The 60,948-nt window shown below is 41.9% G+C and overlaps 2 protein-coding genes across 2 annotated transcripts; both read right to left on the reverse strand.

Annotated features, from left to right (window-relative positions):
• Nucleotides 1-21,397: 21,397 nt before the first annotated feature.
• LOC136671672 (myeloblastin-like) lies at nucleotides 21,398-26,315 on the reverse strand. Its single transcript, XM_066647446.1, has 5 exons — nucleotides 26,219-26,315; nucleotides 24,667-24,817; nucleotides 23,270-23,411; nucleotides 21,936-22,166; nucleotides 21,398-21,576 (listed from the first exon to the last, which is right to left on the reverse strand). The coding sequence occupies exons 1-5, from the start codon at nucleotides 26,274-26,276 to the stop codon at nucleotides 21,424-21,426; spliced, it is 735 nt and encodes a 244-aa protein (XP_066503543.1). The 5' UTR covers nucleotides 26,277-26,315; the 3' UTR covers nucleotides 21,398-21,423.
• Nucleotides 26,316-54,776: 28,461 nt separating this feature from the next.
• On the reverse strand, nucleotides 54,777-59,566 carry LOC136671673 (cathepsin G-like). Its single transcript, XM_066647447.1, has 3 exons — nucleotides 59,488-59,566; nucleotides 58,416-58,566; nucleotides 54,777-55,347 (listed from the first exon to the last, which is right to left on the reverse strand). The coding sequence occupies exons 1-3, from the start codon at nucleotides 59,543-59,545 to the stop codon at nucleotides 55,131-55,133; spliced, it is 426 nt and encodes a 141-aa protein (XP_066503544.1). The 5' UTR covers nucleotides 59,546-59,566; the 3' UTR covers nucleotides 54,777-55,130.
• Nucleotides 59,567-60,948: the final 1,382 nt, after the last annotated feature.

Raw genomic sequence — 60,948 nt, forward strand, 5'->3', positions numbered from 1 at the left:
AAATACAAAATTTCATACAACATCATAATATTTTAAGATTATTATATAGTAATTATTTTGAGATTAAAATTGTAACATTTTGGACATTAAGTCACTGAACAACCAGCCTCCAGATTCTACAGTAAAAACACATGCCAATTATTCCCTTTGGATCAGAAACAATGTTCACTAGGGCTAAAGTAAGGTTTACTAATAACATCCCAATAACAGGAAAACTGCATTTCCTCTAATTTGTTGGCTTTTCATTCATTCATTCATTCATTCATTCATTATCTGTAACCGCTTATTCAATTCAGGGTCGCGGGAGTCCAGAGCCTACCTGGAATCATTGGGCGCAAGGCGGGAATACACCCTGGAGACACACACACATTCACACCTACGGACACATTTGAGTCGCCAATCCACCTACCAACGTGTGTTTTTGGACTGTGGGAGGAAACCGGAGCACCCGGAGGAAACCCACACAGCCATGGGGAGAACACACCAACTCCTCACAGACAGTTACCCGGAGCGGGCCTCGAACACACAACCTCCAGGTTTGGAGCTGTGTGACTGCAACACTACCTGCTGTGCCATCGTGCCGCCCCTTGTTGGCTTTTCTATCTTTTATAATTTTTATAACATTTATGTGGGTCCATGATTGTTTATGTTAGTAAATTACAGTAAATAATTTCCAATGTTATATACTTGACATTTATATCAGTGGAATTTCAAACAACACTGAAAAGCAGGAGGTGCTGCAGTACCCTCAGCACCCAAACTTCCCATATCTCTGGTTCCATTCATACCAGTGCAACAGACAACAACTGAGAAAAGTACATCTTCATTTTTATAACTTCAAATCAGTTCAACCTGTCCACATCTGGAGCAAAATTATCACCAGCAAGAAACCACCTAAAATTCATTACTAGAGTTCAGACTAAATCTACTTTTACCAGATAGATGGTGGGTAAACTAGGTCAGTGTCCATCAGTTGGTACAATGAGGGAGCAAGTGAGCAGCAGGAGACTGGCATTAATGCACTTTATTCCACAAAAGCAGCACTAAAGCAAACAGTTTACAAGTTTACGATTACAAGTGTGAACCACTCTATTATTGCTGCATGTTTCTTTTTTTTTCAAACTCCTGGAGTATTATCTGTGGTATCAGAGGTAATGTGCAGTGATGGTTTGCACGTCAAGTGGTCTGCAAACTTCAACACAGGGTATGGGAGGGGGGGGGGGGCAGAAGGGTTTTTGTGTGTGACTAAGTTCTAGAAAACGGTGGACTGTAGAAAGGCCAATGAGTCATCAATGCAGCAGATGTAACAGACTAAACAAACTACTCAGGAAAGCTGAACAAGACCAGTCTAGACTCCATGGAGTTGGTAGTTCAGGGTAGTTCAACCCTCCCAGCTCAAGACTACTCCAGAAGAGCAAAACCAGAACAAGTTGTTTTATCCAATGTTTATCCCAAAACCAAGTTTGTTATTTTAGAGTGTGGGTTGGTATGTTCCAGTGACCGGATGCATAATACAACTTCATTGAACATTTTCCCTTTAAAGGAACATGTATGACAGTGGGGAAATACAGTTCTCTCTAGTTGTTTACATTTAGTAGCTCTGCGTCTTTTAAGGTGTAACAGTGTGTTTGAGGGGAAAAAAAAAACAATGTGGTTGAAGTTTATCTTGTCTGCAAGTTTTATTCACTGTTTGAATTTCCACAGAATCTCATTTGTAACTCCCATTATTTAGTTTTTTTAGCACTTTCGTTCTGTGTTTACTTTCATGCTGTTTGCTGTCACCCAAATTTGGAGACAATTCCACCTTAAGTGATCTGAATCAGTATTACCCACCTATGAAGCAGGAATAAAGCAATATCCTCATTTCAGTTTGTGCTTTTCAATTTTTGGGATTGTTCTCTCTGTTGCCATGAGCAGAGAGAGAGAGAGAGAGAGAGAGAGAGAGAGAGAGAGAGAGAGAGAGAGAGAGAGAGAGAGAGACTAGCATACAGGACTGAGACAGGTTTTTTTTTTACTCATTTACAGACTGGGACTTTGTAAACAAATTAGATCAGTTTCAAGCACACATCGTATAGAAAGTTAACGATTAGTTGTTAAGTGTTGCAAAAAAGCTTCTTACATTTTACTTCCCTTAGAAAAATGTAAGGGATGTAAAAACTCCTCTCAACTTTCCAAACTGAGTTTTTGGAGGTTCTTGAAGGTTTTTCACCATCTCATTATGTGAAATTTGCTACAAAACAGCTAGTCAAGCCAACTCAGCTTTGTAAACACTCCAAAAACTCCTAGGCCACAATCAGCAAAGCTTTATTTACAGAATTAAAGGAATTGTGTGAAAACAAACAAACAAAGAGAGAAAAAAATATACATTGACAGCTGTGAAGCATGGGGTAAATGTATCATGTTTAGGGGTTGTGTTGCACCAGTGACAGTTTTGCACATGTGTTCCACAACATACCAGAAAATCTTGGAAGCAAATATCAAACTCTGAAACTCTGAACCATAAATGTATCATACCTCATACTTCACCATGAACTACCTAAAAAAGACAACTTAAGCATTTTGGAACATGGCTCAATCTGCCCTGACCTTAACATCATACACAATGTAGGCTAGTATAATAAGCGGTGCATGCAAGACAACCCAGCAAAATATCAGAAGTAGAGGCCTTCAGAAAAGGCATTTGGAGAAATATCAGTTACAATAATTAAGACACTTAATGTGCTACAAAAAAGTGTTGACAAGCTGTGTCAAAGGGTAGTGGGTTGTTACTAAGTACTGATTCTGTAGTGTCCACTTTTCATGTTTTGCCATCACCTGTTAAGACCTCTTTTTCTGTTACGTTCTTCAATTTTATGCATATCTAATCTCCTCAGAGTCATCTCCTGAAAATGAATAACCTGTCCTAGAGACTGGAAATGAATGAACTGATAGGTGGTTTCTGACCTTTGCAGAGTACTGGATATCCCTTACTTGTCATCTTTCTCAGTGATCTTTGAAATGAACCCATTGCAAGAAATTAGTTTCTTTTCTGCTATCGAAGCAGGGATGTGAATAAGCCGGTTTGTCATATATTAACAAGAAGAAGAGAATGCTGAGTCAACATAGTGAGGTGTGAATATTTGTGGTGGGCTTAACTTACCCACCTGAAAACAAGTTAAACACATCAAGCAATAGGTTTAATAATTATAAAAGGCTCCTAATGATAATTATTAAATTGTCTTGTATAGCTCTGTCTAGTGTTTTCCTGCTGTCTGTGTATTAGCACATGGTTCTTTGTTTTGTTTTATTCCTGTTTCTTCCTTGTGAATTCCCAGGTATTTCTTGTTTGAGTGGTTGTCTTATAGTCCATGTTTGTGGTTCCTGTTTGTGGGTCATTGTAGAAGTTTCTGTGTATTGAGATTGTGGTATGTGGTACTTCTGTCCTTGTTTTTGATTCCTGCTTTGTTTAGCCTCTCTGTTTACTTTTTAGCATTCAGCCTTCTTGTTTACCGTTAGTTCTGTTTAGTGTCCTAGCCCTAGTGTTTAGCCCATTTGTCTAGTTCCCTTGTTTTCATTAAAGTTTCCTGCAATTACCTCTGTTCCTGCTTCTTGCTCCTTGACCACCATTACACCCACCCTCATGACATAAATATACTGAGCAGACACTAGAGAATTTTCTTTGTTGAGAGTCCTTTTTTTTTTGTAGAACACTTAGGTAAACCTTTTGTAAAATGTTTTGTTGATTTTCTAAGGCAAGAAACAAATATAGATGATGTTTGTGATCTGAATAAAAACAAAACTGAGTTTCCTCACCATTTGCTAACTTTGTTTTCATGCTGCAAAAAGTTCTGACCTCTTCTTCTTATGCCTTTGGCCAGAGACACAGCCATATTCAGAGGACCATTCTGCAGGAGCCTGTGGTCTTCTCCATCACTGGATCTGCACCCTTTGTGAATCCCTATTTCTTCTCTCTAGATTCATTCTGCTCTTCTCTTCTGGAGTGACACTGCACTTGCACGTGGGTGCTACATTTTCTTCTCTATTCTAGTTTCTCAGAGTAACTGAACCAAATTGGTCTGCACTTCTTATTCAGTTCTTATTCTTATTCTTCCTGGTTCACTTCTTATTCTTATTCTAATTCAATTTCCATTGATTTTTAAAAACATTCTCATGTTTCACATGGTATACATCAAGTAGGGTCAAATTTTATTTATATAGCGCTTTTCACAACAAAAAGTCGTCACAAAGCAGCTTTACAAAGATCCGGGTCCAAGCCTCCTATGAGCAAGCCAGGGGCAACAGTGGCAAGGAAAAACTCCCTCATTCATTCATTCATTTTCTGTAACTGCTTATCCAGTTCAGGGTTGCGGTGGATCCAGAGCCTACTTGGAATCACTGCACTCAAGGCATGAACAAACCCGGGAGGGGGCACTCCTTCACGGAGTGACACATGCTCACACATTCATACCTTCGGTCAGTTTTGAGTGTCACCAATCCAACGTGTGTTTTTGAACAGTGGGAGGAAACCGGAGCACCAGGAGATGGGGAGAATATACTAAACTTGAACAGGACTTGAAACCACAACCTCCACCGTGCCGCCCACATGAAAAACTACTATTATATATACTATTATAATTGTGGTTTTTTTTTTATGTGTCTTTTAATCATGAATCACCAACACTTCCACAATGCAGCTATCTGTTAGTGTCACGCCTTCGTCCTGCCAGTCTGTTGTCCCCGCCATGTGCTTTATTTGCACATGGCTATGTTTTGTTTATGTCCTTGTCTCCGCCCTCGTCCCGCCTCTGTTCCGCCGCCTCGTCTGTCATTTGTTAACCCGTCCCCTCGTTATCTGTCCAGGTGTGTCTCGTTTGTGTTAGTATTTAAGCCCTCTTGTCTCGTGTCCTGTTTGTCGTTCATTTCACATTCATATTCCCCTTTGTCATGTCGGTCATGTTATTTGTCTGTCTCCGTAGTTTCCCTCGTCGTCGTTTCGTTTCCCAGTCTAGTCTGTCTCTGTGATAGTTTCGTTTCATTTCGTGTTTTGTTGTTTCCTTTGTATCTTGTCTTTGTTTTGCTTTATTAAACTGTCCGCGTTTTAGCAAATGCGTCCACCTCAGTCAGTCCGCTCCGTGATTCCTGACAGAATGACCAACCGCCAGGACACAGCTAGCACAGACAGTTACCTTCGGAGGCTAGGAGAAGTCCAAGCGTCCATAATTCGTGCAATGGTAGCCTCTAGGACTTCAGAGGAGCCGAATTATGGACAGAAGGACTGCTACAGCGGGAGTTGCCGGCTCCAGCTCCTGCCTGGCGCTATTCCGATTCCTAAACCGGAGGAGTCGACTCGTGAATCGAGTAGTTGCGCCAGCGGGAGTCGAAAGAGCCGGCGGAAGAAGCGTGCTGGAGTTCCCCCCTTGACGGTAGATTACCCCCTCAGTTCCGGGGAAATTTTTGGGGGGCGTTAAGTGTAGGGGCTGTTAGCCTCACCTCCGTAGCTCTGAGGTCTGAGGCTAACAGGGGCGCACCTCGAGGGGATCTAATGGGTGCGCCTGTGAAACCCCCTAAACCCTTTACAGCTCCAGCGCGAGCCCGGCGAGCAGCACGAACTCCTGTCCTTGTAAACGAGGCGCCTCCAGTCGCGCCTGTCCTCGAGAGCGCGGCGCGCGCCTCTCCTGTCTTCGTGGACGACGTCGCAGATATATCTGCCTCCGTGGACGTCGTCGCACGTTCTCCAGTCTCCGTGGACGACGTCGCAGATTCATCTGCCTCCGTGGACGTCGTCGCATGTTCTCCAGTCTCCGTGGACGACGGCGCAGATTCATCTGCCTCCGTGGACGTCGTCGCACGTTCTCCAGTCTCCGTAGACGACGTCGCAGATTCATCTGCCTCCGTGGACGTCGTCGCATGTTCTCCAGTCTCCGTGGACGACGTCGCAGATTCATCTGCCTCCGTGGACGTCGTCGCACGTTCTCCAGTCTCCGTGGACGACGTCGCAGATTCATCTGCCTCCGTGGAAGTCGTCGCACTGTCTCCTGCCTCCGTGGACGTCGTCGCAGGTCCCCCTGCCTCCTTGGACGTCATCGCAGGTCCCCCTGCCTCCTTGGACGTCGTCGCAGGTCCCCCTGCCTCCTTGGACAACGGCGCAGATTCCTCTGCCTCCGTGGACGTCGTCACATGTTCTCCAGTCTCCGTGGACGACGGCGCAGACTCCTCTGCCTCCGTGGACGTCGTCGCACGTTCTCCAGTCTCCGTGGACGACGGCGCAGATTCCTCTGCCTCCGTGGATGTCGTCGCACGTTCTCCAGTCTCCGTGGACGACGGCGCAGATTCCTCTGCCTCCGTGGACGTCGTTGCACGTTCTCCAGTCTCCGTGGACGACGGCGCAGACTCCTCTGTCTCCGTGGACGTCGTCGCACGTTTCCCAGTCTCCGTGGACGACGGCGCAGATTCCTCTGCCTCCATGGACGTTGTCGCACGTTTCCCAGTCTCCGTGGACGACGGCGCAGATTCCTCTGCCTCCGTGGACGTCGTCGCACGTTCTCCAGTATCCGTGGACGATGGCGCATATTCCTCTGCCTCCGTGGACGTCGTCGCACGTTCTCCAGCCTCCATGGACGACGGCGCAGATTCCTCTGCCTCCGTGGACGTCGTCGCACGTTCTCCAGTCTCCGTGGATGACGGCGCAGATTCCTCTGCCTCCGTGGACGTCGTCGCACGTTCTCCTGTGTCCGTGATGGCGGCACCCGCCGCTCCTGTGTCCGTGATGGCGGCACCCGCCGCTCCTGTGTCCGTGATGGCGGCACCCGCCGCTCCTGTCCCCGTGACTGTGGCTACGGCCGCTCCTGTCCATGTCCGTAGGTCGGCCCGTAGAACTTCAGGGCCGATCCCCAGAACTGTGCCCAGGCTGGTTCCTCAGACTGCCCCACAGACAGTAGCCAGTCCTGGGCACCCCCCTGTTATATTGGTTCCCCTGTCTGTCCCTGTCTTGGTTCCTGTCTCTGTCCTTGTCCCTGTGCCCGTGTCAGCCTTTGTCTCTGTCCCTGTCCCGGTCACTGTATTTGTGTCAGTCCCTGTGAATGTCTTGGGCCCTGTTCCCCTACCGAGTCCTGTCCAGTCCCCTGTCAGCCCTGTCCAGTCTATGTTTCAACCCTCTGTCCTGTCTCATGTCCAGTCCCCTGTTAGTCCTGTCCAGTCTCCCTTTCAACCCTCTGTACTGTCTCAAATCCCATCTTCTGTCCAGTCCCCATTCCAACCCTCTGTCCGGTTTCATGTTCAGTCCCCTGCATGTCCAGTCTCCGTATCCGTCTAGTGTCATGTCACCTGTCCTGTCTTCTGTCCAGTCACATACCCCTGTCCAGTCTAATGTTCCTATCCTGTCCAGTGTCTTGTCCCCTGTCTCGTCACCAGTCTCTGCTCCCGTCCATTCCCAGCACCCAGTTCTGTCATCAGTCCCGTCTCCATTCCAGTCCCCTGTTCTGTCACCTGTCCATGTCCAGTCTTCTGTCCCCAAACGTGTCCAGTCTCCGTATCCGTCCCACGTTCAGTCCCCTGTCTTGTCTCCAGTCCAGTTTCCCGTCAATTCCCATGTGTCCACTCCTGTCCTGTCCAGTCCGTTCTCGTCTCTTGTTGCCCCCCTTTGTCAGTCTCCTGTCATGTCCCATGTCCCGTCTCGTATATTCGGTCCTGTCGTGTCCCCAGCTCCTGTGTCTGTTCCCGTCCTGTCCTGAGTCCTGTCACCCGTTGGTTTGTTGTCCTGTCTTGTTTTCCGTGCCCTCTCCTGTGCCAGCTCCTGGGGGGTTTAGGAGTACGCGCCCGGGAGTTGCGCGTTCTTGGGGGGGGGCATCTGTCACGCCTTCGTCCTGTCAGTCTGTTGTCCCCGCCATGTGCTGTATTTGCACATGGCTATGTTTTGTTTATGTCCTTGTCTCCGCCCTCGTCCCGCCTCTGTTCCCGCCGCCTCGTCTGTCATTTGTTAACCCGTCCCCTCGTTATCTGTCCAGGTGTGTCTCGTTTGTGTTAGTATTTAAGCCCTCTTGTCTCGTGTCCTGTTTGTCGTTCATTTCACATTCATATTCCCCTTTGTCATGTCGGTCATGTTATCTGTCTGTCTCCGTAGTTTCCCAAGTCGTCGTTTCGTTTCCCAGTCTAGTCTGTCTCTGTGATAGTTTCGTTTCATTTCGTGTTTTGTTGTTTCCTTTGTATCTTGTCTTTGTTTTGCTTTATTAAACTGTCCGCGTTTTAGCAAATGCGTCCGCCTCAGTCAGTCCGCTCCGTGATTCCTGACAGTTAGATATTATGTGCGTGCCATAATAATTTAGTTAAGAATTGTGTAAAACATTGTTTAGTCCGAATGATATTACTTTGTGTGTACAAATGTTTAACAAACTTTTATATTGTATCCTAGTTAATCTCCCAAGTGTCATCAACTTGCTTTAGGTTATGCTGAAATAATTATGCTCTTGTGAGAAACTCGTGTAGGAAGATTGTGAAAGCAAAATTGTTTGGTCATAATTGCAAAGGCATGATTCAGAAATGTAACAATTTTGGTTTGGTTCATTTACTCCTAAAAGAACACTGATTCTTTGTCTTGTCAAATCTAGTAAATTAAATATAATGTCATTATTTCAGAGAGGTTCAACTAAGAGAGCCATTGCCTCAAGGCAGTCGTTAAACAGCTAAATATATATTTCTATGTTATGTAGCAAATTAAGAAGCTGTAGTTTAGTCTAGCGATGCTCGATGCTACACCCTGGACATGAAAGAAACCTCTGATCTCTGAACCCTGAAAGTGTTAGAACAAGAGCTTCAGGCCTCAGTCTGTGGCCTAGAAAAAGAGGTGCGTGTCCCTGAATTGCCAAAGAACACTGATGGAGAATGCCATCGGCTCCCTCAGAGTGGTCACCTACTAAGGCTGTGTCTCTGAGCAAAGCCATTGGAAGAAGAGGGACACCAGATGCATGCTGCTGTGTTTGCACCAAGGTGACATGGCTCTGGGAGTGTCCATACTCGGCACGTCTGATCTGAGAAGCCCTCTGCTCACACTGTCCCCCACCCCACACACACCCCAGGGAGAACATAAGGCTATGTGGTTCATTTCATAACTCAGAGGTGTCAGGTGTATGTCTGGGATAAATGATAGCTCCAATTTAGAGTCCAGGGAGGTTGTGGGTTCAAATCTGGGTGTGTGTGTGTTTTCCCTGTGTCTGCGTGGGTTTCCTCTGGGTGCTCTGGTTTCTTCCCATGGTCCAAAAAAACACGTTGGTATGTGGATTAGCTACTCAAAAGTGTCCATGGGTGTGAGTGAATGTGTGTGTGTGTGTGTTGCCCTGCACTCTCAGAAAATGTGTCACTGTGGTGTTACCTTTTGCCGTCTCTGTGGCGATACCTCCACGGGTACATATTTGTGCCTTTAATTAGGGAACATAACTGTAGATTTTAAAATTGTGTTGATTTCATACGTTTTATCTCCAGGACTTTTATAATGTGTTCTTACACGACACAGTTCTACTAAAAGATTACAAATATGTATCTCTCCTTCTGGAGAAAAGAATGTAATGTACCTTTAAGGAACAATACTGGACTTTTAAACACTGTTGTATCTTTAAAGGTACATTTACACAGTTTGTACCTTTAGTGAATAATATTGTACCTGTACCATGCCTTTTCTTTCTGAGAGTGTTTGAAGGACTGGCGCCCCCTCCAGGGTGTGTTCCTGCCTTGCACCCAGTGATTCCGGGTAGGCTCCAGGTCCATCACAACCCTGAACTGGATAAGCGGGTACAGACTATGAATGAATGAATGAATAATTAATATTCAATATTTGTGTAATGGTTGTTTGTGACCACCAGAGGGTCTGTCTGTCAGAGGGTCTGTCAGAGGGTTTGTGACCACCCTCTGTCTGTCTGGAGTCGTTTGCCTTTAGCACAGCTGATAACAGTAGAGGGCTGTGTCCCTGCAATACCCCTCAACATATTCTCTTCAAGCCTCTTCTCTAAGAACAAAAAGAAAAAAAAAACACATCTCTATTAAGTGTGAGGCTAAACAGGGGTTTCTCTCACACATTTCTCCCCTTTGCTTTACCTTTACCTTTTATAATTTTACTTAGGAAATCCTTTTGGTTTAAAATGTTGTACTTTTACCCACTGTTCTCTGAGTGGGTTTTGTTCCTAGCTTCAACCATTGTATTACAGCCTCCCTTTTCTGTAATAAACTGTTTTTACCTGTCATTTGTTTCTACTTTCTACCCTTTTATTTTTTATTCTATCTAACAAAATTACTCATCTAATCTCCTTCACACCACATTCATAATTTGTCTTTATTTTAGTTTTGAGTCTTTGAGTCACTTGCCTGTGATGGTTCAAACGGCGAGCATCCACACGACTAATAAACTGACTTGTGGGTTGAATCCCCTACTGGATGAACAATTGTAATCTTCCAATCTTCCAGTTCAATATTACATTTAATAAACCAGCTGTGTGGATAAAACCAATCCTTAGAGATTTATTTGTGTGTGTGCGATTCTTGTACAGAATTCTCACTTTCTGGTCAGATTCAATTTGAGGGCCAAGAACCATTCAGCGGATCAATCATAATAAAATAAATAATAATTATTATAACTTATTCTGGGAGTTGGTGTGTTCTCTCCGTGTCTGTGTGGGTTTCCTCCCACAGTCCAAAAAACGCATGTTGGTAGGTGGGTTGGCGACTCAAAAGTGTCCGTAGGAGTGTGTGTGTGTGTGTTGCCCTGTGAAGGACTTTCGCCCTCTCCAGGGTGTGTTCCTGCCTTGCGCCCAATGATTCCAGGTAGGCTCTGGACCCACCATGACCCTGAATTGGATAAGCAGTTACAGATAATGAATGAATGAATGAATAACTTATTCTGGGAGATGTGGATCAGACACAGCAGTACTGCTGAAGTATATGACATACAGGTGCATCTCTCTAAATTAGCATATCGTCAAAATATATTTATTTCAGTAATTCAATTCAAAAAGTGAAACTCATAGATTCATTACAAACAGTGTGATCTATTTCAGGTGTTTATTTATTTTAATGCGGATGATTATCAAAACACAAAAGTCATTATCACAGAAAATTAGAATATTATATAAGAGAAATGAAAAAAAATGATCCTTTTGCATGCATCAATGCAGTGTGGCATGGAGGTGATCAGTCTGTGGCACTGCTGAGGTGTTATAGAAGCCAAGGTTGCTTTGATAAGGATCTTCAGCTCGTCTGCATTGATGGGTCTGGTGTCTCTCATTTTCCACTTGACAATACCCTATATTCTCTATGGGCTTTAGGTCAGGCGAGTTTGCTGGCCAATAAAGCCCAGTGATACTGTGGTTATTAACCTAGGCATTGACTGCTGCACTGACTTTGGACTTGATATAACACAGTGGACCAACACCAGTAGACCACATGTCTCCCCAAACCATCACTGATTGTGGAAACTTCACACTAGACTCAAGCAGCTTGGATTGTGTGCCTCTCCACTCTGGGACATTTTGGGACCTCGATTTCCAAATGAAATGCAAAATTTACATTAATCTGAAAACAAGACGAATGAACAACAGTCCAGTCCTTTTTTCTCCTTGGCCCAGGGAAGAAGCTTCTGGCGTTCGCTCTGGGTCATGAGAGATATATGTCACTGATGTTGTGAGGCCACGTTAAAAGCCAAGATTTTTAGTTGATTTATTTTTCCTTATTGACTCCTTATTGACTTTCAGCCAGTTGGTAAATACAATACAAGACTTATGTATAACATCATAGTAATTTTGAGATTATTTTTACAGTAATTATTTTGAGATAAAAATTTTAATATTTTGTCCATTCAGTCACTGGGCAACCAGACTCTAAAATCCTACATTTTAACACATGCCCATTATTCCAGGGGGATCTGAATCATGTTCTATAGGGCTATATCATTCTAAACTTTTGCAAACTTCAACGCAGGGTCCAAAAGCATCTTTTGTTATTGTAGATTTTTGATTGTGTAACCTTTCAAGATAAAAACTGTACTCTTAACCTTCTGAGTAATGTGTAGTTACATAGTAAAACAGCTCTTCAGCGACGGCGATGAGTGAACGCTTCCTTGTTGTCATGGAAACAGTCAACCTTTACTGCCACAATTTCTCAGTTAGTAAAAACAGAGAAATTCCCTTACAGGAAAAAACAGGAAAATCCCTTACTGTTTTCCCCTAGTTAAGCGTTTGAGGGATTTTATGCAACACACTTAAGTAATCCCCTTCAAAAAACATTTCCTCACGTTTCCTGCTCTCCAAGGTGTTGGCATGCTCTAAACCGGTCTAATGTGTTTGCGAAGTCCCAGTGTCTGTAAATGTAAAAAAAGTGTCTCTGTCCGTATGCTTGGCTTTCTCTTTGCTCACTGGAGAATTTTAGAAAATGAAGAGACAGCCAAACGTAGAAAAGCATGAACTGAGATGAGGATATTGCTCTTGTCCTGCTCCACGAGTGGGTAATATTGACTTATTTTTGCTGTAGATTTCACTGACTCTAAATTCGGGAGACCACTACCTGGAAGAAAGTAATCACAGACCTAAAGTGTTTCAAAACTAAACAACTCATGTATCAAATGAGTTTCTGTGCTAATTCAAACAATGAAGAAAAACTTACAGACAAGTTACACTTCAGGTATGCACAATCAACAGTCCTTTTCCCCTTTAACATACCATTCTACCTTGGGGTCACTACCACATTTCTGCTTGCACCTGTGATTGTAATTTCTACTGCAACATCTACCTCAAATCTGCTGACTATTGTGCTGTCCATGTAAATCTGTATGTATAAATATATCTCCTGATTTCTGGAAGAATTTTTATTATACTCGTGTATAATGACAATAAATACTCTTATCTCTAGTATAGTCCTTTAATTATAATGGTGAAGAAAAACTAATCACCATTTTCTCTACAGTTCACTTGTTTCTAACAGGAGTATGGAGCTAACGGTTGTGTTGGGTGCTCACAACTTGCCGAACAGTGACAAAATTCCAGGCAGAATTGCATTGAAGTTTTACCACATTCATCCAATGTATGACTCCAAAACTCTGAGCAGTGACATCATGCTGCTACAGGTAAACAGCACACACAAAGTTCCAAAGACCCCACTGCAAAATAATGTATTGGCAAAAATGTACCCAGTGAAAATATCCTACATTTTGTAATTTACTGTGCGAAAATGAGAAAATCAGATTGAGAGAACGTTTGTAATCTGAGCAGTAAGACAAAAATAACAAACAATAATAACAACAAAAACAATATTAGTAGAATTACAGTAAGTAAATATATAACATTTGAGTGTCTCTCCTCATGTCAGACCAGTATTATTTTAAGTTATCATTTCATTTCCAGTTTTACAGGTTAATAAATAAATCATCATGTAAATCAAGTGTGCTTTTGATTGAACAAATCCATAAATCAAGCAGAATATCTGGAAGCAAACAGACTGAAAATCCCTGTCTTTTGAAACAATTTCAGTGAGCACTAAGTATTTGTGGGGACACGTTCAGACCAAATACATTTATATTAATAGCAACATGTGACTGTTAGTGTTTAAATATGTTACAGATGTAGGCAGTCAAGTGTTAAAAGTCCTTATGGCAATACTCTTATTGGAATAGCATTGTGAGCCTACCTGGGCAGGGAATCAAACCCTTCTGCGTTGAAGGCAGGGTTAGCAACTCCACTAACTAAACCATTCCACTAGTGGACATTCACATTTGCCAGAAGGACTTAGACTAATATATAAAGTGTCATAAATAAAAGTTAATAAATATAATGGTTAACCAACATGTGTTTCACTTCAGCTAAACAGAACTGCCCAAAAGAGCAAAGCGATCAGCTGGATTTCCTTACCAAGGAAGGACAAATCGAAATGCAGTGTTGCTGGCTGGGGGAAGCAAAAAACCAATGGAACACCCAGTAAAAGTCTGATGGAGGTAGACGTCAGTATTATAAATCAAAAAACATGCTTTAAGTCCTGGTACAGGCAGTACTCCAAGTGAAGGATGCTGTGTGCAGGAGGCCATGGAGAGTTTTGTCAGGTATGGACCAGTACACTTCATTAATGCTGTCTTAGCAATGGTTTTAATTATTTTATATACTATTTGTTATAATAAAGTAGTGTAAGGTTATTATAGGCTTATTTAGATTACATTTCTATGTCTGGATACAATACATACCAATATTTTAATAGAATAAAGATGATATTTCAAAGAATTAAGACACATTAGATGACGACACTGACTAGATCTGTGATGTCTTCACTCTGTGAATCAGTTATATGAAACAACTTCAGGTGTTTATCCACAGTAAACTAGTGAAGTTTGATACCAAAGATTTCCTTTCCAATCCAATACTGAGTAAAATTCAGGCTGGTATCAGCGATACCGATACATGGCATTTAAAGGTTTGCACACCACTGACTGTAGACCACTGCTGGTCCACCATCAGACAATTCAGGTTCCTGTCCTGTACAGGATCTAACTAAATTTTTATCCCCTCAAACAGATTTTAAATTCACAGAGAATTTTACCCTGGAAAACAAACTAATACAAATATTACCAACAATTATGAGAGTTATAATAATGAGTATGCCTGATATAAAATTACATTAAAAATGAAATTATAAAATTACAATGAAAATTCTGCTTTGTAAAGTTTAACACAAGAACCTGATGAATGAAACATTAGTAAATTGGACTGTGAATGGAAAAGTCCTAAAATGTGGCATTGTGTCTAAAATTCTGTTTAATCACCGGTAGTCTGCCCAGAAAACACTGTGCAAAATGCTGGTGGACCTCCATATTTGCCCTCAGTGGGCCAAACGTGGTCTGCCATCTCCTTGCTATTAGGGGTGTCTGGTAAATCTAAATAAAACCAGTGTATTTCAAATAGCTTTAGAATGAAATATGAGGCATCAGAGTAATTCATTTATTTATTTAAATCTCTGAAGTATATTGAGGTAGCCTCCTCATTTACAATATGGCCGAGCTATAATTTAATGACACCAGTCTGTGTAATTCACTTTAAATGATCAATTAAATGATCTTCAGGGGCTCCACCAGAGACTGAAGAGAGAGACAGGGCTTTTTTTTTAATTTATTTACGCACTGTCATTGTGTCTGTCTTCAGACTGAGTGACTGACTGCCAATGCACTTACACATTACGCACTTAGCCAGGCAGAAGAAAGTAGTAGATCCTGATTTGGATAAGCGGTTACAGATAATGAATGAATGAATGAATGCATGAATGAATATTTAAAGGAATATTATTTCCTACTCACACGCATGCCTGCAGTCCAAGTGATCCAGTGCATCAAGTATAAGTGCAGGGGGACAGGGAAAAAGATCACTGTTCAAATTTGTCTGCTGTGTAAATATCTGAGGGGAAATAACATAAGAAATAGCTTACTAGGGCCAACAGTTTACTACCATCATGATGAACTGATCAGACACAAGGATCCCACCACAGTGGTGTTTTCCATTTTTCTGGATAGACACCATAATGTCTGGAGTGGGGTGTACCCTCTTTGCCATTTATTTTTCCAACATTTAATTCAGCTGAGAAACAGTGGAAAAACATATAGGCAGTTCAACTATCTCTCACCTGACCATAAACACTATATGTCCAAATCTTTCTAGAAACTATTTATAATAAATCAGCTACTTTTAGGTGCACTGTCTGAATACACAAACGTTAATTTTCTGTTATTGTTGCAATTATTTCAATTTTGAAGTCAGTTGTGTTCATTAGTACTAATTTATAATAAGACTTTCCATAGAAAGTATTAGTCAGTGACTTAAAAGAAGTGAATTCATATTCAAAAGCACAATAACAATAATTCATTAATAATTTGATAAATATATATCTATCTAATATAATTAAAATAATGAATAAGTAGATATAACACTCCGATTAAAAAGGGTTTGGATGAATTTAGATGTTAATTTTGTATTAATGATTCTTTAACATATCCTTGGACTAATGTTATGTAATTTCTTGAAATTGTACATGAATTACCTAAATAATTATTCAACAATGATTCTGAAAGTATTCAGTCTTATTGTGAAGTGGTACACAAATACAATACATGGAAATGAAAGCCCTATGCTGGAAACCGGTCTAATGTGTTTACAAATTCCCCAGTGTCTTTAAATGTGTAAAAAGACTAAACTGAACCTCCAAAAATTGAAAAGCACGAATCAAGATGGGGATATTGCTCCATTCCTGCTGCATAGGTGGTAATATTGAATTACTTTTGCTGGTGTGGATTACTCCAGTGCATGAGGTCTGTCCCCAATACCATTTTTTGGGCTTCTGAACCTCGGTTTGGGATATTCGGCGAATATTCAAATACTCAGATAGTGAGGTGGTGTATATTGTTGCCATTAACAAAATCTGATTCTGACCCCTGATTTAATATCCCTCTCTCCAAGCTGCGCCTTGGCTTGCTAACCTGCTAACTATCTCGCTAACTAAGGACACTGAGCATACACTAAATATAATTTAGTTTGAGCGGAGGTGCTTGAATTTCAGGCACAAAACTGAAAAAAAATTAACGGTGGCATTGCCTCACTTCATTGTAAGTGTGTTGTTTTAGTCTTCACTTGCACAAAGACTTTTATGTCAATGAGTCTGATATGGGTGGAGTGGGGAGAGCACTCTTTTCACTGCTGGAGCCTGAATGTGGTGGAGCGTTGCCTTTATCACATTTATCCAAAAATATCAGAATCTCAAAATTAGAAACTGAATATATACCCAATGAACAAATATCTGAATACCCGAATATTTGGGGCCAGTCCTATTGTTCAGAAAATCAGCACTCAGTGCCCGTTGTAAAATAAGCTGTACTTTGGCTCCCAGCATGGCTCCACTCGCAGCATCATTCGTTAACTCGTGCGTGTATGTGTGTGTGTGATGGATTAATGTCCTGTCCAGTGTGTGTTACTGCCTTGTGCTCAATAATTTTATTATTGAGAAAATATTTTGAGAAATATTTTGTTTGAACTCTTGACAATTCCCTCATGAAGTGCAGCATAAATTATTGAGCAATTAACTATTTTTACAAGTTTTTATACCTTTTATATTCACCTGCTCATTTTCTTTTAAATATGGTTACACACATTTTCTGTAAGCTTTTCACTCTAATTTTGCCCCTGTTCCAACTTATGTGGAGTGGGTTAGAGACACCTGTCACGCCCTCATTCTGTCATGCCTGTTTTCCCCGCCATGTGCTCTCTCTGCACATGGCTCTGTCTGTTATTGTCCTTGTCTCCGCCCATGTCCAGCCTTTGTTCCACCTCCTTGTCCTTAACCCTCATTATCTGTTTCAGGTGTGTTTCGTTTGTTCATGTATTTAAGTTCCCTTGTGTCACTTCCTTTGATCGGTCATTTGTTTTGTGTGGTTCCCATTCCAAGTCGTGTTGTTTCGTGTTGTTCTACTTTCTGGTCAGTTGTTCCTTGTTTTCGCTGCCTCATTTCTTGTTGTTATTTCGAGTCCTTTCATTTATCCAGTCGTCGTGTTTGCTCTCAAGTTCGTTTGTGTTTGTTTTGTTATATTGCTTCATTAATAAAATCACTGTGTTTTAGCGTTTGCATCCGCCTCTGTCAGTCCGCCATCCACTAATCGTGACAATACCACATTCAAAATGTTATACGTACAAAACAACATCAAGTTGGTCAGAGAAATCTTTGGAAATTCTTCTTCATGTTTTTGTCAGTTAAATACAGGTTCTTGTTTTTATTCCTTTTTACAAAAAGTCCATCCAATTTCCTTTTCTGGAAATTAAGTTTTTACTAACGCACCTGTATGGTAAATGGGGGTGATAATATGAACAATAAGTCTAAATACACAGAGGTATGTACCAAAGTCAGAACAGACTGACAGTATGTGTAATGTATGAATATGTGTTGCAGTGTGTAGTGTAGTGACTATGACTGCTACTTCTATGCAGAAGGATTATTCCCTGTAACTTCATTTAACAAAACAAATGAAGACATTGAGCAAGACTCTTAACATTTCATTCACCTGAATCTGTAACATAGTTAATGTCACTCAAGTTTTAATGAGGTAAATATACATTTATTGTCTAAACAGACAACAAAACAACTTGAAACCAAACAGTATACACAAGAATGGTATGTGTAAGTGACTCTTACCAGAGTTCCTCTTTATGATGCGCAAAATGTTCTTTATAGGTGAAAGATCTGGACTGCAGGCTGGCCATTTCAGTACCCGAATCCTTCTCCTACGTAGCCATTATGTTGTGATCGCTGCAGAATGTGGTCTGGCATTATCTTGTTGAAAAATGGTTAAAATTACTTTAGGTGATTTTTCACAATAATGAGGGTAAAGTCTGTAGGGTTTTGTTAATTTACTGTATAAATTAGAAGACATTTACTTTACACATTACCCCAAGTAAACGCTACAGCAGGAACTAATGTGATTATCACATTAGCAGTAACCTAGAAACAAAGTCACTTTGTAGAAGAAAAAGTCAGATATATTAGTAAAAGTTTGATTCTTTGCTCAGGTAAAGCACAGGTAGGTAAGAACTGATGACTAGGGCTCGACTCCCTTCTCGGGTAAACACAGATCAGTAAGGGCTGATGTTATAATCTGTTGCCACTTTGTTTCTGATCCATAAAGTGTCACTTTATTTTTGCTGTTGTTTGTTCACATGTTTTATACATATTTAACAGTTCATTTTGACTTCTGGATTCAAATCATGGCTAATTCCAGCTTTATAAAATTTAATTAGAGAGATTTAATTGAGCGGGTCCTCTTGAAAAATCTCAATTCACTTTTATTACTACTACATGCCATAGTTATAAAAAGCCTACTAGATTCATAGGGGTTGTCTTTCATATGCCTTTCATATGTAAGTATTTCCTACATTATCTTATTCCTTCATTCATTATCTGTAAGCGCTTATCCAGTTCAGGGTCGGGTGTGGGTCCAGAGCCTACCTGGAATCATTGGGCGTAAGGCGGGAACACGCCCTGGAGGGGGCGCTAGGTCTTCACAGGGCAACACACACTCACACGTTCACAACTATGGACACTTTTGAGTCGCCAATCCACCTACCAACGTGTGTTTTTGGACTGTGAGAGGAAACCGGAGCACCCGGAGGAAACCCACGTGGACACAGGGAGAACACACCAAACTCCTCACAGACAGTCACCCGGAGTGGCACTTGAACCCACAACTTCCAGGTCCCTGGAGCTGTGTGACTGTGACACTTCCTGCTGCACCACCGTGCTGCCCCCACATTTGTGTCCTTCACTTGTCTGGACAGACACCATATACGGCCTAGAGTGGGGTTTAGCTTCTGTGCCATTCACTATATCAACATCAACACTGTCTGAAAGAGAAAGATGTGGAAGGGTTGTAATCAGAATACAAAATTCACCTCCATACATGCTTTAGAAGCATTCTAACTCCCATACATACACCCTGTCTAACACTAGTTAGTGTCCAAAAATAGGAAAAAGCTTCTTACATTTTTCAGGCAGCACTCACAAGATTGGATGAGGTTTGGCATTCAGGCAGCCAGAAGGAGCACAGAGAGGAGAGCCATGATGCACTGCAGAGAGGTTTTGGCCCCGCCTTGAAAAATATATGATCACTGAATTTTCTGGGATTGTCATTCGCTCTCTGGGCTGGTACAAGCTGAATCTGACTCATTCTGGTGTCAGAATCACACACACAGCACACACATGAGTCTACACACACAATTTTTAAGACAGAGAATAAATTAGATACAATTTAATATTCGAACATTCCAAATTGCATTATATTATTTTTTTAAATTATATTCATTCATTCATTCATTATCTGTAACCGCTTTTCCAGTGCAGGGTCGCGGTGGGGCCAGAGCCTACCTGGAATCATTGGGCACAAGGCAGGAATACACCCTGGAGGGGGCGCCAGTCCTTTACAGGGCAACACAGACACACACACACATTCACTCACACACACACACGGACACTTTTGAGTGGCCAATCCACCTACCAACCTGTGTTTTTGGACTGTGGGAAGAAACCGGAGCACCCGGAGGAAACCCACGCAGACACAGGGAGAACACACCAAACTCCTCATAGACAGTGACCCGGAGCGGGAATCAAACCCACAACCTCCAGGTCTCTGGAGCTGTGTGACTGCAACACTACCTGCTGCGCCACCGTGCCGCCAAAATTATATTATGAATGTTATTAAAATGATAAAGATTTACACTCAGACATGAACACATTTCTCCAGATTTGTAGAAACCTGTTGATGTTCCTTTTCAACTGGAGTCATTCATTCATTCATTCATTCATTATCTGTAACCGCTTATCCAGGTCAGGGTTGCGGTGGGTCCAGAGCCTACATGGAATCATTGAGTGCAAGGCAGAAATACACCCTGGAGGGGGCGCCAGTCCTTCACAGTGTGAAACACACACACACACACATTCACTCACACCTATGGATACTTTTTTAGTGGACAATCCATCTACCACCATGTTTGTGGACTGTGGGAAGTAACAGGAGCACCTGGGGCAAACCCACGCGGACACCGGGAGAACACTCCACTGGGTCTGTTTTCCTTATTCAGTGTGCTATTGTGTATTTGATATTAATTTAAGGTCATGACCCTTCACCACTGTAATAATTAAACCTGTGTTTAGTCTGTAGCCCCACTCTCTTGTTGTTGCTCCTAATAGTTACACGTGATTCCCCATTGTGAAGGAATCACACACTCACCAATTCAGTCACACTCTCAAAGCTGTGGATAATTTCCCACAGACATTCCACCTAACACAGTGTGTTTTTGGACTGTGGGAGGAGAGCATTGCATCTGATATGGGGTTTTAGATATGAGGAGAAAACACTGAATTCCTTAAAAACCATGACCCTACACTGTCAGAAAAACTGTCACTGTGGTAGTACCTCTTGCTGTCAGTGTGGTGGTAACATCAAGAATACATTTTCAGTACCTTTAATTAAGGAATTTAATTGTACCTTACGCTTACTGGAGGTTTTAAACTTGTATTGACTTTATATGCCCCATTTGATCTCCAGGACCACTCTGAAATACTTCCATCTCTATAAGGAAAGTTTACAAAGAGTCACTTCTCCTTCAGGTAGAGACTGTATTGTGCATTTAGGGAACACAACTGGACTCTAAAAATAACAGCTGCACATTTTCACTGTTTGTACTTTTAGTGAAAAAAAGCATAACTGTACATTACCATTTTTCTCTGAAAGCATTCAAGTGCCACAGTGCATGTTTAAAAGCATTTGTTTGCTTTTTTTGCTTCATTTAGTTCATAAGAAACAACATTTGAGACAAGAGAAATCATGCTTGAGAAAAAAGCTTTTATTAAAATAAAATCAGCCAAATGCTCTTGCTTTACTCATGTGTTAAACGTGGGCTACACATGGTCAAGAATAGACCTGATCCAGGGCAGGAATGCAGATATTTTGACAAAACCATTTGGACCCGAGGGTGTCTCACACTTTCCCACAATGAAAGAATCAATACCCACTGCAGTGTTCTTAAACACTAAAGGACCTCCGGAGTCTCCCTGTTAAAAACACACAAAGGCATTAGTGTCCTAGTAGTGGTCAGAGTTTAAATCACTGCCGTTATTTACCATCTGGAGTTTGCAATTGGTTTATTTAAGTTATAAGATTGATTTTAATTCATTGAGTTGCTAGAAATTCATATAAACATTCACAAAAATCATTAGTACACATTTTACAAGTGCCAGTTACAGGAAATGGTTTTCAACAAAACATGCTCAGAATAGCCTTGAGACCAGCACTAGCTCAGAAGGTGTGGAAAACAAGTAGAAGTTATACTCTGACAATAGTGAAATAAGTTTAGCTATTATTCTAAGTCAGATCAAAACAAGAAACACATTTATCAGTCATTTTTACTTACCTTGCACACTCCTCCTGGATGAACTGCACACACTCGCTGTTTAAGTGCATCATACTTCTTACAATCTGTGACTGTGATATTTGTTTCCATCAGACGTTTACTTGTGGACTTATTGTCACCGGTTCGTCCCCATCCAGCTACACTGCACTTGGTACCGACTGGGATGTCCTCCTCTTTTTTGGGGATGGGAATGGTTTTGATTGTTGGACCCAGTGGTACAGTTTTCTTGAGCTGTAGCAATGTCAGAAAGTTTAAAAATTACACTGCAACTGTCTCAATGTTTATGCGCAGAAATAAAAAGTAATTCATTGACTGAGTGGGATTTAGAAATGATGATTTTAAAATGATGATGATGACTTTATCTTAATGAACCAAGGTCTTCACGTGTACTGCGCTGTCTGGACATGACTGAACTGCTAGCAAAACTGATCATGTTCATGTACTGAATTTTCTGTCCATAAACCAGGCTGGGAGCATGAGAGACATGTTCTCTGATATATATATATATATATATATATATATATATATATATATATATATATATATATATATATATATATATAATTTTTTATTTTAATAATCTTTTTTTTTTTTCAAGCCACTAGACAGCTCAGCACACTTATGTGGCTTTTCATGGGTACGGCTCTAATCGACTGGACTCTACACAGCTCAGCACGGCATTCTTAAAGCTTTCCACGTTTCCACTGGCAGGGTGAAATGGACCCAGTGATGTTATAAATCCTTCTCTAACAGGAATCTCTGGCTTCAAAACCCACAATGGCAGGGGAAAAGTTAGGCACTGTTTACTCAACATGTATTCGCGTGTTGTTTTTGTTGTTTGGACTGAACACGGCTCCGTGCCCCAGTTCTCACAGATCAGTTTTCTTTACTTGTTGTACGTTTGGTTTTCACTTGAAATTTTTGTCTGCCACCAACCTAAAAAGCATATAAACCTCTTCAAAACACCTTGAGGTAAAGTTACAAGCTGCTGTTGTGAGTTCAATAAAAATCTATGTGAAAGCTGCTGTAATTTAAGAGATTTGAGTTTGTGCTGGATTTGAATGAGCTCGACATTTGGGGGTAATTGACATGGTTCTGGCCAATCAGCGCTCTGCAGGGTTTATACGTCACCATTTAGTACCTACTCGGCATGGTTGGAACCCCGAGCGAGCTGGGACTGAAAACCTACTCTGTTCCAGGGACCAGGTACCAGATTTGGCCAGTGGAAAAGCAAAAGAGCCGTGCTGAGTCGTGTAGAGTCGTGTAGGTTCTATGCAGTGGAAAAGCACCATTAGAGTAGAGCAATAACCAATTGTTTCAGTGCATATATTTACCTTTAAAAGCATGATATCATTGTCAAGAGTAATGGGATTGTAATGCGGATGAGCTGTGTATGTCTCCACCTTCATCCTCATAGATCCTTCTTTACTGTTTTCCAGGTTATGGGCTCCCAACACTGCTGTTAGTGGAGGTACGCTGTTCAAAGAAAGAGTTCAATATGAAGCTGATTAATTCACAAAATTCTACAGCATTCACCCAGAAGACACTGAGGAAAGTTACAGGTTTTTCCTTGTACAGTGGAACCTCAGTTTTCTACTATAATCTGGTCCAGGAGGCTAATCGAATACAGTTAATTTAAATGGGATTCATTTGTTCAAGACCCATAATTAAACATATTAAGCATCTTAACTTATAATCATAATTATCATATTATTTCGCCCTACTGAGCTGAGTAGCAAGATCTGACACATGATCACCACTTTTATTTATTGTTAAAAGATGTTTTTTGCTCCTCTGTCATGGTTCCTACAACTTCTTATTTTGTTGTTATCACTGCCTTTCTTTAGCTCCAATGTGGATAATTAGCAAGAATATAAAAATATATATTTACACACAAAAGATAAATGACAATATTTAACACAGAGTTTAGCAGAAGTGTGCACTGACTGGCAAACATGGGTAAAGATACACTGGCCTTCAGCCTCAAACATAAGCCCTCAACCCCACACCTGACACCCTTCTGAACTGCCCTCAGGATTTATGATGTTTTATGGAGTAACTTGTTTTGTGAATCATTGGCATTAAACCTGATTAAATTTTCCACAGTTAATAGCTTTTAAAAAAATTTTGTTGCTATATGGAGTAAACATGATATTTCTAATAGTTAACTGGAGTAGTTAATGACTGATTAATAATAATGGTGCAGGCAAGGAGGCAGGATGCTTGAGTGTTTTTATTTGTATTCATCCATATTTAAACAAGCAGGAAACAAGGCTTAGAAACAAAGAACAAAGAAAACAACACTAGTCTAAAAACCAAAGACTAATTCTACATTATCTCACAAAAGGATTTCCACAAAACAGTAACACAATGCAAGACAGAATTGATATAAAAACACAGGGCAGGACACAACACATAGGAACAATGAAACAGGAACACATGAATTATAAACAAGTCTAGACATTACAACACTTTACACTCTTGGGTTATTATGTTTTTTGCTGGTTAATTTAGGGTGAGAACAGTACACAGACCTCAAGTTATGATTTATTCTTATTTAGTTTTCATTGCTATAGATTCAAAGCTCTGGGACAATATTTGCCACAACACTGAAATGACCCAAAAATAAAATAAATGATTAATATTGTAATTGTGTAGAAGAACGTTTCCCTAATCAGCACAGAAATGCCAAAGCATTGTATTGGAAACATTGTAAAAAAACAAAGCTTACGTGTTCCAGCAATGTGCAGCCGTCATCACAAATTTCTCAGACACAAGGAAGCCACCACAGATGTGACTCCCATTTACTTGGAGAGACACCATATAGGGTCTGGAGTGGGGTTTAGCCTCTGTGCCATTTATTATTCCAACATCAACACCAGCTGAAAGAGAGAAAGTGGAGAGATTATAATTATACTTTCATTGTAACAATAAAAGTATTTTTATACAATTCATGCAGACTTTAGAGTTGGTAACACATCATCAACAGCTGCCTTTGTGTCTGTTTCATCTGGTGTTGGGTGAAATGTACGTAACTGAATAAAACACTCTTTTGTCTGGAACAACTTCCAGTTTAATCATGTTACAATGGTAGCGTAGTGTTGGGAGTCTGGCCCAGGGATTCAAGCTTTCCCAGAGGGAGAACCAAGCCCTATTCTGTTGGGTAGGGAGCAGATCTGTTATTCACTATGATATACAACCAGTTATCAAATAGCAAAACATTGTTACCATTGATATTTATACTATTTGTAGTCAATGGAAATGAGTAACACATTGATACTGTTTTAGACTACATGTGGTTTGGTGTAATGCAAAACACTGTTCAACTTTAAAAATTCTTGATGTGGGCCTCTTAAGTGACGACAGTTTTTAAAAGTACTCCCAAGATCAAGTGGCCATGTTTATTATTGTAGCATGCAATCCAAGGGCTCTCATGCTCATTCAACATTGGTGTCTATCCTTACCTTACATGGGCTGGTATTTCTCCAGATTTCGTGAATCATCATAAATAATAAAATCCCCAAATTTTTTTGCTATCATGTGTTCAAACCAAAAATGTTAGGTTTGAACTCTTTGACAATCCCCTTATAAAGTGCAGCATAAATTATTGAACAATTAAATATTTTGCTTGCAAAAATGTTCTAAAGCCTTTTATACCTTTTATATTTACCTGCTTATCATGCATTATATTACAAATATTGTTACACACATGTTCTGTCAGGTTTTCACTCTAAATTTGTGGAGTGTGTTGCAGGCACCACATTCAAAAGATGTATTTACATAACAAAATCAAGCTGGTCAGAGAAATCTTTGGAAATCCTTCTTCATGCCTTTGTCAGTTAAATACAGGTTTAGTGGAATATTAAAAAATTGAAGATTCTTGTTTTTATTGCTTTTTACAAAAGGTCCATCCCAACTTCTGGAAACTGAGTTTGTACAAATGCACCTGTATGGTTAGTGATGCTGATAATATGGATAATAAGTGTAGAAACACAGAAGTATGTACCAATTCCTAAAATTAGAACAGACTGACACTATGTGTAATGTATGAATAAGTGTTGCAGTGTGTAGTGTAGTGAAAAAGACCACTGCTTTCTATGCAGAAGGATTTGATTGCTTGTAACTACACTGCAAAACTCTTGAAACGTACAACTTTACTTGTAACATAGTTAATACCGCTCAGGTTTTAAGGAGGTAAATATACATTTACTGTCTAAACAGACAATGAAACAACCTGAAACCAAACTGTATACACAAGGATGGCATATGTAAGTGACTCTTACCAGAGTGGCTGAGGTTCAGCAGCAGAGCAGCCAGAAGGAGCAGAGAGAGGAGAGCCATGGTGCAGTAAGGAGGGTTTGTGTTCTCTTTGAAGAGGAAGACGAGTTTAAATAACCAGGTGGGTCAGTGCAGTTAACCACAAACATATTTTCTCATGGTTTGAAATGAGTCATTTACTTATAAAAAAACAACCATACTCACACTGTGGCCTCAGAAACCTCACATATGGTTAAATGATTCAGTCAGGTGACACAAACCCAAGCCTTGCTGCAGGTGTGCTATATAGATTGTATATAATCATAATTGTAGTAACATGCTAAAGCTTTATCCTAGATGCTGAACGTTTCTTTGAGAATATGATTGCACTGAGCCGCAAGAGCCATTACTGAAGTCAGTTGCTGAAGTTCCATAATTAGTTCTTGATCACAAACATCACATCATTTCAACCCATTGTATTTGATGTAGTTCCATAGCTGGGTGGCTTTATATACCTCTAACCACGCTTAGCATTGTGAGTGGTAATCTTAAGCTGATGTGCAGCTGCTCATTCAATAAACTGCTTTTCTATGGAGTTTAGACAAGGTGTATCTGCACAACTGAATGCCTGCATTTACAGTTAGTGCACTTCATTCATACACAACAATACAACAGTAGACAGATTTTAAATGTCACCACCTCTATACTTCACTGTGGGCCCTTTGGCTAGTATAAAGAGAGAAAGAAAACTCGCCACCATTCCCCCAGGAACAGAACCAAAGGCACAAGGCAAGTAATTATACATGTATATTTCATTAATGTAAATCCAGATGGAATCAGATTTGTGCCAAAAAAAATTAAATCTCAAACATAAAACTTATAACTTGCAAACAAAATATCCAGCTCTGATGTTTGTGCTCCATGAGTTTTGCACGTGAGCTCTGAGTTCTGCGCGTGCTCTCTCAGTTTTGTGCTCGAGTTCTCTGAGTTTTGTGTGCGAGCTGCACGAGTTATGTGCGAGAGCTCTCTGAGTTCTGTGTCTGATCCCTGAGTTTTGCGAGCATTTTTGGCACAAACCTCTTGCGTGGGCGAGTATTCTCAGGGGTGTCTTCCCATTGGCTAATGAGTTTTTGAATGACAACTCAGCACTGACATTGTTCACGACTCAACTGCAGCAAACGTGTGTATTTCGGCTTTGGGACTCCGCATGTGAACATTGCTGAATCGCTCGCATAGAATTTCCCCTTTCCTAATATTTAAACATATAGCCCTTTTTTTGCTTAAACTGCATACTATTAGGGCGGCACGGTGGCGCAGCAAGTAGTGTCGCAGTCACACAGCTCCAGAGACCTGGAGGTCGTGGGTTCGATTCTCGCTCCCGGTGACTGTCTGTGAGGAGTTGGTGTGTTGTGGTAGGTGGATTGGTGACTCAAAAAGTGTGTGTGTGTCTGTGTTGCCCTGTGAAGTACTGGTACCCCTCCAGGGTGTATTCCTGCCTTGCGCCCAATGATTCCAGGTAGGCTCTGGACCCACCACGACCCTGAACTGGATAAAGCGGTTACAGATAATGAATGAATGAATACTATTAAAAATGTTATATTTTTTGTTACTTCAACTGTTCTTGTTTATTAATATTAAGTGAGTTTTTAAATCATAATTGCCGTTGTGGAATAGGTTCAATGCGTTTGTACACGGGATTCTGAACAGGAGCTCAAGCACTCATATAAAAGTATTTTACAAATAAACAGAAATAAATGCTCATTTATTGTTTTATCCTGAGTAAACACAGACACTACTGTGCATTTACCTCAGATCAGTAAGACAAACAGGTTTTCACGGTAATTATTTTTTTAGACAAAACTACTCAATATCTACATTGATATCGTCGGACTTTGCAGGTATTTCAGCGTTTTAAAACAGTAAATCACAGAGAGTATTCGTGTATGTACCCCTGAGAACACCCGCTCACGCGAGAGGTTTGTGCCAAAACTGCTCGCAAAACTCAGGTATCAGGCGCACAAAACTGAGAGAGTTCGCGCACAAAACTCAGAGAACACGGGCAGAACTTGAAGCACTTGAACATAAAACTGAGAGAGCACGCGCAGAACTCAGAGCTCACGCGCAAAAGTCATGGAGCACAAACGTCAGAGCTGGATACTTTAAGTTTTATGTTTCAGATGATTTTTTTTTTGTGCGATTCTTTTTGGCACAAATCTGATTCCATAATCCCCAGCCTTGGTTATGGGGCAGACTTAGTGACCTCATCACACTGATGAAGATGATTATGGATATTTTTACCTATTTAATGCAACCAAGAGAGTTTGCTCACTTATTCAAGAGAGGAGCTGCTGGCTCTAAGATCAAAGGGATGAGCCGCGATACAACACTCCATTCCGGTGGAGCTGAGGAGGAGCTGTAAGGCGGGGGCTAAGTGAAAGGCTATCATTTCTGGGGATTGTCAGTTAGGTAAGTAGGATCACAACCTAATCCTCCTGCAGCCACAGTACAAGGACCTGCTCCAAAGGCAGCCAGTAACAACTTGATCCATCAGGAGGTGGTCCCCAGAGAAGATAGATGCTTTGAGAGACTGCTACGACACCATGGTCTGGGGTGTGCTGATAAACATGGTGCATGGTGAGGAAACAGAGGGGATGAGGCACTGTCTGACAGACTACCTAGACTCCCCTGCCAAGACAATTCACTGTTATCCCAACAACAAACCATGGGTAACACAGGAAATCAAAGCTGTTCTCAACAGGAAGAGGGGTGCCTAGATCTCCAGTTACCTCACTGACAAGCCACAGTATATTAGACAGAAGAACATCATGTCTGACACTGTGATCAGCAACATGGAGCACCCCAGGGCACAGTGTTGGTCCCTCTTCTCTTCACCCTTTACACCTCAGACTTCTGCTACAACTCTGGGCTGTGCCACATTCAGAAGTTTACTGATGACACAGCCATAGTTTAATTAATCAAACAAGGAGGAGGAGTATCAGAGCTTGGTGAGGGATTTCACTGACTAATAACAGCTTAATATCTCAAAGACTGAGGAGCTAGTCATTGATTTTTGTAAGTCTAGGCCAAGATTGCGACCAGTTCTAATAGAGGGAGTTGAGGTGGGGGCTGTATATTCATACAACTACCTCAGGAAGTAGCTGGACAGCAAACTGGACTAGACTACATACACCAACTACCTGTACAAAAAAGGGGAGAGCAGTTTGTACTTTCTGAGGAGGTTACAGTCTTTTAACATTTGCAGGAAACTCCTGTTCTACCAGTCTGTATTCGCCAGTATGCTTATTTACAATGTGGTGTGCTGGGGGGCAGCACTTCCAAGAAGGACTCATGTAAGCTGGAAAAACTAATCAGGCGAGCCGGCTCTGTGGTTGGCATGAAGCTGGGCACTCTGGTGACACACAACACTCCACAAAATCCTGGACGTTATGGATGATGCCTGTCATCCTCTGAACACTGTCTTCAGCAATCAGAGAGCCTCTTCAGTGCAAGACTGTTCCTTCCCAAGTGAAGGACCAACAGACTCCGGCACTCCTTTGTCCCTTATGCCATCAGACTGTATAACCCTTGCTGGGGTCAGGTGGGTGGGGGTGGTGGACAGATGGGAGGAGCAGTAACAGGAGCTACTACCCATTAGCCATGGACAATGTGCAATCATTTTATTCTTATTTATTTATATTTATTTATTTATCTTATCTTAAATAGAGTAGTTTTGTTTTTGTTTTATCTTCATTTAGTAATTGTTATAATGTTTTTAACTTTATCTTATCCTGCATGCTGCTACTGTTTTTTTCATGATGAGGGAAGAAGTCTTCCCAAGGGATAAAAAAAAGCTCATTCTAATCAAATCTAACCTATTGAATACAGAAATAAAACTTTTAATTAACCTTAGCTGTTCCAGGAGTGTGCTGCCCTCATGACAAAATTTTTGGACACAATCAGGTCCTCACATTTGTGTCTTTCATTTTTATGGACAGACATCTTATACGGCCTGGAGTGGGGCCATAGTCTTTCACCTCAGCCACAAACGTTGTGAAGGTCTTTTAAAACGTAGGCCTTATTATACTGCATCCTCAAAGGGAATTGTTAAGTCTATAAAATAAATCAGTCTATTAAATAAATCAGTTTAGCTTCAGCTTCAGTTTGGCCTCAGTGCAGTTAATGCAATACACAGCGGGATCTGTAGTTTTTTTATCTAGGTCTACTAGCAATTTCTAGTTTTGGGCTTCACCCATCTACCAATAATTTTATGCTGCACTTGCTTTAAGTTTGTACAATGCAAGTCACAGTACAAAGATTTTATTCGAAGCATTTGTTTAGGTCCATACATTATCACCATCATGTATTCTGCTTAATGCATTTCAGATGTGTCACTGTCTGGGGAATCTCTCTGCCATAGATGAAATGAAAGTGAGTTTGGCTGTTTATTCATATTTGATATTTATGATTTTTTTTTGTATCAGTTTGTGTTTTAAGGTGCTGTGTGTGGAAACAGGCTGACATTCAGCACCACTGACCTTGGAATAGAGCAGTGTGTGAACAGAGGGCTACAACTTGCTGGTGACCAGGAAGAAGGTCACAGAGCTAGACAGACTCATTATTTAACTCCCTCATACGAACCAATGTAAATAAGGTATTTCATTTTTTACTTTTGAGAATGGGCTAGTTGTTAAGCCACACCACAAGCCTGCATCAGGTTTTTTTGTGTGTGTGTGTTAAATAAACAAAACATGTCCTTATCAACTGTTGTATTGGCTGCTGGTTCTTGCTGACATCATAACACATCTGCCATAGTGCTGATGGGTGAATTTCTTAAATTTGTTAAGAGGTCCATAGCTTCATTAATCTGGGTCTGGTTCTGGGTTCAATTTAATGTGGCTTTTCCTTTTAGGAACTGGGATTTCCATTTAGGAAAATACCCACACGCAGGGGAGGGACTTATCTGACTATTAGCAACTCAGAGAATATTTAAACAACAGCTAGTCATTGAGTAAAATACAAAACTTCATACAACATCATAATATTTTAAGATTATTATATAGTAATTATTTTGAGATTAAAATTGTAATATTTTGGGCATTAAGTCACTGAACAACCAGCCTCCAGATTCTACAGTAAAAACACATGCCAATTATTCCTTTGGATCAGAAACAATGTTCTCTAGGGCTAAAGTAAGATTTACTAATAACATCCCAATAACAGGAAAACTGAATTTCCTCTAAATTGTTGGCTTTTCTATCTTTTATAATTTTTATAACACTTATGAGGGGCCATGATTGTTTATGTTAGTAAACTACAGTAAATAATTCCAATGTTATATACTTGACATTTATATTAGTGGAATTTCAAACAACACTGAAAAGCAGGAGGTGCTGCACTACCCTCAGCACCCAAACTTCCCATATCTCCGGTTCCATTCATACCAGTGCAACAGACAACAACTGAGAAAAGTACATCTTCATTTTTATAACTCCAAATCAGTTCAACCTGTCCACATCTGGAGAAAAACTATCACAAGCAAGAAACCACCTAAAATTCATTACCAGAGTTCAGACTAAATCTAATTTTACCAGATAGATGGTGGGTAAACTAGGTCAGTGGCCATCAGTTGGTACAATGAGGGAGCAAGTGAGCAGCAGGAGACTGGCATTAATGTACTTTATTCCACAAAAGCAGCACTAAAGCAAACAGATTTCGATTACAAGTGTGAACCACTCTGCTATTGCTGCATGTTTCTTTGTTTTTCAAAGTGCTGGAGTGTTATTTGTGGTATCAGTGGTAATGTGCAGCGATGGTTTGCACGTCAAGTGGTCTGCAAACTTCAACACAGGACATGAGGTGGGGCCAGAAGGGTTTTTGTGTGTGACCAAGTTTTAGAAAACAAATGAAATGGCGGTGGACTGTAGAAAGGCCAAATTCTTACCATCTTTTGTATTTATCATGAAAGAGGGATTAGAGAGGGTGGAAAACACAAGTTCATGGGAGATCTTCTGGAACACTGGACATGTAACAACAAAGCAGTCTGCAGGAAAGCACAGAGCAGTCTATCAATCTTCTATGTGGCATTGTGTTGGGGGAGTGTCATCAATGCAGCAGATGTAACAGACTAAACAAACTACTCAGGAAAGCTGAACAAGACCAGTCTGGACTCCCTGGAGTTGGTAGTTCAGGGTAGTTCACCCCTCCCAGCTCAAGACTACTCCAGAAGAGCAAAATCAGAACAAGTTGTTTTATCCAATGTTAATCCCAAAAACGAGTTTGTTATTTTAAAGTGTGGGTTGGTATGTTTCAGTGACCGAATGCATAATACAACTAAATTAAACATTTTCCTACTAATGGAACATGTATGGCAAGACACAGCAGTGCAGTTGGAGTTATTGAACACTTCGTTCAGTCACTGTCCATTCAGTTAGACCCAACCGCATTGTTGGCATAGATTCACAATGTGTCAAAGTCAGAAACAGTATCTCCTTTGTTGCTGTACAATTTGTGTTGATCATCCTCTAGTCCTTCATCATTGATCATTAAATTCTGCCCGCAGTTTTTTTAAACAAGGGTTTTAAAATTGTAATCACACCGCTGTGTCTGATTTACTCGGCTATGTGGGAGGGTGTTTTAGGTTTTGGGGGGTGAAGATTAAAATGTTCTTTTGGACCGTTCTCAAAGTAATTAAAATTTAGAAAATCTCCAAAAGGTCCAAAATACACCCTCCCTCTTCGGGGAGACTTGTTCGTTCCGAAAGAGTCGCAGAAACCAGTCGAGTGAAGTTCAAAGCAAATCAAAGTATTTATTTAACAATACTGGATCCAGGAGAACTTAATACATGAAAAACAGTCTAACATCCCTTCCACGTAAAGCTCTGACCTCTCCAAGATCTGACTCCACAGTTATACCCCATATGACGTGTCCCCCTGCTGGTGAGGCGTTTCTGGCTGATTAGCGTATATTAATATGCATAATTTCACGTTAGTACTCAGCTCTTCGCGTGCAAGTTTCACATGCATCCCGTGACCCCAAAAACATTCATCATAGCTCGGCTGTCAATATACCTTTTCTTTCCCATGCCTCCTCTTCTGTGAGTAAGATTTAGGGATTCACTAATGCACTTCAAGGTCAACAGCATGCCCCTACACTTCAGCCCTCCTAAGCTAACCCTTGTGATTAATGTCAGCGTGCTAAAAGCCTAAAGTGCACATCTGTTCAAGGTTAGACTTTTAAGAATTAAGAAGGTGTAAATATCACGTGAGTCATCATGCCAGTTAGTTATTCATATAAATGCTTATAAGATACAAGATTTCACACAATTATAAATGCTTAATTTTAACTAATCATCATTTAAAGATATTTGTCCTCAAACATAAAGTAATAAAATTGTTTCCTACAACAATTCCCAGTGTCTTGGGACACGTCATCACACTCTAGGTCCTTGAACATGTTTTTGACGTGTTTAACCTGTGAGAGCGAAAACCTCTCGGGCAGCCAACCAACCAATTTTTTGACAGGAAAAATTCTCCCACTAGCCCCTTCTGCCCCAGGCGGCCAAAATTTTAACCATGCCAACAGGAGGAAGTAACATTATTTCCCTGTTTGTTATCTCCCAGACTACTTGTTCTACAACAGTAATTCCTCCTGCTCTTCCTCACACTCCAACATGGGTAACATATATGGTGGTGGAGGATCTTTGCCCTCCATCATACGTGTTATTGTTCTCTCTATCAGGGACCTAATACAGGGTACACAGCAGCATCCGCACGTGACTAGAATAGCGGCGAATACCGCTACGGCTGAAGCCATAGATATGAACACGCCTTTCCATTTTCCAAAAGTTTTCTCTAGCCACTTAGTGATTGGATTATCTACTCCCGTGTTTTCTGCCATCTCTCTAGACAGGGATTTTAGGGCTGTTAAGGCTTTAGTCATACCTTTCCATCTGGGGCCATATTATTTGGAATTACAGTACAGCATACATCTCCGAACATATGACAAACGCCACCCTGATTAGCTAGTACCATATCTAAAGCTATACGATTTTGTATGGTCATTAGTGAAGTTGCAGATAGTTGTTCTGATAAACCAGTTATTGCTGCTCCAGTAATGTTAGCCAGTCTCATTACTTGGTAATTTACGTAATTAATTCTATCAACGTTCTTGTTTGGTGTGATCCAAATGAAAATACTTTCCCATCCGGCCGCTATCTGATCTACCAATTTATGTTCGTCTGGCACTCCGCGGGGAATTCCTATCGCATCTAAATAAGTGGGAGTGTTTTAGTTAAATCAAAGTCATAGTCACCTGATCTTCTAGGCCTATTGTGATTAGGAGTGGGTTTGTGCATGCCATACATAGTGATTGGGGAAATTAATCTGACCATAGCACAGAGGCCGTGATTATCCGTGGGTAGTCTTAGCAATAAAGTTAACCCTCCGCAATAATAATACAGTCCTGCTCTAGCCCATGGCCCTATAGAGTTACCGGAGTCATGATTGAATATAGTGTGGCACCATTTAGGATTTATGTTACCTAAGTGTTTAGCACTCCGTGTCTCGTCACCTGCTGTATGGTTAAAACAAGTGAAGTTACCTGATTCAGGAATCTTGAATGGCCCTGAGCCGATGTTGTTTGCTATCACTGGAAAAATATTTACCAAGGCAGTACAATTAGTGGGATTAGCCATATATGTTAAGTTAATCATACACTTAAACCCTATTGGGTCTTCCCTCGGGAATAATGGGGCTGGACCTAAAAACAATGTTGGTCTGGCTGCCGCACATGCTATGCACCCGTCCATGTTAGCTTCTCTGGCTTGCGCATTTATCCATCTAATCCATAAGTTACTCCCTTCAAACCCTGTGCTTAATTTTACGATTTGTTCAGTTGTCCATGTAGAATAATCTGTTCCCAATATAGACTGATTCCCCCCACTGTTTTCTGTCATGTTTTTTGTGTCCTCAACGGTGTCGGCTGTTGGTCTATTTCTAACTCTGACCTTAATCCATCCCACAGGGTCATTACCACTTACATCTACCCCGACCCCTATGAAAAATGCTGAAGACTTTTCCCCATTAGGGTCGGCTTGCCACCCCAATGCAATAGTTATCAAATTGGTTATTTGACCATTATCCCTCTGTATGTTAAGTTTTTCCCATTTCTCCCGTTCACGAGTCGCCCAACGTGTAGTCGGATTCCAATTAACATGTGTTGACCTCATCACATCTTCCCATTTGTTACAGGGTCTAGCCTTATAAGCTGCTTGGTCGGTGTTTTGATTACATTTAATATTGTTGTCACGAGACCAACACAAATACACCGGCTCCCCCTTATGCCCCAGCTGATTTGTACCACATTTAACCACTTCACATAAGTTCACTGTCCATGCGGTTGTCTCACCCCAATAATAGTCTAATTCTATACCTCCCCAGCGTCTGATGCATTTTGATTTAGGCTGGGAGATGGTTGATCGTTTGGTTCTGTTTAGCTGTGATGTCGGGTCTTTAATTGTCGCATTTGCCGGGCGTACGATCGCTGAAATATTGACAACTGTTCCCTCTACCGTTGTTAATTGTTCCTGCGTGGAGACAATGGCCAGTGTTATTATCATTATACTCAATAGAGTAATGGTTATGGTTACCTGGAGCCATATCGGAATATCTGGAGGAAGTACTGGTTGGTAATGGTCTGTATTTTGTCCTGTCCCACCCCCTTTTTCCATACCAAGCCATTATTAAACAATCAATGTGTTTCCCCACTAAGTTTCCTTATACTTAATAAAATATTATCTATACTCTATATGTGTAAGTGTTTAAAGTTACAGGGTGCGTTTTTTTTTTTTTTTTTTTTTTTTTTTTTTTTACAATTTGTTTAGAAAGTTCAACCTGCAAGGAAAGGAGAAGGAAAAAAAAATTAAAAGTCCAAGCAACCTGTAAAGAAGAAGAGTCCACGACAACCTGTAAAGAAAATAATAATGTGTTCTGGATCTTCAAGAGCTTCAGACAGCTCTCCGGTGACACCTGTCATTCGCAGAGTGTCCAGCTGGCACTTGTTACTAATTAGATGCTTGCTTCTGCGTCTGGTGCTCCTCTGGTGACAGTGCTGGCTTGCACTGAGACAGGTGGTACCATGAGCTGCCTTTACCCTTGAGTCGTACCGCGTGGCTGGTTCTCTCTGTCACCTGGAATGGGCCTGTCCAGCGAGGTTCTGACCACTTTCGCTCGATGGCTCTCAGATACACCCATGGAGCCACGGCCACCTCGGGAGGTATCTCATGCTCCTCGTCTCCTCCTCTGTTTCTCCGTACCTGCACAGATAGTTCCTCACACACTGATTTTAGTTTCAAAAACAGTTGACGATACTCATCTGTGTTCGTCCCAGGCGAGCCCACATCAGGACTCAGTCTTGTTTTTGGGCCTGGGAATGCTACGCCTCTGACCAGTTCAAATGGGGAGAAGCCTGTGCTTCTATTAATAGAACTCCGAATACTGATCAGGGCAATTGGTAGGGCATCTAGCCAATTCATGCCCGTGGTCAGTGTAATCTTAGCTAATTTGGATTTCAGATTTTGATTCATCCTCTCCACCTGACCTTGTGAGGCAGGATGATACACACAACCATAGCTATGGCGCAGCCCCAACGACTGCTCCACCCACTGCAGTGTTTTGCTCGTGAAATGACTCCCGTTATCTGAAAATTTTTTCCTAGGACTAGAATCCAACAATTAATCAGAAACTTACAGACTGATTTTGCATCTTCCCTCAGAGTGGGGACTGCCTCTACCCACCCCGAGAATCGATTTACAACGACCAGGAGATATCTATATCTCCTAATGGGGTCAATCATATCTGTATAATCCATTTGAATCTCATGTCCATGACAATCTGGCAATGGAAACCTTCCTGGAGCTAGTTTAAATGCTTTTGCTACGTTCTGTGTGTTACAAATCTGACATTTAGTGATGTAATCAACCACTAATGCTGACATGTATGGGTGCCAGCATTGTTTTAGATTTTCCAGTGTCTGTCATCTTCCTACGTGCGCCACTGTGTGTGCTTCTTCTAAAACTGCTTCTGCTAGTGACATTGGTAAAACTACTTGTCCTTCTTGTGACATCCACACCTGACTGTTTGGGCTAGCCCCCTTTGCTAGCCATACTGACTTTTCTTCTGGACTTGCCTGATCCTGTATGTGTCTAAGCTCTTGTCCTGTGGGAATCGGTTCCCAGGGTACACTGGAGTCCAACACAAGCATGTTGTTGGGTTCCGTGTATCCTGCTACTCTTTTTGCTGCCTCATCTGCAGCTTCATTCCCTCTGTTTATTATTGTGTCTCCCTTTTGATGTCCTTTACACTTCACAATCGCTACCTTATTTGGTTTGTGTATAGCTGCTTCTAATCGCATCAGTTCTGTTTTGTGTTTGACTGGTTTCCCTGCGCTTGTGACATATCCAACCTGCTTCCAATGTGGAATGTCTACATGCGCAGCTGTTACTACGTACACTGAATCACTATAAATAGTGACGTCCCTTCCTTCTGCCACTTCTAGTGCTGAAATTACTGCTAGTTGTTTCACCTCCTCTGCTATAACTGTCTGAAACTCATATGTTTCCCCCTTTGCTTCCTGAACTACTGTGTATCCTGCTCTGACTTCACCTGTATCTGCCCTGTACCCACACCTATCTGTCCATAAATTCCATGACCCTGGAATGGGTGTGGCTTGTAAGTCTGGTCTTACTTTTCCTTGCCTTTCTACCTGTTCCTCACACTCATGTGGTGGACATTCCAGCACCCCATCTGCCATGTTGACTCCTTCGTGTGTGTAGGTGATGTTGGGTGCAGTCAATGCTTTGTGAATGCGTCTCTGTCGCAATGGAGTGAGTGTGAACATCTGTGAGTTTATGTACGCTACTACTCCGTGTGTGGTTAGAATGCGCAATGGGTATCCTGCTACCAGATGTGCTGTTTTCTGAACTAATTTAGTCAGTCCTGCTACATGTCTTGTGCACTGTGGTTGTCTCCTTTCTATAAGGTCCAATGGGACACTTAAATACATTAGTACTGCTCTACCTTCCCCCTTTTTCTGAAACAGTACACCATTTATCACAGTGTCTGTTTCCGAAACATCCATGTAAAAAGGTAGTGAATAGTCAGGTCTGGTTAAGTCAACTGCAGCAGATAAGGCTTGTTTAACATCTATAAACGCCTGTTCTGACTCCACTGTCCAAGTGAGCTTACCAGACAAATTTCTCATCCCTAGAGATTTCACCATGTCTCTAAGAGGTTGTGTACGTCCGACAAAGTCAGGAATGTATTGTCTGCTGTAGCCAGTCAGTCCTAAAAATGCTAACATGTCTTTCACCATTTCTGGTTTTGTGTGTGACAGTATAGCGGACCGGTGTGTGGTGGACATGCCCGTGGAACCCTGTGTTACTACTCTCCCTAAGAAAGTAACCCTAGATCAGCAGCACTGTAATTTCTGTTTGGATACTTTGTACCCCGCGTCTGCTAAGCATTGAAGAACCGCCTTGGTTGCTTCAAGGCAGATTTCCAGTGTTTTAGCCGCCAAAGCAATATTATCAACATATTGTATCAATAAGGAGCCTTCTGGCAGTTGGCATGAGTCCAGACTCCGCCTCAGGGCCTGATTAAACAATCCTGGAGACAGAGCAAAACCTTGAGGTAATCTAGTGTATCTGTATTGTATGCCTTTGTGTGTGAATGCACATATATCTCTGCAGTGTTCCGCCAACGGAATACAGAAAAATGTGTTAGCCAAGTCAATGCAAGTGAACCATTTCATGTCTGGACCTAGTTCTGACAGAGCGGTCTTAGGGTTAGGGTTAGGTTTAGGGATTACAGTTATAAGGAAAGTTATAAAGTTGATTTTCATTCGTTGAGTTCCTAGAAATTCATATAAACATTCACAAAAATCATTAGCACACATTTTACAAGTGCCAGTTACAGGAAATGGTTTTCAACAAAACATGCTCAGAATAGCCTTGAGACCAGCACTAGCTCAGAAGGTGTGGAAAACAAGTAGAAGTTATACTCTGACAATAGTGAAATAAGTTTAGCTAATAATCTAAGTCAGATCAAAACAAGAAACACATTTATCAGTCATTTTTACTTACCTTGCACACTCCTCCTGGATGAACTGCACACACTCGCTGTTTAAGTGCATCATACTTCTTACAATCTGTGACTGTGATACTTGTTTCCATCAGACGGTTACTTGTGGACTTATTGTCACCGGTTTGTCCCCATCCAGCTACACTGCACTTGGTACCAACTGGGATGTCCTCCTCTTTTTTGGGGATGGGAATAGCTGTGATTCTTGGGCCAAGTGGTACAGTTTTCTTTAGCTGTAGCAATGTCAGAAAGTTTAAAAATTACATTGCAACTGTCTCAATGTCTGTGCACACAAATAAATAGTGATTCATTGACTGAGTGGGATTTACAATGATTCTGTATCTTAATGAGCCAAGGTCTTCGAGTGTACTGCGCTGTCTGGACATGGCTGAATATATCCGAACTGCTACTAAATTAAACTGTTTACCTCTTGCACAAAACTGATCATGTTCATGTTCTGAAGGCTGGGAGCATGAGAGACATGTTCTCTGATATATAGAATTTTTTTTTTCAAGCCACTAGACAGATCAGTACACTTAGAGTAGAGCAATTGTAGTGTAGTAAGGTACACCACAAATACATACATATAATTTTATAATTTGTTTTATAGCCTTGACTTTATTCAAACTCCTCCAACCTCTGATATTTGACTTAATGAAATTAATTAAGATTTATAATTGGTTTAAGCAATTAAAACATTAATAATTAGTTTGAGAATGAATAATAATCATGCTAAATGAGTTCTTCAGGATTTTCAGAAATTCTAATGAACAAACTGCACACACTGTGATTTCAAATAATGAGAGTTTTATTAATAAAGAGAAGTATTTAATTAACATAGCACAACCTTGTAATCTCACTGTGTCCGGCAGGGGGAACTGATTCAAGCTTAAAGGTGAGCTAGGCGTTTTTAATTTGTGACTGAAGTTACTAGCTAAGGTTTAATTAATACAAAATTTATCAAGAACTTAATTCGGTTTCAGCTCTGGAAATGCATAAGTTTAGCTTACTTTTTCGTCGATTTTCACCACTCGTTTGGATGCAGAGGCTCTTTGAAGTCCTGGGAATGGAGGCGTCTCACTTAGTCTCGCGGTTCTTACCGCCGAAGTATCCAGGCTGGTTTAGCGTGGAGGTCTTTCTTCGTTGATTGAGTTGTCTCGGGCGTACCCGGAATGTGATGACGCAGGCGGCAGGATCCTCTCTTCGGCCTTCGGTCCGGAGTGGGAGGGTCCAAAATATGGACGTTTTGGACGAGCGGTTCGCTAGTTATGGCAGCTCCAGAACTGAAACCGCTTCAATAAACTCACTTATTCTAAGACTTCTGGTGTATCGGCAGTGTTTCCTTACTCTGGCCACGAATAAGTTCACCTACTTCGATCAGTTGTGAGATTAAACTTAGATTGGGTTATAAGACATAAACACGATTAAAAGAAAAGAAAGATATTCAAATTACTCGACGTATTAGTAAAACTTCATACTCTTAGCTAATTTCGAGACGTCTCTCGTAAGCTTTAAATGAAGTCTCTGAGTTTTTCCTTTGTTTCGTCGTCGTCGTGGAGGAGAGAGTGTTTGTTGTTCAAAGTTTTCTCGTCGGCGTCCTCTCTTTTTCAGTGGTCCGTTACTTCTGTAGAGTCCTCGCAACTCTTCAAAACTTCGAACTGGATGTGAGCAGTCGAGCTGCTATTTTCAAGGCTGGCGCGGTCACGCCCTAATGGGAGGCGTCCTCTTTCTGATTGGACGCGAGTTCAGTCTCACGTGACTCTCGCTAGGGGGAGAGTCGAAGGGAGTTTGAATCATTGAGTCTCACATAAAGAATATGAATTTCTCATATCAAAATTCTTATACCCGCTATCAACATATAACAATGAGTACATTGGACTATTAACATCAGACAGTTACATAAGGTTTCATCTTTACGTCCCATTTATGATGCTATGCTGGGAAAGTATATTAGTTCGTTTAATCCTATTCAGAGGTAGGATTTCTCTTCATGATAGAAAACAGTCCACAATATACACATTTCATTAGGAGGTAGGCATTCATCTGAGGGTACAGAAAGTGACATCAATACATAGGTTTAATACACAAATAATCAGAGTTTGATTATTTTCCGCTATTGTTTTCCAGCGATTCCGAGCGAGGCGTAGTTTCGCCAGTGTCCATTTGGTGTCGCTGTTGATCCATGCTTCGGCTGTTGATTCACGGGAGTTCACTCGAGGTCACTTTGGTTTGAACATCTGTTGATCCCCGTGAAAGATAAGGGACATTGAGGTGCCACTTTGTCATAGACGGCCGTAAAAGCTCTCTTCTTTGTTTGAGGTTCCTGTCTCTTTAAGAGCATTATAAAAGTTAGTTATCTCGACAGTTCCTGTTAGTTAAAAGAGAAAAGGGGGGTGTTGTTGGGGCCATGTGTTGAGAGTGTCCTTTGATGTTTTCAGCTTATGTGTGTGCGTGTGTGTGGGGCTTTGACCCCCGCGGGCACAGACAGTCCTCTGGAATGTGACTTGGTCGCAGAGGAAAGGTCCTATTCAGACTGGAAAAGTTTTAATCCAAAACTTTTCATTTCTTCATTTCGATCTGGTATTCATATTTGGTCCATACTCCACTACATTCCCCCCTTTCTTTTCAGTTTTATGGTTCGTCAGGGATCATGGAGCTGAAAAGAACTTTTGCTGTGGAGGAAGGTGAGGTCAGCAAGCATATTCAAACACATTTCCAGAGCTGATGTATTCCTATTAGTGTATGGGTGTATATGGAATGTGTATGTTTGCGTGCTGAAGGGATCCTAATTATTTAGGGGTAGGTCTTGTTCAAACGCAACCTCGAGAGCTGATTCTTCGACATGGCCTTCGGCTTCATATCTAAAACTTGGGGGTTCACCTCTCTGGGCTCTCTTATGTCTAACGAATTTGACCATTTTATTAGACCAAGTTTCTAATCTGCTCTGGAGGGCTCGAGTGCGTTTGAAATAGAACCAAGCTATACCAAAGGTCAGAAGATATCCTAATCCTACCAGGGTAACTAGTAAGGTGTCCGGGGTGGACCATGCATAGGTGACAGGCTGAACTGGCCATAGGGGTTGAGACGATAGTTCTCTAAGAGTGTTATCTATGGGGGTTAGGTCAATGACTTGGGTTCCCTCATATTCTAGGCGAGTTAGGGTTTTAGTATCTAGCTCGATGGTGTGTTTAGAGAAGAACTCTGAGATTTCTATGTCGCTCTCATATTGGTCAGGGTTTAGGTGATACAGGGCCAGGTCTCCTACATGTAAGATTGCGTTTACGGGGACGTCTACCCAGAAGGTTTGGCTAGGAAGGAGTACCCTTTCTGAGGTGTCATGTTGATCATAGGTTAGTAGGGCCTCTCTAAAGGGGGTGTTAACCAACCAACGATTTCCAACAATTTCAGCTTGAGTACTGGTTACCAAACGTCGGGGCGTGACGACTACCGGGCATTGAGTATTACTCATCATAGGCTTAAGGCCACAGATCCCATTTGCGCTGTCACGAATGAAAGGTTTGCTAGGGCACAAGTAGTGAATGTCTTTAGTGAGTGTGCACATAAGCAAATTGGGTACCAGATATAGGTCAGGGTTATCGTCTTGGTATGCTACAAGAGATGTTGTTTTCACACGAACGTAGGCAGAATCTTGCCAGAAACCAACGTTGACAACATCTTTCAAACGGTATATGTTTTCAGGCGCCATTATGGGAAGGTTAATAATGAATGCTAATTCTCGGTCTTGAGGATTAACATAAATTGGGATGGCGCTACCTAAGGTATAGGCTAGGTGGGCCTGGAGATCAGTAACTACTTCTCGAGTTGCTGTGGATAAAATCTCCTGTACTAAGGATAGGGGCACCAGGTAGGGAGGGATTCTCCCCATGGCTAGGCTATCTACAGAGGAGCTGATTTCTTGTAGCATATCAGACAATAACATATTCACAAGCTGGATGTGGGCAAGGTCAAGTTGTACTACTGAAAGCATGGAGTTAACCGTCTGGAGCGTTTTGTTCAAAGCGACACTGTGAGCGTTGAGCACTACGACGGTGCCACGTAGGGTTTGCCCAATGGTTTGCAGGTGCTGCTGCTGTTTGTCTAATTGGGTTTTAATGTTCGGAATTTCCGCTTGCAATTCCCCTACTTGACGTTTAACAGTGGCTACATTGACGGCATTGACGGCGGACGTTCCGAGACTCAGTAGTGATCCCACAGTTGCAGCTGCCATTAGTAATCCGCCTATGAAGCGTTTAGGTCGTTTATTAAAACCATTTAGTTCTGATTGCGTTACGGTAAACTTTTGTAGCTGGCGGAGCATGTGAGTTACGTCGGCTTCAGCATGGCTGATAGCTTCCTCAGTCCATCTAACTCCATTCCGGCCAGTCTGCAGCGTGGTTATCGGTAGGTTTTTGCTACACGCTTCGGCGGGATTCAACCGTACAAATACTCTCTGGGTATGGAGGCGGCAATTAGTGATTAGCAGTCCCGGCTGGTCTTTCAGTATTATTCCTGAGTCAGGACCTGGTTCAATCACTTCAGGGAGCACGGCGGTTCCTAGGGAGCCGACGATCAGGAGAATGAGCAGCGGGGCCATCCTACCGGAAGAGATGCTCATGGTTAGATTTAGGGTATTTACGGCGAGTCGTTTAGATAAATTATAAAAATTTTCACGATACCCCCCTTTTTGATAAAAATTTCCTAGGGTAAGCACTCTACAATAATTGACGATGAGGGACTAGGGTCTTGCACCCTGAGTGTCCTCAGTCTGGTTAGAAGCTCGTTGCCTGCTAAAGAGTGAGAGAAAAAGGGAAAAGGGATAGGAGAACTAAGGTGTGAGTAGAAGGTTATAGTTGTTTGTTAACTAACACCCTTCCTGCCTTTGGTTCTGTCGTTTATGATCTAACACAAGCATTAGTATCCCCTACAAGTCCCATGGGGGTTGTGTGTGGTCGGATTTGGTTGCGGTGGACCCATTTGAATTCGGTACTGCCCCGAGCTTTGTTTATTTTGATCCTGTAAACAACGGGGGACAGTTTGTCTGTTATCTTATAGGGACCGGACCATCGGGGTAGGAATTTGCGGGCCAAATTCCCCCCTGTTTTTCGCGACCTTCCAACAGGTTGGACAAAGATGTAGTACCATACTTTGTCCCCTATTTGGAGTTCATCGTGGGATGCTTTGTGATCGTAGTACGCTTTGCGACCTTCTGCACTTCTTTCCAGTTTCTGCTGGGCAAAGGCGAAAGTAGCTTTGAGGTGTTTCTGCAGGTCCTCCATATACTGATGAGTGGTGTAGGCTACGGCTATGCTAGCTTCACCTGGCTGATATAACAGATGTAGAGGCAGAGTCATTTGTCTCCCTGTCATCAACTCAAAGGGTGAGACCCCGACCGCGTCGTGTGGGGTCGCCCGTATGGCCATCAGTACGAGGGGGAGTTTGACATCCCAGTCTCGTTGGTTTGCTGCTACGTACTTTTTCAGTATGCTAACAACAGTTCGGTTGGCTCGTTCTACCTGACCTGAGCTTTGAGGATGGTAGCTAATGTGAAGGCTGGCTTTTACTCCTAAGAGTTGCCAGAGCTGCTGCATGACCTCAGCCGTGAAATGTGTCCCTCTGTCAGAGTCGACACGGCTGGGTAGGCCAAACCGTGAGAAGACATGGTTCATCAGTAAGTATGCAGTGGTTAGCGCTGTGTCATTCGGTGCGGGGAGGCATTCTACCCATTTAGTGAATGCACACGTGACTGTGAGGAAGTACTTGTTACCTCTTACTGTTCGAGTGAGTGGTCCAACCCAGTCTATCTGGAGGTTTGACCAAGGGAAGGATACTCCTTTCTTTTGCAAGGGGGCTCTATGAAGAGGATTCGAGGGTTGAAATTGGCAACATACCAGACAGCCTTTAATGTAGTCAGCCACATCTTTTACCATGTGGGGCCAATATGCCACCTGCCTGAGCGCATGGTGTGTTGCTTTGACCCCTTTGTGTCCCGCAGATGGGGAGTCATGGGCGTGCATCAGCATCACCCCCCTGTGGCACTGAGGAACCACGAACGTAGGTGAAGTGTGCGAGTCAGTGGCATGAACTAGCAAGCCTTTGACGACTTGGAGGGACGCTTTGGCGCCGTATAGGTCTTTAAGGCCTGGTATGGTGTCAAGATCTTGTGCTGCAATGGGATTAGTAGATGGGTCAGAGACATGGCTAAGCATTTTCGAAATGGATGGGTCTCGAGCTTGGAGAGTAACTAAGTCAGCGTCCGAAAAAGCAGGGTTAATAGAGACAATGGTAGTTTTGGCATTGTCAGGCGACGCCTTTGTTACAGTTCGAGACCGTGTGACAGCTAGGACTTCGATGTCGGGTGGGTTTGGAAAAAGGGAGGGATCGAATGTCCACAATGTGCCTTCGCGGGCCCCTTGCTTGGCTAAGCTATCTGCTTGATCATTGAATTCTTTGTCATTTCCCGGGACTCGGGAGTGACCTTTCACTTTCTTCCAGTAGATCTGCAGGTCATGCGTGTCTACCAAGTGTTCGCATGCCGCGAAAAGCTCTTTGTGTTTAACTGGCTTTTTGTTTGACGTGGTGTAGTTGTTGGTTTTCCACAGTCTCAAGTGGCATGTGAAGCTTAGGCGTGCGTAGTTGGAGTCTGTGCAGATCACCAACGTTTTTACGCTTTTCTGGACCGCAGACTGGATTGTGATGAGAATTCCTGCTATTTCAGCATATTGGGAGGACTGAGCACCCAATTTGAAACTTAGGGGTTCGTGAGGCCATCCGTTTATTCCGATAATACCCACCCCTGCCATCAGGGTGTGTTCTCGGCGGAACGAACAACCATCTACATATGCAGTGACAAGGTCTTTGCATGTGTTAGGATCAAAATAGTGGTGGTTAGCCACGGTAGGTAAGAGGGTTTCTAGAGTTTGTGGCACTTGGGAAGGCATGTCTCCTTCGCATCGCCTGCAGGAGGCAAGGCCTGTGCCTAGGGGGCTCTTGTAGTTTTGCGCGTAACGCACCTCTAAGTCAAAGCTTTGGAGAGCCATTAGCCATGATGCTACTCGAGCGTTAGTTACTACACCCTCTCGAATTCGTTGGCTGTTTAGGAAAGTGACTGGTTGATGATGAGTTTCAACAATCACCTTCTGACCACCTAGGTAGTTGGAGAAATGTTTGACTGCCCACACTGTTGCTAGTAGTGCTTTTTCGCAGTCACTGTATTTGTTTTCGGCAGCCAGCATAGTTTTACTAGCATAGGCTATGACACGTTTGTCTCTGTCGTGTAATTGATACAGACCGGAGCTGAGACAGTGGTTCGAGAACCCTACTTCTAGGTAGAATTCTTTGCTACTGTCAGGATAGGCAAGGCATGGAGCCGTGCACAGTTTCGATTTTAGTGCCTGCATGGCGTGTTCCTGGGCTTCGCCCCAGGTGAACGGAGTGTCCTTTTTCAGGAGGTCATAAAGTGGACGAGCTAGGTCCGCGTAGTTCTCTATGAATTGTCGTGAGTAGTTGCATACTCCTAAGAAACTGCGGAGTTCCTTAAGATTGGTGGGTGCTGCGAGGTTTGTTACCCCTTGCACTCGACTCACTTGTGGTTCAACACCATCAGTGCTTACGAGCAGACCGACGTAATTCACTTTTGTTCTGCACCACTGACATTTGGAGAGTGATATTTTCGCACCTGCTGTTGTAAGCTGGTCAAGAACATGATCAATCTCGTCAATGTGTGCCTGTAGGGAGTGGTTACGCATGAGTATGTCGTCCACATATATGAGGGTGCCTCGCTCGCGGGCATCAGGGCATGCTTTGTTTAAGAAAATATTAAACTCCGCGGGTGAGTTGGCATATCCAAAAGGGCACCGAGTGAATGTGTACTGTCGGTTTGCGAAAGTGAAAGCGAGCTTGTGTTGGTCTTCTGCTTGCACCGGGATGGTCCAGAAGCCAGAGGCTACATCGATGGTGGAAAAGTATTTAGCGTTTCGGACCGAGGGAAGTTCTTGCTCCAATTGTGTCATCGGCCATCGAGACAAGGGAACTTGTTGATTTAGTTTCCGATAGTCGATGGTTAAGCGCCATTTACCATTTGGTTTTATGACGGGCCATAATGGTGCCGAGTACGTGCTGTTACAGGGTCGAATTATGCCCTTCTCCAGCAAGTCATCAATGATTTCTTGTACCGGTTCATAGGATGCCAACGGAATTTTGTATTGGCGGACAAACGTGGGTGGTGCTCCTGGACGAGTGGGAATACGTACTGAATGAATGTCAGTGAGACCACAGTCCGTTGAATCTTTGGAAAAAGATTTTTGATATTTAAGGAGCACTTCACAGAGTTTCTCACGTTCTTCTTTGCTTTGGAGGGCGTCGGCCTCCTTTAGAACTTGTTCGACTTGGATACGAAATTCGGAGTCAGATAGTTCTTTCGAAGTACGTGGATTTGAAGTGTTTTCTCCCGCTTCGGGAAGAAGAGATGGTTCCCGGGAGGATTCCGGGGATGAATCTATGGAAAGAACCGTGATCGTCATTTGATTGTCGTCAGCGAGATCTATCCTGCAAATGGCGTCGTTACTCATGTCCAGAGCTGAGAAGAGAGCAACAGCTCGTGTCGGATGAGTGTAGAACACCTTTGATTCTGCATGATCAAGAAGCAGGGATTCAGGCATTGGTCCTATGATCGGAATTCGCAACTCGAAGTCATGGAATTTCGTACTGACTAACCAACCCAGAGGAGATGAGTGAGGGATTGTTAAGGGTTGAGTGGTTTCGTTCCGTACGAATAGATAGGTGGATCTTGCTCGCGTCTCCACCAAAGGTGTGGCTTCGAGGGTGAGGCCTAGTTCGAAGAACTGAGGTGACGGTTGGAAAAGTGCATGCGCGTGGCTTAAGTGTTGGCCAGGTCGCATGACTAAGCGGATGGGTACATTTGCTGCGTTCGCAGGTACCACAAGTGAACCTTGGTTAGTGACCTGACATACCTCGGGAATAGTTTGTCCTGAGCCTAGGTTGCTGAGATCGGAGGACCAGGTTTCCGTTGAAACATCAGTCAAAGACCACAGTACACTATTGAGGGTGTCTACGTGGACGTCGAGGCGCACCAAGAAGTCACTTCCAATGTAAACGTCGTGCGGCAAGTTAGGGACGACTAAGAAATAATGAGTGATTACCCTTTTGTTCCACTGGACGGTTAAAGCGCAAATTCCATCAGTGGGTGACATTGCTTTTGATGTCAGGTTAAGAGGAAAGCGACAAGGACTGCTCACCAAAGGAATATTTGGTTGAGTGAGGCGCAGAGTGTTAAAGAGGGTTTGGCTTATGGCGGACTGGTCGGTCCATAGAGCCAGAACTGCATTGTCTACATGATAGTCCTGCATTGTGAGACCATTCACGATGGGAAGGCCTGGAGCGTCTGTTGTGGACGGCTGTGTGAAAGTGCATAGGAATGTGTTCCGTTGTTCTAACATGGCACTAGGGGGCCAGGGAGAGACTGCTGTCTCTGGTGTGGCCGCCATGGGCTCAGTTTCCTCTTCCTCGAAGTGAGGGATCTGACTTGGTGGATCTCCTATTGATTCAGGCCGGATTTCGAGGCGGCAACACTGAGCTTCCCGGTGGTGTGGGGTGCAGATGGGTAAAGGCTCACGCACTTGTGCCCAGATCTTTGACCTTTTGAAGTCAATCAGTGGTTCGAAGCGATTAAGGAGATCTTTGCCGATGAGGAAGGGAATTGTTTCGAGAGGAGACACATGGACTGGATGCACTAAGGTCATTGGTCCAATGGCTAAGTGTATTAGTGCCATAGACTGGATAGTGAGGCCTGCATGTGAATACGGCTGAATTTTAAGAGAACAGTTTTGGAGCTGTATCTCGCGATTTTCACGCCGCGCAATGGCTCGAACCTGGTGGAATAAGGCGGAAGACATGAGCGTGACATCTGATGCAGTGTCCAACAGGGCCTCATGTACTAGCCTTCTCTCCACAATGGTGGACAAGTAGAATTTGCGTGCAACCCCTTTCTCAGTTAAGTGTCCCATGAATTGTCGGACGGGTGTGTCGCCTTCAATGACTGAAGGGTCATTTGGCGTTAAACCTTCTTTACCGTCTAACTGAACAACTAAAACAGCACTGGAGGGTGGTTGCGAGTCACCCCCCTGTATCATCGGGTTTTCGGTGTTTGTTTGGGTCACGAGGAGATTGCACGGTGCGCTAGAAGACGGAGCTTCGCTTGTCACTTCTCCTACATAACTTTCTAACATTTCTGGGGTGTTAGAGGATGGCTTTGGGTTAGACCGCGAAGAGGTGATAGAAAGAACGTCAGGTCTTTTCTTTTTCTCTTTGCAAATCATTACAAGCATTCGGCGGATGTCCTCTAACTCCTTAGAGCTGAGTTCCTTGTCTTTAAGCTTGTCTTTAGCGTGATTTTCTTTATTTTGATACCAGTATTTCTCTTTCTTTTCTCTATAGGAATTAGAAAGCTGGTTCGGAGCTGTTCGCTCATATCCCTTATGGGGATGTGATGGTTTTCCACGGCCCGCACCGCCGTTTTCTACAGGGTAATAGTTACGACCATACCCCGCCCTGTCCCGAGGGTTCCAGAAATCTTTGTCGTGATTTCTGTCTGGCCTGCGAGGAGGGTAGCGCTTGTATTGGTGTGAGGGCGGATGAGGTTTCGGGCCCTCACCGGTCCACGGAGTGGAGGAAGGGTCCAGGGTGGATCTTTGTGGATCGGCCTGGGTGGCACCTTCTAACTCTAAATGTGAGGAGTGGGAGTCGACATTAAAGACTTGGGGTGTTTCGGACCGCCTGTTGGGAATTTGTTGGGATTTTAGGAAACCTCTGAGTGCTAAATCACGCAGCTGTCTGCTAGACAGGGTGCGAGGGCAAGCTGAGACTCCCAACTGATGACTGGTGTGGGGATGGAGGTTTTGGATAAATAGTGACTTGAAATTTAACTCTTCCTCCATTCCGGAGTCATTTCTAGGTCCGAAGTACGCCTGTCTGAGTCGGTTATAATATTGCTGAGGGGATTCCTGGCGTTGCTGTTTTATATTCAAAGCAGCGGCCAGTCCGGTCTGTGACAGGTGATTGGAGAATTCTTCCTCCAAGGCTTGGCACAGCACATCATATCGCGCTTTTACATAGTCTGGCTGACGTTCAATGAAGTTACTGATGTCTCGGTTGGAGGTCAGTTTGATCACATATAGTCTGTCATCTATGGTGATCCCGGGGAACCTTTGGAGGTAAAAGTCAATATCTTTTAGGTAGGAAAAGATATCATTAGAACCGTCAGGTTTGGGATCAAAGCGGGTTATATTACGCGCGATTTTATCTAGGTCCTTGTATGAGGGACCGTGAGAGGGTAAAGGTTGAGGGGACCAGACACTGGGTTGCAGTGCTCTGGGTCTAGCAGGGCGTTGTAAGGGACGACTGACAGGAGACACAGGGGAAGGGGAAATACCCGTTGATACCAGAGGAGGTGCTGCAGCAGCTCTAAAGGTTACGGTCCCTGAGTCTGGTTCCTGATCCTCACTATCTTCCTGCTGGCCTTGTCTTTCTGTAGCGGCACTAGGTGGCACATCGGGTGTGACCTGGGGCAGCGTGTTCCCTTCAGCTATTTCGCTTTGAAGTCGACTTAACTCTGCCTCTACCTTTGCCTGCTGTCGCCGTGATACGTCAAGCTCACGTTCGCTGGCTCTGAGCTGTACTACAGCGAGGAGGGCTATTTGACCTAATGCCTCAGTTAGGGGCTTGCCCTTGAGGATGTCGGTTAAGTGGTTCTCTACCCACTTAGCCACCATGTGGTCACGATGGGCCTGTGAGGTTTTCTGCACAGTTTCTGCGAGTCCAGGCATCACATCACTGGTGATGCTGGTCAGAACAGAGAATGCCTCATCCCACAAACCTTCTACATATACTTCCGAAGAAAAAGTCCCTTCTGCCATGTTAGCTGTGTTTTAACTGCGAGGTGTAACTTACTTCTATTTAGTTAGGGTTAATTCCGTTAATCCCTTTTCTAACTAAATCTGAACTAAATTCACCTGTACCGAGTGCTCTAAGAGTAACTGCCAGTATGTATGGTGTTAGAGTTCACTTGTGAGTCTCTAAGGGAAGTCTGTTAGTAGAAGAGGGTGGAGTGAAAGTTGCTATACGCAAGTGAATACAAGAAGAGAGGAAAAAAAAAATTTTAAATTTTTTTTTTTTTTTTTTTTTTTTTTCAATAATTAAAATTATTAAAAATTTTGAATTAAAGAATTGTCGAAAAAATTTGGATTAAAGAATTTTAAATTAAGTGAAATTTTTTCCTACATATAATTTCCAATTAAGGAATTATGAAAGTAAAAGAATTTTCCGAATTAAAGAATTATTAAGAATAGCAAGATTAAAAGACTCTCTCTTTTAACTGCGTTTGTGATCTGGTATCAAGTTAAAGTGTCAATCTCTAATTACTGCACACTGTCTGCTGTAGTTGTATCAACTTATTATGCTTCCAAGCCTTTACTTGTAATTATTCAGATGTGCAGAGTTTAGAGACAGCCACTAGAGCTGTGATACCAGGTCTTATCAGTGTGAACTGGTCGACAATTTCAATTGCAATAGCAAGTTTTCTCCACCAGAGGGTACTGAAGGTAAGTCTGAATGGCAACAGCGAGCTTCAGTATTTAAGTTGAACTTAAATTGTAATACCAGACTAGGACACCAGAGGGCGACAAGCAAGTTACAATGCAATAGCAGCAATGGACACCAGTCGGCGCTGGTGGGAATCCCAATCAACACGGCACCAGCAGACACAGTAACACAAGTGGGAACTTCCACTGTAGCGGGAAGTTTCAACACTAGAGGGCGTTATCAGATTAAAATCTAAAATGGGATAAAGATTTTAAACGCTCAGATACTCTATCAAAAATAAAAATAACAATTTAAAAGGGGAACAGAGATTTTACACTAAGGTATTTTAAAAGAATTTCATCTGTAATGACAACTTTTAAACACCAGAGGGCTGCTAAACACTTATGTTGTCTCGGCGGACAACCTCCCAACCACTAGAGGGTGTACGGGAATCAAACGTCAAGGGTAGCACCACTTGACCACAAGGAGGAGCACGGGAGGACACGCTTCAATAGACGCTAGTTATGAAGTATTTTTCCCTGCAATTACGCACTTATACCACAAGAGGGAATTTGTCTTCCTCTGTTTTGGGGGCGTTTTGAATTTCCCTCCTTAGTTTCAGCTCCGCCCCTTCAAAGGGGTTCGCTCCTTTTCTGAATACGAGTTCAGTCTAACAGGAACAGCTGACAAGAGCAGACCGCTCTTCACAAAAGCCGTATTTTCGGCTGTTTAATAACCTCCCAATCGCCTAGCGCGCGATCTCGTTATTAACGCTGGTAGCGACCCAGTTTAAAACGAACGGGGGTATTCGGTTCGGTGGTCTCTCGCCGGGATTCACGGCCAAGGGGTCGAACCGAAGGCAAAGTCTTAAAAGCGGGGTTTCGCGCTATTTAGACGTGCCCAAGGCCTCAATTTAATGCATGCAAAATGGCGCAGAGCCGCGCTCTTTCAAAAACAACCAAGCTTATTTTCTAACCGGTATATATCACAGAACAGTTTTTTCAGCAGTAACAAACACAACACGAAATTACCCACATCAAGCTTTGAATCTCAATCGTTATTCAGCAACACAAACAGCGGAAAGTATTTCATAAACCCAAGCTGATTGTTTCAGTGTTTTTCAGTTTTGTTCATTAAAAAGCCTTTTTCCTGCCTCGCGTGGGCGCCAAAAATTTATAATAATGGTTGTATATGTAGTGTAGTAAGGTACACCACAAATACATACATATAATTTTATAATTTGTTTTATAGCCTTGACTTTATTCAAACTCCTCCAACCTCTGATATTTGACTTAATGAAATTAATTAAGATTTATAATTGGTTTAAGCAATTAAAACATTAATAATTAGTTTGAGAATGAATAATAATCATGCTAAATGAGTTCTTCAGGATTTTCAGAAATTCTAATGAACAAACTGCACACACTGTGATTTCAAATAATGAGAGTTTTATTAATAAAGAGAAGTATTTAATTAACATAGCACAACCTTGTAATCTCACTGTGTCCGGCAGGGGGAACTGATTCAAGCTTAAAGGTGAGCTAGGCGTTTTTAATTTGTGACTGAAGTTACTAGCTAAGGTTTAATTAATACAAAATTTATCAAGAACTTAATTCGGTTTCAGCTCTGGAAATGCATAAGTTTAGCTTACTTTTTCGTCGATTTTCACCACTCGTTTGGATGCAGAGGCTCTTTGAAGTCCTGGGAATGGAGGCGTCTCACTTAGTCTCGCGGTTCTTACCGCCGAAGTATCCAGGCTGGTTTAGCGTGGAGGTCTTTCTTCGTTGATTGAGTTGTCTCGGGCGTACCCGGAGTGTGATGACGCAGGCGGCAGGATCCTCTCTTCGGCCTTCGGTCCGGAGTGGGAGGGTCCAAAATATGGACGTTTTGGACGAGCGGTTCGCTAGTTATGGCAGCTCCAGAACTGAAACCGCTTCAATAAACTCACTTATTCTAAGACTTCTGGTGTATCGGCAGTGTTTCCTTACTCTGGCCACGAATAAGTTCACCTGCTTCGATCAGTTGTGAGATTAAACTTAGATTGGGTTATAAGACATAAACACGATTAAAAGAAAAGAAAGATATTCAAATTACTCGACGTATTAGTAAAACTTCATACTCTTAGCTAATTTCGAGACGTCTCTCGTAAGCTTTAAATGAAGTCTCTGAGTTTTTCCTTTGTTTCGTCGTCGTCGTGGAGGAGAGAGTGTTTGTTGTTCAAAGTTTTCTCGTCGGCGTCCTCTCTTTTTCAGTGGTCCGTTACTTCTGTAGAGTCCTCGCAACTCTTCAAAACTTCGAACTGGATGTGAGCAGTCGAGCTGCTATTTTCAAGGCTGGCGCGGTCACGCCCTAATGGGAGGCGTCCTCTTTCTGATTGGACGCGAGTTCAGTCTCACGTGACTCTCGCTAGGGGGAGAGTCGAAGGGAGTTTGAATCATTGATTCTCAAATAGAGAATATGAATTTCTCATATCAAAATTCTTATACCCGCTATCAACATATAACAATGAGTACATTGGACTATTAACATCAGACAGTTACATAAGGTTTCATCTTTACGTCCCATTTATGATGCTATGCTGGGAAAGTATATTAGTTCGTTTAATCCTATTCAGAGGTAGGATTTCTCTTCATGATAGAAAACAGTCCACAATATACACATTTCATTAGGAGGTAGGCATTCATCTGAGGGTACAGAAAGTGACATCAATACATAGGTTTAATACACAAATAATCAGAGTTTGATTATTTTCCGCTATTGTTTTCCAGCGATTACGAGCGAGGCGTAGTTTCGCCAGTGTCCATTTGGTGTCGGTGTTGATCCGTGCTTCGGCTGTTGATTCACGGGAGTTCACTCGAGGTCACTTTGGTTTGAACATCTGTTGATCCCCGTGAAAGATAAGGGACATTGAGGTGCCACTTTGTCATAGACGGCCGTAAAAGCTCTCTTCTTTGTTTGAGGTTCCTGTCTCTTTAAGAGCATTATAAAAGTTAGTTATCTCGACAGTTCCTGTTAGTTAAAAGAGAAAAGGGGGGTGTTGTTGGGGCCATGTGTTGAGAGTGTCCTTTGATGTTTTCAGCTTATGTGTGTGCGTGTGTGTGGGGCTTTGACCCCCGCGGGCACAGACAGTCCTCTGGAATGTGACTTGGTCGCAGAGGAAAGGTCCTATTCAGACTGGAAAAGTTTTAATCCAAAACTTTTCATTTCTTCATTTCGATCTGGTATTCATATTTGGTCCATACTCCACTACACAATAACCAATTGTTTCAGTGCATATATCTACCTTTAAAAGCATGATATCATTGTCAAGAGTACTGGGATTGTAATGCGGATGAGCTGTGTAGGTCTCCACCTTCATCCTGATAGATCCGTCTTTGCTGTTTTTCAGGTTATGGGCTCCCAACACTGCTGTTAGTGGAGGGTCGCTGTTCAGAGAAAGAGTTTATTATGTAGTGGATTAATTCATAAAATTCTACAGTATTCACCCAGAAGACACTGGGGAAGGCAGCAGGTTTTTCCTTGTACAGTGGAACCTTGGTTTTCTACTAAAATCTGGTCCAGGAGGCTGATTGAATACAGTTAATTTAAATGGGAGCTCCATGGTGGATAATTAGTAAGAATATAAGAAAATGTACAAACCGGATTCCAAAAAAGTTGGGACATTAAACAAATTGTGAATAAAAACTGAATGATGTGGAGATGGAAAATGTCAATATTTTATTCGTAAAAGAACATAGATGACAGATCAAAAGTTTAATCTGAGTAAATGTGTCACGCCCTCGTCTCGTTTAGTCTGTTTTCCTTTCTTTGCACATGGCTTTGTTTTGTTGTTGTTCCTGTCTCCGCCCCAGTCCCACCTTAGTCCTGCCTCTGTCTCATTATTGTCTTCAGGTGTTCCACGTTTGCCTTCCTATATAGTCCCTTTGTTTCAGTGCTCCCTTGTCTGGTGTTGTGTGCGCAGATGTGTGTTACTCCCTTTTGTGTGTCTCACATGTCTACCCCAGTTCATGGCTGTCTACTTTCTGTCTCTGGTTAATTCATAGTTTAGTTTATCTAGTTTCTGTGTATCTACCCGTGTTTATTTTGAGTCTATCTATGTTTAATACAACTTCCTTGCGTTTACGTCCGTCTCCTCGTCCTCCCTGCACGGCCATGACAAAATGTAACATTTTAAAGGAAAAATATGTTGATTTAAAATTTCACAATGTCAACAAATCCCAAAAAAGTTGGGACGAGTAGCAATAAGTTGCTGGAAAAAGGAAATTGAGCATATAATGAACAGCTGGAAGACCAATTAACACTAATTAGGTCAATCGACAACATGATTGGGTATAAAAAGAGCTTCTCAGAGTGTCAGTGTCTCTCTGAAGCCAAGATGGTAAGAGGATCACCAATTCCACCATTGTTGTGCAGAAAGATAGTGCAGCAATACCAGAATGGTGTTACCCAGTGTAAAATAGCAAAGACTTTTAAGTTATCATTATCAACCGTGCATAACCTCATCAAACAATTCAGCGAATCTGGAACAATTGCTGTGTGTAAGGGTCAAGGCCGTAAAACTCTACTGGATGCTCGTGATCTCTGGGCCCTTAAACCTCACTGCTCCTCAAACAGGAATGCCACTGTCAAGGAAATAACAGAATGGGCTCAGGAATACTTCCAGAAAGCATTGTCAGTGAACACAATCCACCGTGCCATCCGCCGTTGCCAGCTGAAACTCTACAGTGCAAAAAGGAAGCCATTTCTAAGCAAGCTCCACAAGCTCAGACGTTTGCACTGGGCCAGGGGTCTTTTAAAATGGAGTGTGGCAAAATGGAAGACTGTTCTGTGGTCAGATGAGTCACGATTTGAAGTTCTTTATGGAACACTGGGACACCATGTCATCCGGACCAGAGAGGACAAGGATAACCCAAGTTGTTATCAAGGCTCCGTTCAGAAGCCTGCATCACTGATGGTATGGGGTTGCATGAGTGCTTGTGGCATGGGCAGCTTGCATGTCTGGAAAGGCACCATTAATGCAGATAACTATGTTCAGGTTCTAGAACAACATATGCTCCCATCTAGACGTCATCTCTTTCAGGGAAGACCCTGCATTTTTCAACAAGATAATGCCAGACCACATTCTGCAGCAATCACAACATCATGGCTACGTAGGAGAAGGATCTGGGTACTGAAATGGCCAGCCTGCAGTCCAGATCTTTCACCTATAGAGAACATTTGGCGCATCATAAAGAGGAAGGTGTGACACAGAAGGCCCAAGACAATTGAACAGTTAGAGGCCTGTATTAGACATGAATGGGAGAGCATTCCTATTTCTAAACTTGACAAACTGGTCTCCTCTGTCCCCAGATGTCTGTTGAGTGTTGTAAGAAGAAGGGGGGATGCAACACAGTGGTAAAAAATGGCCTTGTCCCAACTTTTTTGGGATTTGTTGATGCCATGAAATTTTGAAACAACATATTTTTCCCTTAAAATGATACATTCTCTCAGTTTAAACTTTTGATCTGTGATTTGTGTTCTATTCTGAATAAAATATTAGATGTTGGTACCTCCACGTCATTGCATTCAGTTTTTATTCACAATTTGTTTAGTGTCCCAACTTTTTGTGGAATCCGGTTTGTATTTACATACATAAAAAAAAGATAAATGAGAATATTTACCGCATATTTTAGTAAAGTCATACTATGAACTGGCCTTCAGCCTCAAACATAAACCCCCAACCCCACACCCGACACCCTTCTGAACTGCCCTCAAGATTTATGATGTTTTATGGAGTTACTTGTTTTGCTGATCAGACATTGGTTTGTGAATCATTGGCATTAAGCCTGATTGTATTTTCCACAGTTACGAGCTTTTATAAACATTTTGTTGCTATATGGAGTAAACATGATATTTCTAATAGGTAACTGGAGTAGGTCCTTAATGACAGATTAGTAATAATGATGCAGGCAAGGAGGCAGGATGCACAAGTGCTTTTGATTTTTATTCATCCATATTTAAACAAGCAGGAAACAAGGCTTAGAAACAAAGAAAACAACACTAGTCTAAAAACCAAAGACTAATTCTACATTCATAAATCTCACAAAAAGACTTCCACAAAACACTAACACAATGCAAGACAGAACACACAGGACGGGACACAACACATAGGAACAATTGATCACCATGGTTACTGACCATGCCATACAAAAGTGTATGAACCAGGAACACATGGATTAGAAATAAGACTGACAGGGACAAGGACACACAAGTCTAGACATTACAACAATTTACACTGGTTAATTTAGGGTGAGAACAGTACATAGACCTCAAGTTATGATTTATTCTTATTTGGTTTTCATTGCTATAGATTCAAAGCTCTGGGACAATATTTGGGACAAACCTGAAAGGACTCAAAAATAAAATAAATTATTAATATTGTAACTGTGTAGAAGAATGTTTCCCTAATCAGCACAGAAATGCCAAAGCATTTTATTGTAAAAACAAAGCTTACCTGTTCCAGCAATGTGCAGCCGTCATCACAAATTTCTCAGACACAAGGAATCCACCACAGATGTGACTCCCATTTACTTGGAGAGACACCATATAGGGTCTGGAGTAGGGTTTAGCCTCTGTGCCATTTATTATTCCAACATCAACACTAGCTGAAAGAGAGAAAGTGAAGAGATTATAATTATACTTTCATTGTAAAAATAAAATGTATAAATAATTCAAATTCAAAAACAATTCATGCAGACTTTAGAGTTGGTAACACATCATCAACAGCTGCCTTTGTGTCTGTTTCATCTGGTGGTTGGTGAAATGTGCGTAACTGAATAAAACTGAATAAAACCAGTTTAGTCATATTACAGTGGTAGCTTAGTGTTGGGAGTCTGGCCCAGGGATTCAAGCTTTCCCAGAGGGAGAACTAAAGCCTTTTATACCTTTTATATTTACCTGCTTATCATGCATTATATTACAAATATTGTTACACACATTTTCTGTCAGCTTTTCACTCTAATTTTGTGGAGTGTGTTGCAGGCACCACATTCAAAAGGATATATTTACAAAACAAAATCAAGCTGATCAGAGAAATCTTTAGAAATCCTTCTTCATGCCTTTGTCAGTTAAATACAGGTTTAGTGGAATTTAAAAAATTGAAGATTCTTATTTTTATTACTTTTTACAAAAAGTCCATCCCAACTTCTGGAAACTGAGTTTGTACAAATGCACCTGTATGGTTAGTGGGGCTGATAATATGGATAATAAGTGTAGAAACACAGAGATATGTACCAGTTCCTAAAATTAGAACAGACTGACACTATCTGCAATGTATGAATAAGTGTTGTAGTGTGTAGTGTAGTGAATAAGACCACTGCTTTCTATGCAGAAGGATTTGATTGCTTGTAACTACACTGCTCAAAACACCTTGGACAAAACTCTTAAAACTTACAACATTATCTATAACATAGTTAATACCGCTCAGGTTTTAATGAGGTAAATATACATTTACTGTCTAAACAGACAATGAAACAACCTGAAACCAAACTGTATACACAAGGATGGCATATGTAAGTGACTCTTACCAGAGTGGCTGAGGTTCGGCAGCAGAGCAGCCAGCAGGAGCAGAGAGAGGAGAGCCATGGTGCAGTAAGGAGGGTTTGTGTTCTCTTTGAAGAAGAAGACGAGTTTAAATAACCAGGTGGGTCAGTGCAGTTAACCACAAACATATTTTCTCATGGTTTGAAATGAGTCATTTACTTATAAAAAAACAACCATACTCACACTGTGGCCTCAGAAACCTCACATATGGTTAAATGATTCAGTCAGGTGACACAAACCCAAGCCTTGCTGCAGGTGTGCTATATAGATTGTATATAATCATAATTGTAGTAACATGCAAAAGCTTTATCCTAGATGCTGAACATTTCTTTGAGAATATGATTGCACTGAGCTACAAGAGCCATTAGTGAAATCAGTTGCTGAAGTTCCATGATTAGTTCTTGATCACAAACATCACATCATTCCAACCCATTGTATTTGATGTAGTTCCATCAGTTTAGAGAATCCAGTTTTACTAATCCATAGCCTACGACTGGGTGACTTTATATACCTCTAACCATGCTTGGCATTGTGAGTGGTAATCTTAAGCTGATGTGCAGCTGCTCATTCAATAAACTGCTTTTCTATGGAGTTTAGACAAGGTGTTCTCTGAGTTTTGTGTGCGAGAGCTCTCTGAGTTCTGTGTCTGATCCCTGAGGTTTGCAAGCATTTTTGGCACAAACCTTACGCGTGGGCAAGTATTCTCAGGGGTGTCTTCCCATTGGCTAATAAGTTTTTGAATGACAACTCAGTGCACTGACATTGTTTATGACTCAACTGCAGCAAGCGTGTGTATTTCGGCTTTGGGACTCCGCATGTGAACATTGCTGAATCGCTCTCATAGAATTCCCTCTTTCCTAATATTTAAACATATAGCCCTTTTTTGCTTAAACTGCATACTATTAGAACATTTTTGTCATTTCAACTGTTCTTGTTTATTGATATTAATAATACTGATTATTACAATTATTGCTGATTGTTAATAATGACTAATGTTTTTTTCTTAATGAATCACTCACATTTCCTCACAAAATGCGAAAATTACAATGGACTTTGCAGAATTTTAATACAACTTTATTAAATTTGCATTGATTAAAGGAACAGGAACATCTCTCACACTCCTTGTCTGTCATGTTTCTCTTTTCTCCGACCTCATGTAACACCAAATTCACATATAAAATTTGTTTAAAAACAGATTAACTCTGATCATCAAAATAAAATTAGAGCATTTAAATCATAATAGCCATTGTGGAATAGGTTCAATAAGTTCACGGGATTCTGAACAGGAACTCAAGTACTCATATGAAAGTATTTTACAAATAAACAGAAATAAATGTATTCTTTATTTACTCATTTATTGTTTTATCCTGAGTGAACACAGACATCACTGTGCATTTACCTCAGATCAGTACGAGAGACAAACAGGTTTGTTTTTACTGTGTTTA

Source organism: Hoplias malabaricus, chromosome 16, assembly GCF_029633855.1.
Source record: "Hoplias malabaricus isolate fHopMal1 chromosome 16, fHopMal1.hap1, whole genome shotgun sequence".
Lineage (NCBI taxonomy): Eukaryota > Metazoa > Chordata > Actinopteri > Characiformes > Erythrinidae > Hoplias > Hoplias malabaricus.

Bases quoted from the DNA above. Each gene is read 5' to 3' on its own strand.
- LOC136671672 (XM_066647446.1), bottom strand. From the start codon at position 26,276: ATGGCTCTCCTCTCTCTGCTCCTTCTGGCTGCTCTGCTGCTGAACCTC. The intron at 24,818-26,218 runs GTAAGAGTCACT...TCTCTCTTTCAG, and splicing joins GCTGAACCTCAGCCACTCTG to CTGGTGTTGATGTTGGAATA. The intron at 22,167-23,269 runs GTAAATATATGC...ACATTGCTACAG, and splicing joins ATGATATCATGCTTTTAAAG to CTCAAGAAAACTGTACCACT.
- LOC136671673 (XM_066647447.1), bottom strand. From the start codon at position 59,545: ATGGCTCTCCTCTCTCTGCTCCTGCTGGCTGCTCTGCTGCCGAACCTC. The intron at 58,567-59,487 runs GTAAGAGTCACT...TCTCTCTTTCAG, and splicing joins GCCGAACCTCAGCCACTCTG to CTAGTGTTGATGTTGGAATA. The intron at 55,348-58,415 runs GTAAGCTTTGTT...TTCTCTGAACAG, and splicing joins GCTGCACATTGCTGGAACAG to CGACCCTCCACTAACAGCAG.